Raw genomic sequence first — 72,089 nt, 5'->3', positions numbered from 1 at the left:
TTCTGCAGAGCAGAAACAGCACACTGAGCTAATGCTAGCATCAACTCTGTGGAGAAACCTGCCAGTGGACACAATAAGTGAGGGGCAGTTTATACAGAACCCTCCATACTGGCCTGCACCCCTCCTTTACCTCCAGACATGCCCTCCACCTTGAATCCACCAACCCCCTCAACTGGTGGGAATGTGATGCCTTCACACACATCTGGTAAATCTTCTTACTTTCTGCTGTATGAAGTTAGATCTTTAACTGTGTCTAGGTTTAATAGCATTCCCTCATTACCTACATCCTCCTCTCCTTCACCTACTGCTGGACACACTAGCAGCCCTGGAAAGATGAAGTCTTGTCTCTGCCCTGTGCCGCTGGACATCTCCTCCCTCAAAGCCTCCCTGAACTCGGGGGAAAGAGAACTCCTTAGTTTACTGACCATTTTCTCAGTCTCTCAGAGTGCCAGCCCAGCCGCCCAGCCAGCTGTGTAGCAGTCAGCCAGCAGGAGAGCTCAAAGTTGATCAGGTGTCTCAGCCTGGTCACTCCTGCCCTCACAAAACTAGTACAGAGCGTCATTGACTGAAAAAAAAGTACAGGGAAGAGTGGATTGAAAAATAAGGGCTCCTCCAACAGGGCCCTGCCTGTCAGGGACCCCTCATCTCTTTTTACCCTCACTGCCCTCCAGGCATCTAAAACACTCAAGTAAAAAGAAGAGAGACCTACTTTAGCTAGTCTGGTACTCTCAATTAAAAACAGGTGTTTATCTATCCCCAGCCCCCCTACTCTGCTGAGGAAAAAACAAGCCAGCCTCTTCCAATGAGCCTCTGAACCGCCTGCAGTCTGAAGGCTGCCACCCTGCTGGCAATGCTGACCAGCCCCTGCCCCCCTTCATCAGTGGGGAGATACAGGACCGCTGGCCTCAGCCAATGTCTCCCGCTCCAGAAAAACTCCAACAGTATTCTTTGAATCTCCTGCACCATGCCCCGGGGAGGGTCCAGACACACCAGCCTGTGCCACAGCATGGAGGCCACCAGATTATTGATCACCAGGACCCTTCCCCTAAAGGACAGCTGAGCCAGCAGTCCCCTCCATCTCTGCAGCCGCCCCCTCACCCTGTCCACTAGGCCCTCCCAGTTTTTCTGCATATATATCTCCACTCCGAAAAACACTCCCAGCACTTTTATACCTGTCCTGTCCCATCTCAGTGCCTCGGGCAGGATAGGGGGGGTACAATCATGCCAACTGCCTGACAGGAAGGTGTCACACTTTGCCCAGTTAACTCTTGCTGTAGAGGCTCTCTGGAATGTGTGCAGGCTCTGCTGTAGTGCCTTGATGTCTCCGTCACTGCACACAAACACGTTCACATCGTCTGCATAAGCGGACACCTTCACTGCGACAGGGGAGGGTGAGGAGGGCACTGCCCAGCCAACCAGCCGACCCCTCAGCAGGTGCAGCAGGGGCTCTAAGGCCAGTGAATAAAGCATTCCAGACAGGGAGCAGCCCTGCCTAATACCCCTGCACACTGGGAAGGGCTGACTCAGCCCATTGTTAATCTTTAAAATGCTAAAAACATTCAAATATAAAAGCTGGATGTAAGAAATAAAAACAGGGCCAAACCCGAAGGCTTCCAGGGTTTTAAATAGGTATGTGTGGTCGACCCTGTCAAACGCTTTCTCCTGATCTAAAGAAACCAGCCCAACATTCAAATCACATGTATTAGCCATTGATAAAAAGTCTCGAATTAAAAACAAATTATCAAAAATGGAACGTCCCGGTATGTAGTAAGTTTGGTCCATGTGAATTACAGTTCCTATGCACATTTTTAGTCTATTGGCGAGACATTTTGAAATTATTTTAAAATCGGAGCATAAAAGCGAAACAGGTCTCCAGTTTTTTTAACAAGCACAGGTCTCCTTTCTTGGGCAGTAGTGTGATTACTGCCCTCCTGCAGCTGAGGGGCAGTTCTTTATCTCGGAGGCTCTCTCCCAGTACCTGCAAAATGTCCTCACCAATCACAGTCCAGAAACTTTTAAAAAATTCAGCGGGCAGTCCATCAGTGCCAGGAGCTTTTCCATTTGAAAGCTGTGTAACAGTAGTTGTCAGTTCTTGATATGTTAACGGCTTATCTAATTGGTGCTGTTCTTCCTCGCTCAGGGTGGGCAAATCCTGGAGCAGCAGGTCTGTATCCTTCTGGTCACATGGCTCTTTGCTGTATAGTTCAGAATAGAATTTTACTGCCTCCCTGCTGATCTCCTCCCGGCCGTACAGCTCCCTGCCGCAAGGCGTCCGGACGCAATGCATCTGCCGGCTGTCTGCTCTCCAAGCCAAAAAAGAAACTGGAGAGGGTGTCCATGTCTTTAAGCTCCATGAAGCGAGAGCGCACCAGCGCCCCCTTCACTCTTTCCTTCAGCAGGCTGCCCAACATGTATTTCTGCTCTCTCAGGGTTTGCAGGTTCTGCTCCTGGTGGTCTGTGTCCCAGCTCTCTCACCGCTGCGTTCAGTGACCCGGTTGAATTGAGTGTGTACTGCTGGCAAAAGATTTTAATCTGCGTTTTGCCAATGTCCCACCACTGCCGCATATTTTTATAAAGTGTTTTTTCTTTTTTCCATATGTTCCAGAAATCGTTAAATTGTTTTACAAAAATTGTGTCCTGTAATAACTTTAAATTAAAATGCCAGTAGGAGCTGTGAGAGTCAGTGGTAAGTATTACTGTAACTAACAGGCAGTGGTGATCAGAGAGGCTACTGGGGATGATGTTGGCTTTAATAAATTTATTCAGATGAGTGTGTGATGTGTAGAAGCGGTCTAACCTGGCCCTATATATTTGTTGTAAGCGACAATGAGACCAGGTGTACTGTCTTGCATTAGGATGCAGACACCTCCAGACATCAACCAGGCCACTGAACTGAAAAAACTGCAGCTAATTCACTTGAGGATTGGGGATTGGGTTCCTCATTATTTCTATCCATTGTAAAATCAACAGTGCAGTTAAAATCTCCTCCCACCACCACCACATCATCATTATCAATATTTTAAAGAGCTTGCTTTAATTTAGTAAAAATTAAAATGCGTTCCCTTCCTTTATTTGGTGCATAAATATTAATAAAAACAAATACAGTACCACCCAACCTTGCTCTTACTTTTAGTAACCTCCCTTTTTCAATTTCTTCAATGTCTAAAATTGTTGCTCCAAGGCTGGGCTTAAATAAAATTGCCACTCCCGCACTGGTGCTTGAGCCGTGGCTCAGCACACACGGCCCCCTGCACTCTGCCAGCCACGCCACCTCATTCTCCCTGTCTGAGTGCGTCTCCTGCAGCAGAGCGACCCCCGTCCGCTTCTGCTCTAAAAACTCACACAGCTGCGCTCTTAAAAGACTGTCTGCAGCCATTCACGTTAAAAGAAATAAAAACGCACTTTTCCATAGCGGCTAAAAAATATAAAACTGACAGAATAAAACAAGCAACAATTAAAAAATTCTTAAAAGAAGTATCCATTATAAAATTATTGGTTAGCATCATTAGCGATCTTTTTCTTAATTATTTGTACATGTTTTTTAAGACGGTACCTTTTTCTCTGGTCAAACTGCTCTAATGTTGCCTTTCGTGTGACGTGTGCTGAGTGGAGGAATAATCTCAAATCGGGGAAGAAGTTTTCAATTTCAACCCCCCTTTTCCCTTTTGTACTTTCCATAAACAGTTTAAATTCATCTAGGGTATAAAGTTTTTTCCCCCTGTTAACGGGTTGGCTATCGGGGATGTCAGAGATAAGCGAGGAGTCAGAGAGCTCCCCCTCCATTTCCTCTGCTCCGTCCTTGCTGTCTGCTCCGCCGTCCACAGCTGCCAGCTCCTCCGCGGCTCCCTCCACCTCTACAGCGCCGCTCTCCTCTCCTCCTCCCAGCACAGCCACAGCCGTCACCGCTGCCTCTGCCTCCGCTTGCTGGGGTTCAGAGAGAAGAGCGCTGCACAGCGCCGGGTTGTAAGCCTGTCGCCGTGCCGCTCCCCTCTCCCTCCATGTCAGGAGGGTCAGAACCCCCCGCCTGAGACTGCAGGCTCCCCTCCAGCACAGGCTCGGGGCTCTGCTCCGTTCCCCGCTCGCTATTAGACAGATCTGCAGCTTCTTTGTTTTTTTTTTTAGCTACCATCACAAAACCCTCATCATTTTCAGTAGTTTCATTTTGTGACGGACCGTGGCTGAGTCTCTTCAGCCTCGGCTGTGGTGTGGGCGGCTTCATCCCGATCGGCGGCTCCCTGCTCTCTGCAGACTCCGGCTGCTGCTGCGATGGGGGAGCAGCCTCATCCTCCCGCTCACCCCCAACATCCCCAGCCTCCTCCCTGCCATCAGTACCCTGCTCCTGCCTTTCCTCGTTTCTATTTTTTCTCGGGCAGGCCCTCCTCTGGTGTCCCTGTTCCCCACAGTTAAAACACCGCATTGTGTCCGAGCTGACAAACACTACGCAGCCCGTCCCTTCCACACTGAAGCTCCAAGCAACATCAATCACCTCCCCCGGGTTATTCAGCAGCAAAAACGCCTGTCTCTGAAAAGACAGGACGTGCTTAACATTTGTATTTTTGCACCCTAAAGGTACATTTTTAATTGGGGACACCAGTTTGCCATATCGGGCAAGTTCATTTGCCAGGGTCTCATTTTTTAAAAACGGCGGCACGTTTGACATGATTACCTTGGTAACAGGGGTTACTAAGGGGGATACTTGGATAAAATCCCCTTTGACCGAAAAACCTTCCTCCACTAGTTGATTGACCAGCGATACCTCTTTTAAAAATACGACAAACCTTTTATTCATCCGGGATGCCGACACTATATTGTCACACCCGACCACCTCTCCCACTGCCAGCAGGCACTCCTCCACCGACACGCCCGCATCGGGCAAGCAGCTAACCCCATGTCGGCGGCTGAGAGCCCCCAGCCCTCCAGAGTGAGATCCCATAACGGGACCTACACACACACACACACACACACACACACACACACTACTCTATAAATGGTAAAGTACAAACAAAGCAACGAAACAAAGATATATAAACAAACTAAACAATTAACAAATAAATATAGATATTTGCAAAAAATATAGTAGCGAAAACACTCTCCTACCGCACCAGCGTTCAAACGCTACCGCCTCTCCGCAAGCTCCTCCCACAATCCTCCGAGAGAGAGAGAGAGAGAGAGAGAGAGAGAGAGAGAGAGAGAGAGAGAGAGAGAGAGAGAGAGAGAGAGAGAGAGAGAGAGAGAGAGAGAGAAGATCATATACAAACAAAATAAATACACTGTTTTATTACCCGGAATGGGCAGTTAAAGGTCGGTTCGGTGGGTTTTCTCAATAGTGTTATGAGGTCCTCACTTAGTTGTATTGTGTGTATAATTTTCGTCGTCTTTGAAGCTTCGGAACCCCGTGTTCCGGGAGGTTTTTGGTGATAAAAAGAGGGTTCTGGCCTGGAACGGGTTAATGACAGCGCGTTACTAATCGGTTCTGATTGTTAAAATATTCTCCTCACGTGTGTGTAACTTTCTATGCTGTTTTTTAAAGCAACTGAATTCATTAAAGTACCGTTCCGGCTTTCACCCCATCCCTCCTACGTAGGACTTTTATCTCCTAGCTAGGAGATTTTTTTTTCATTTTTTTTTTTTTCATTGGCACTAGGACACTTCCGTAGCTTTAGAACATCATGCGTGACAGATGTGATGGCGATACCTAGGCAGTCCTCCAAAGATTCTTGGGTCAGCCTGTTTCGTGCATCGGTCTTGATCGCATTCATTGTGGAAAAAGACGCTTTGCATGTGTATGTGGAGCCAAACATGCAGAGTACAAACAGCCAGCTTCTTCATGTTCGCGTAATTCTCTGCACGTATATAGGCGGTCCAGAAAGATTCCAGATTTGCTGTAGTGAATTCAGTTTTCACCAGTGACGATCCCTGGAAATCTACTAGTTCTAATTGCAGAGCTGCTTCGTCGATTGCGGGAAGCACTTGCTTCACATGGGATGAGAAATCGCCATCGGGTTTGAATGAAAACGGATCACGAACAAAACCAATTACATCCCTGGGAATGCTAAACTTGTCAAAGCGAGCACTGAAGTTATCTTTCATCTGTACAATCAGGTCTGTCATAAGGTCAGTGACAACATCGTTAGTACCAGCTTCCTCTTGAGCTCGCGTAGCCTGTTGAAGTGCAGCAGCCTATCCAGTTTCTTCCCAAAAGCATCCCGTTTTTCCACCAGGTCGACGATGGTTTTGTTTCGTCCTTGTAGTTGTAAATTGAGAGCATTGAAGTGGCAAAATATGTCTGTTAGGAATGCAGCCTTTGCAATGAACTCTTGTTTTCAAGTAGTACGTGATACTCAGCTGCTTTCTTGTGACAGCTTCTTTGCAGAAAGTCACACACTTGATTCTGAAGCCCACAGAACTGCTCCAGTGATTTGCCCCTGCTCAGCCATCATACATCGTTATGGAGGAGGAGATCCTCATAGTTCGCTGAGGATTCTGCAACCAGCTCTCTGAAGAGGCGTTGTTGCAAGCTTGATGTTGCCCTGATGAAATTAATAACTTTCATTATTGTCTCCATTACTTCTTTAAGTTCACCACTTAGCCGACCACACAGCACACTTTGGTGAATGAGACAGTGCAGAGCTTTTAACTGCGGAGCTACTGCAGAAAGTCGGGCTATCAAACCTTTATGTCTGCCAACCACAGAAGGGGTGCCATCGGTAACAACAAGACAAATATTTTCGAGTGACAGTCCGTGCTTTTTGAATAATGCATTCAGCCGTTCAAAAATTATGTCACCAGTGGTGTCGTTTTCCAGCGGTATCAAACCTAACAGCTCCTCTCGGAAATGTGTGCCATCAAAGTACCTGACGTACACACACAGCTGGGCTACATCAGTCTTGTCAGTTGATTCGTCCAGCGCAACAGATACGTACCCAGCACGCGTCAACCCATCCAAGACAAGGCTCTAGACTTCCTCTGCTAAAACATGAACACGACGTGTGGTTGTTCTTGCTGAAAGCGCTATTTGCTTTACAGTGGTCAGAATGCTTGCTTTTATTTTTTCATCTGGAACTACCTCTTCGAGAGCTGCCACCATACAATCTTTAAAAGTTTCGGCATCAGTAAATGGCTTGTTTTTTTCGGGTTAAGATCCATGCCACCTTAAGCGAGGCGGCTGTAGCCTTCTGTTGTTGTGTAGTGTAACTAACAAGGATCTTATTACTGTGAGTATAGCTTGCTACTAAAGAATCATTTTTTTGGCGACGAGCATCCGATTGCAGGGGAAATGATTCATTAAATGTTTTGTGCCTGTACTCGAAGTGGCGCTTCAAGTTATATTCTTTAATTACTGAGATACTCTCGTTGCACAACAGACACAAAGGTTTAGCATTCGCAAACGATGGTAACATACACAAATACTTCTCTTTCCAATCATCTTTAAAGCTGCGGTTTTCTACGTCGACTTTTCGTTTAAGGGTAGAGATGGACATTGTCGCACTGTTGTTACCAACATGCACTACTATATTAATAACGTATTTGCTGGCGCGTCCCCCAGTGCATGCTGGGATGGCAGGTCAGACAGAGAAGGTTTATTGCTAATAATGGCATGATCGTTGAGCTGTAAGTTCATTTTCAGTTTCAATAGTTTGTAAATTTTAGTTAGGCCGTTACAATTTTAAATCAAGTATGAACATATGTATAATCCCTCGTGTCGGGGGTGGGGGGTGTCTGTTATTGTGGAACGGGAATTGGCCCGCTCTGCGGCTGCCAAGGGATCAATTGGCCCGCTATTTAAATTACTTGCCGACCACTGAGCTACAGGCTAACGACACGTCACTATAACGAACCCTTCTTATAACGAACACCAGTTTTTAACCATCCCAACAGTAAGAACCGATTTGTTCAATTCAAATTAGCCCTATTAGAATGATCACGTACAGGATCGACCCGGATACAACGATCTCAGTACTGACTACTGACACTGAACTTTCTCCAGTGTGAACTGTGTTATTCTCTCAGTGAAAACAAAGACCATGGTTGACTAATTCAAAGATAATGCTAATTCAAAGATGACCTATTGTAGTACGAATCATGCATGACGAATGCAGTCGTTGCCTGTCTGTCATCTTCAACCTGGCAACGGATAGTTTTTTCAAGAGAAAGGACATGTGTAATTACTGTATTCAGCATGTAAGTGTACATTCTTTCCTTTTTCATTTGTTTACTGTTTTCTTTTAAAAATACCTGTAGCAGGGCGATTGCCCTGCACAGGGGGAAATTAGTGTTGGGGTAATTTATATGTGGAAAGGGGTTTGTTTTGTGTGCTTTTTGGAGTTGTTATGTTTGATCAAATGATTGTTTACAGACGGGGGCTCGATTGAGACTTGCAGCTTGTCTGTATGTGTCATCTGTGTGCGTTACCATCGTTGGTAGCATCACATGACCCGTTTGTTTACTTTCTGTTTTGTGTTCAGTAAATCTTGCGCGCCAGTGCCGGCGTTTCTCTCTGTCTTGCAATGCGGTTACCCACACATGTGACTCGACTGTCACAATGCCGTTTAAATGTTGATCAATGTGAGGGAATCTTCATAAAAGTACTGTATATTAATGTCCAATTCAAATTTGCCGTTTTGTCATTATTCTGATACAGAAAAATGCCAAACCCTGTTATAGTGAATACCCTGCTATAATGAACATATCTCCAGGTCCCATTGGTGCATGGTTAAGCAAAAAAAAAAAAAAGGAATCTAGATGTATTCACTCAGCTTGTAGTGCTACTTCAGTACTTAATGTTGTAGTTGAAGAGGGAAAGGAGATTGGACTGCCTTGGCTTCACAACACTAATGTAGGATGCAATGGAATTCTGTGTCTGGGCCTTAAAGTCACGCTTTCCGAATGATCTTCAGGGCTATGCACCAGGGCAAGGCAAGGACAAGTGCTGATAGTCTGAGCCACTGGTAGAACGATAGCACAGTGGTTTGACATCCCAATGATGATATGATCTGAAACACACTTGTTATCTATTGCAGCACCATGGACTGTGGTACCATGTCACTACCATCTAGGGCTTATTATTATCCTGTACTTTCCTGTAAGGGCAGTAATACTGTATGAGGAAAGCAGGCTACACCTTGGTAATCAACAACGGGTCAGTCTTTGCTCTGCCAGAATGAGGGCCTACCAGCATTAGCCTTTGTCTATATACAGTGTGTAATGAACTGTGTTTGGAGGTTATTTCTGAATGCTAGTCATACTCTTTCATTGCTCATATTGGTCCTTGGTTTGAGCGTGGTTTTTTTAATTTATTTTTTTATGAATTTTGTACTGTCAAGTGTAAGTGGTGCAGTTTAATTTACTGCTCTCTCTTGGTGTTTTGTCATTAATATTTACTGGGCCTAACCACCAAACTCGTGTATAAAATAATTTGCTGTAAAGAAGGTTATGGATATGGGTTCACAGAGATTTGAACGGTAACCCTGTTTAACCAATCTGCCTCGGGTGGTTATTTTAATGGTTGTGAGACACAAATGCATAAGAAGTTAGTGCTTTCAAGTGCCTTATGTCTGATAAATCAAATCAGATTAGCAACGATTTAAGATAATAAAAGTGATGTGAGCGGCCAAGCTGCACTTCTTGGAAATTAATTGGCTTTTTGGTTGGTGTCCAAAGAAGTACATTTTGGTGATGCATCCAATCTGCACAAGGATCAGGCTTAACATCTATTTAAAAGAGTGAAATAATCCCCTTCGCTGTGGATTCCTTGAGTCCGACTTTATTAACTGATTGGTCTGGCTGAACACACTATTTAAGTTCTGAATCATTGCATCTGCAGGTTGATTTTGATGATGGAAACTGCTCTACCTACTCCAATCAGATCAAAGGCATGTTTTATGTTTGCAAGGCAGTTTGTAATCAGTTCCACGGTAAGTTTAATTGTGCCAGGTTGGTTAGCCTGCATTGCTTGCTCATTCCTTTATAAAACACAGAGTTTTAATCCAAATCTACAGGTTAATTATCATTTTTAAACTACTTAGAGATATCTTTAAATGAACAGAAAGTTATTTAGAGATATCTCTAAATGGTTTATCTGTCGTAGGAGGCGGTGTGGTCCAGTGGTTAAAGAAAAGGGCTTGTAACCAGGAGGTCCCCGGTTCAAATCCCACCTCAGCCACTGACTCATTGTGTGACCCTGAGCAAGTCACTCAACCTCCTTGTGCTCCGTCTTTCGGGTGAGACGTAATTGAAAGTGTCTCTGCAGCTGATGCATAGTTCACACACCCTAGTCTCTGTAAGTCGCCTTGGAGAAAGGCATCTGCTAAATAAACAAATAATAATAATAATCTGAAAATGATTTAAAGGTATCTGAAAATGTGTTTGATATCTTATTTAAAGATATCTGGAAATCATTTTGAGATATCTCTAAATGTATTTTAGATATCTTAAAATGATTTAGAGATATCTTTAAATATTTAGAGATATCTGGAAATTATTTAGAGATATCTTTAAATATATAAATTTGTTTGAGATATTGCTAAATGATAATTTGGCTTGCCATATGTTTGAGCTGCCCGATCACTCTTTAGGGTTAAACTGCAGGATCTGGGATTACTCAGCATCCTTTGTCAACAAATTAGGTGAGAGAGCTCACAGCAAAATATCCATATAGTATTGACCTAACTGAACGCAAGCTTCTTTCCATTGCTACCAGCGGTTATTAACTACTGAAAAGGCACCACTTTCTATTAACTAAACACAAGAATAAGGTATACTAAAAAATGGTTGAACCCGCGACTGTCTCGGGTCCAAAGGAGCTTTAAACGACAAGCCGAGGAGTTAAAAAAAAATGCCAAAATCTGAGAAAATGCATCCAATCACAGCAGTCCCTTTATCTTAGGGCTTGAGTATTTTAAAATATATTGAAATAAATCACGCTCCACAAAAATGAATTGTTATAATCTATACAGAACTGCAGTTAAAACGCCTTGACGCACATTAATAATTACAAATAGAACAAAATAAAGGTTTGAACAAAACACAAAACCAAACTTCAAATAAATAAACCCACAACACCCATGCTTTGCTATCCAGTGCGCTCTCTCTCTCTCTTTCCTTTTATGGCATTGTTCTAAATCGGAATATTCCACAATGAAATGTAAAGCTGAGGGAACACAAAGCCATTTTATTTTAGAAACCTGGTTTCAAGAGACCGGGAGACCTACTGTAGTTTGAGGCAACTTTGCTGTATCAAACCCAAAGTCTTCCCTGGTGGGCCTGAAACCTAGTGACCTGTGTGTTCCCTCAGCTGCAACCAAAAGATTTGGGCCTGATAAGGACATTCCTTTTAAAACCTCAATTTTAAATGGATTTGAAATGTTAAGTTTAGCTGTACTATATGATTAGGTACGTAGTATGTGAAAATGGTACTGCGACTAATAAACAAGTGGTGGGTTTGCTGTTCTCAGGTGATCGCTCAGCCTTCCTGTTGCTGGACCGCAATAAGTAAAAGAACATGGAGAAGCTATTTCTGCAGTGCTACATGGACCTGCTGGTGCAGACCTGTCGCAGACAGGGAGCCCTGGTGACAGGGGGCATGGCAGCACTGGTGCTACCCAGTAACACGCAGAGAGCCCACTACCAAAGCGTCATGGCAACTGTGACCAGGCAAGGAGGAGGCACTGTTAGCCAAAATAAAACAAATGTGTTCTAGAAAATATGTGTTTTCATTTCAAAACATATCTAGTAATACATTACATTACAGATCGTTCTCAGTTTCCATGCCTTATTCTCAGGGATATATATTAAACTTGCACTTCCTAGGTTATTTCACCTCAGCAGTATCTTCAGGGTCAAAGCATTTTACTGGCTGAAAGCAACTGGTTGATTAATGACAGGAAATTGGTGGCTGAAGGGGTGGGGACCCTCCTGTTGAAAACCAAGGAAGTGCAACACTATGCAAACAGAGATTCCTTTAACTTATTGTAGTACCAGGTATTGTCTTTAACTATTAAAATACATGTTTACTATAGCGTATGCAGCGAATGTGAACATGTGCACAACAGGTAAGATTTATTAAAACACTTTAAATAGAAGGTTAAACTGCACTCTCTGTCTTCCAGTGTCCAGGCTAAATCCCAGTGAGCTCAGTAAAAACTCTAAATGCTCCAATAAATCAAGCTCAGGACAACACATTGCACAACTAGGGATAAGTACAAATGGCTGTGTACATAGGTTCAAACATAGACAATAGAAAGTGACCAATCCATTTTCTGTCCTGGCTGAATTAGAATGATTTTGTTTTGTATCTCTTAATCCATTGATCAAAAGCATCTTGCCTATTCGGTATACAGTTTTTTACATTCAAATCTCAAAAATTGTAAAACAAACACATTGGTAATAATTTATATTCTTAAAAAAATTGAATATGTTTAATATATGTATTGGATCACTATACATTCACTTATTTTTTTATATTTAATATACTTAATTAATCTATTATAGCTCCTATATGTGATTAATCTTTATATCAGAAATATTTTATGTATTTTTTCCTGTAATGCCACCAGATAATTTATTATTATTATTATTTGTATAGTAGCATTGAAGACTTGACTGGCTATGGTCGCTTAAGAATTCACCCAGTATTAAAACTTTGTTTGTGGAAATTATCTAGAACAGTTAAAATATTGACATGACTCCATTTCACGGGAAATGGTAAGGTCCCATTGCCAAATCAAGTCTAAGGAACATAGCTACAGGAAACAAGAATCACACGATTATGAATGTTCACCATTGTAAAGGGTGCTGCTGCCTGTATTGATGTCACTGAAATAAAAAATGGATCCACAGAATTTGCACAGGTCCTGCACTAACCTGATGTGCCTCATCCCCGGCTAGGGTTTTTTTTCCACTGTCCATACACTGTCCAAAATATGCTTGCTGTTAATTATACTTATATATATTATAAAAATCATCAAAGTAGTCATCACTCTTTTAGTAACCACTGCAAGCAATGAGTGTCTGTTTTCTGTTTTAAGTTTGGTTAAAACCTATTTACGAACTTCCATGACCAATCCTCGTCTGAGTGATCTGCTTGCAATGGCAACTGAAAAATCATTGGTAAAAAAAAAACTTGGATTTTGATGTCCTGGTTGATAACTTTGCAAAAATGAAGCCTAGACATTATCCGCTGTTTCATTAGGTTTACTAAGAGTGACGCCCCTGATTCAAATTCATGTTTTTCAAGGATTAACAAGTCATTCATCAGTGGAAAATAATGGTACTTCAATAGCTGGCTAGACAAAGCTACGCTGACATTACTGTACAGTGCCGTGAAAAAGTATTTGCCCCCTATCTGATTTTCTGCATTTATGCACATTTTTCACATTGTACTTGGTCAGATTGTTGTGTGGGTTGTAGTAGTATATAGAGGGAGTCTGAGAGAAAAAAATGACACCAAAGTTTGGTGCTTCTTTCATTTGTTTGGTGTGCAAGGTAATCAAACATGCAATCTTCAGGTGTGAAAAAGTTATTGCCCCTCCTAGTTAACTCAACCCAATTAAAGGGATAATTAAGGTCAGCTGTTTGAGTACTTTGGTTAACAACCAGGCCTGATTTGGGCCAGCCCTGCCCAATATAAATCTGACTAACTTTGGCCCTTACCATCAGAGTGAAGTTGTCAGCACACAGGTTCTACAGGCACATCATGCCACGAACAAAAGAAATTCCTGAAGACCTCCTGAAAAAAGTTGTTGATGCCTATCAGTCTGGAAAGGGTTACAAAGCCATTTCTAAGGCTCTGGGGCTCCACCGAACCACAGTCAGAGCCATATTGTCCAAATGGAGAAAGTTTGGGACAGTAGTGAATCTTCCCAGGAGTGGCCGTCCTGCCAAAATCTCTCCAAGAGCAAGGCGTAAAATCGTCCAATAAGTCACAAAGAACCCTAGAACAACATCCAGGGATCTGCAGGCCTCTCTTGCCCTCGGCTAAGGTCAGTGTTTATGACTCCACCATCAGAAAGACACTGGGCAAAAATGGGATTCATGGCATAGTAGCAAGGCGGAAACCATTGCTCACTAAGAAGAACATGAATGCTCGTCTCAAGTTTGCCAAAAAGCACCTGGATGATCCTCAAGAGTTATGGAACAATGTTCTATGGACAGATGAGTCAAAAGTGGAACTTTTTGGTCGACATGGGCGCTGTTATGTCTGGCGAAGACCAAACACTGCATTCCACAGTAAGAACCTCATACCAACGGTCAAGCATGGTGGTGGTAGTGTCATGGTTTGGGGATGCTTTGCTGCATCAGGACCTGGACGTCTTGCCATCATTGAAGGAACCAAGAATTCTGCTCTGTATCAGAATATCAGGCCATCCGTCCGTGAGCTGAAGCTGAAGCGCAGCTGGGTCATGCAGCAAGACAATGATCCGAAACACACAAGCAAGTCTACATCAGAATGGTTGAAGAACAAGAAATTTAAAGTTTTGGAATGGCCTTAACCCCATTGAGATGTTGTGGCAGGACCTGAAACGAGCAGTTCATTGTAATCAATAACTACAGGAAGCGTTTGGTTGCAGTTATTGCTGCTAAAGGTAGCGTAACCAGCTATTGAGTTTAAGGGGGCGATTACTTTTTCACATGGGGGCATTGGGTGTTGCATAACTTTCTTTAATAAATAAATGAAATATGTATCACATTTTTGTGTTATTTGTTCACTCAGGGTCCCTTTTATCTAATATTAGGTTTTGGTTGAAGATCTGATAACATTCAGTGTCAAAAATATGCAAAAATGCAGAAAATCAGACAGGGGGCAAATACTTTTTCATGGCACTGTATATGTGGTGCATTCAGCTATCTCTGTACACACATAGTGCAGCGTAAACAATACAATGAGGATAACCATCATAAAAAAAGACAACAAACCCAAGGTATATTCATTAAACTGGAATATCGATACGATGCTGGAATCAATAAAGATCTGGACAGATTTAACCAGGTATACCAAACTTTAGATTCTTACTGTGTAGGGGAAGAATCATTATTTTTTGTGATGGTATTATGTAGATAAGCTGTGCTGCAACAAATACAGTTTTTAATTAGCCCTATTTTGTATTCCTTCAACTAGGGTGGCGTCACCCTCCACGAACTGAGATATACCATTGCGGTGGTAATTCTCTTTACAGAGGCATGGGTTATACCGGCGAGAACAACGCTACACTCTCGCTCCATTTAGGAGCTGTACTGACTGTACTGTATCACTGCTGTTAGCAACACACATTGTTGTTCATTGAAAAATATGTCGAAGTACGATATATATATATAAAAAAAGCAGAATTGTATGTTCTGGGTTAATTGCTTTGAAAGCATGTTTAAGCAGATATTTGATATATGATTTGGTAACATTACCTAAAACATTAAGTATACATATTTCTTTTTTATGTTAGTTTTTTCACTCACATACTTCTTACAAAAACAAAAAAACTAGCATATGCAGGGGATATTTTTTGGAACTTCTAACATTTGGTCCATAATCATGACTTGGAGTAGACTTTGGAACTATAAACACTGGAGAGCCCATGTTTATATTTTCTGTTTTATTTACCCCCTCCAAGGCAGAGGGCATTTCTTCTATCGGGGGCAAATGGAAGAAATCTCCAGGTCTCAAGTCTGTAACTAAAATTAATTTTAATAATTTGCTGAGGGCATTAAGAAAATGGGAGTTATAAGGCTTTTAAATCAATTGTCATGCAGTGATAATTTTGCTATTGCTAATAATTTTAAGGCAGTGGTATCACACATTTAATGACATTGTCAAACTATTGAAATTAAACACTCAACTAGAGAGGAAGGATATTTTATGTCCTTGCTGGCAAACTCATCAGCTTCTCATTCCATAGGTTTGTCATCAGGTAAAATTAGATGATGATGACAGGGCAATAAACAGAGGTCTGGTGAAGGGCCTAGTGGAGGGAGCTGCAGGACTTTCTGCAGTGTAACATAGAGAAGAGCTGTGAACACTTAGGAACAGAACACACTTGTGTGTCTGAAATCAGGGGAATTTAATTAGATGGGCTTTATGAGTGACCACTTTAAAATATACAAAGTGCCACGCAGTATGAAAATTGCAGGTATTCATTAGCAGCACTAGCTTCCCTGATGGTTAGGGATTAACCTTCACTTTTAGGCCAGGTGCACACATTTCCATTTATTCTTGAAGTGCGTCTCCCAAAACTCTTGTAAGAATTTTACTTGTTCAGAGATTCAAACTTAGGAATGTTAGTTTCCCCATATTGGGAAAGCCATTATAACAGAGGTGTTCAATCAGGGTCTTGGCGGGCCATTCCACTCCAGGATTAACAGGTAAAATTATATAATCAACTACTTCAGAGGTTTAATTCAATTGAACAATTTTAGAACAGGATTGGTACAAAGACCAGGAGTGGAAAGGCCAACTTTGGCCACCACTGCATTATAAGACCTCCATCACTATTATTAAATATGACAAATTGGTTTATACTTAAAACACCTTGATTGCCCTGCATATTTTTGACAAGGTAATACTCCAACACAGAAGGCAGTTCTGAATGTTTGACACAGGGCTGACATTTCTCATCTAATAAAACTACTCATACCCCTAATTATGACCAGTATAGTTTCGTTCATATTACTCAAATGCAGGTGTGTTAAGAAAATCTCCATTTGTATTTTACTGGTTATAAACATCTTACAACGAACCCAGACCACTTCTGATCTCTGAAGAAACCAGCGTTTAAGACTCACTGGAGTTTGCAAGTAATTTTTTCTTAGGCTCTTGCAATGTTAAGTTTAATGAAGGTTTTGTCAAAACAGACCAATGGCCCTCTGTAGATCAGACTGTCATCCATGCCAAATGGTGTGGTGGCTTTGCTATGTGAACTACATGACCAAACTATGTATGCATAACAAAGAGCACCCACAGGTTCTACACCTGGATCTAAACCACAGCTAAGCATTGATTTATTTCCACAAACATTAGGTTTTTGTTTCCCTCCCATAGCCAAACAGAGACTAGCAACCGCCACATTCCTGGAAGCTGTACAGAAGCATGACTTTCCAGAGTTCTTCACAACATATCTAAACTTGGACCAGATGTTTCTCTGCTCCAGCACCCAAGCACAGTAAATGGATGTGAGCATAGTGGAGCTAACGCTGCTTCTCCTTAATAAAAGTCAAAGCTGTGTAAACACATGGTTTGTTTATGTGACAAAAAATACCAAAATTAGAAGCCAGGCATCAGTCATTTCACTTGTAATATGGATTAACATTAGAGTATTTAATCCAGCTGCACAACAGGGACTGGATGTAACAAAACCTTTTTGGCTAATGCTTGTATTGTACTGTATTATACTGAATACAATGCAAACTGTAGCTGGTCCGCTGTCTAAATTACTAGCCTGTCATTCCTTTCATCACTGAAGTCAGTGTCTGAATTGTGCTCTGCAACTCCAGGAGATAAAAAACTGGTACAGTACAAATAAATGGGGGGGGGGGGGAACACACATCCAATAGAGATACTTTTTCAAAACAGTTTATTGCATTGTATATTTGGTACCTCATGTGTTTGACAATGAGGGTATTAACTTTACAATTGAAAGAAGAAGCTAGTCTGGTTCTGAAAAAAAATTAATTGGCCCCCATTCTGAAAAGGTACAAAGTCTGGGGCTTGCCTGAACCTGTTGAGCAAGTCATATTCTCTTTAGAAACAGGGCTTCAAGTATTACAAAAAAAGAAAAAAAAAATAGCCCAAGAAAAAAGAAAACCAAAAAAGAAAAAATAAATAAACCTTACATGGTGGAAAACATCCAGAGGTATCTAGATTTAAATGCAGCTCACTGCTGCTGCATACATCTGGCTAGCACAGCCTGCAAAGGGACATCACTGCTGATCCTTGTTCAGGAAAAAGAAAAGAATTCCAGTCTTTAGCAGTTTAACTGAAGGGGCATTCTCAGAATTTAGTATGGGAGACAAATGCTTGTTTTTAACATTTATAGGTCGATTATTATATGCAAGAATTCATTTTTTTATTGATTCTGGAACAAGAAAAAAAGCAAAGAAATCCATTAATATACTGAATACTGAAATTGTGCCTAAGATGCAGCTGTATCATACACAGTTGTTTTTGTTTTGTGTTACCCTGAAAATAATGCACACCATCCTACTCCAGGTAACAACCACTTGTCTCCCTAGTTTCAGTAACATAGTCTTTTTCCTATGGTCTTCTGTGTAGTCCCTTTAACTTGGTTGGCAATTAACTTGAACAAAACCCTGGTGTTTAACTGTTTGTGCTCCGATTAAGAATCCAGGAGTATTCAGCATGGCTGCTGTTCAAGAGAAATGGTGATCTCAATTCAATTTAGTTGGAAGTATTTTTGGCACACACACCTACTGTTATTTGTAACAGCCTCTAATATTGTAATTTTTTCGTATAAATTAGTTAAAAACATGGGAAGCCGATAAGGTAGACTTAACAGAACCAATATTTTAGAATAACCTGTCACACACTTAATCGTTTACAGAGAATATTTGTAGGTGTTTTTCTTTTATTTTCATTTAGAAGTTGTCAGCAGGATTAAAAAAATGTAAAATGGCCTTTGTTCTTTTCTTTATCCCCCAGCCCCACCCCTTAACCACAATCAATTGTACAGTCCTCATCTTGATATAAACTTCAAACGAAGTACTGCAGGTGCATGACAAAAAAAAAAATCTAAATCGGTCGTGGGGAGAGAGAACAGGAGACCCGTCTCGTTCACATGTCGTTCCCGATCTCCTCGGGCTCGGCAGAGGCGTCTCCGTTCACAGTGATCTTCATGTTCTCCTCGTAGCCGGGGGGCATGAACGCCAGTGTGTGAGGGTACATCTTGTGACAGTCCGCTCTGTACATCTCTGCAGTTTCTTTATCGTTTCCCAGGCTTCCGTTACACAGGCCTTCCAGCACATCTGTGGAGATCTGACAAGAAAAGAACACAAGAAACTCATTTTACCTCAGGAATCCCCATAAATCACTGGGCTTAAACTCTCGCTAGCCCTACACCCAGTCCTGGGTTTCAGAATTTTCCTTGTTTAGGTATATTATTGAAATGACCAGGTGTCATTACACAATCAGGCAAAACTGCTCTAAACTGATTGCACTGAAGTAACACTTTAAATATACTTAATTGGGCACAGTGGTCAATACCTGGTAGATTACTGATCGCAGTGACAGGTCAATTATCTACAGGTGATGCTGGCTATCAATGCCATTATATACTAACAAATGTTTGTGTGTATAGGTGGCCATTTAAAAATGTTATTTAGTGTTATATTTTGGACTGTTTCTTGAAGTATGTTGCCATTTAAAGTAAGTTTCTAAAGTCCTGTTAAGAGGGCATCTACCACTACACAGAATGTTAGGTTATTATCATAAACCTGGTTCTCTGAAATAGAAATGTAACCATTCCTAATGGGTGTTTAAAGGCTGTGATAAACAGAAGATATATCAAAGCTGCATGTAGCCTGTGACGCAGCTGTGCCCGCCCCCAAGTGCATAAAATACTGCCGACACAAACACCGTCACTTTTCCTTCAAGACGACTGCAATCAAACGTAGTGACCTTGAAGGCTAATGGTTACACTTCTATTTCAGGGAACCAGGGTTATGATAATAACCTAATGTTCCCTATCAAGTACGAAATGGAACCATTACCTAATGGGTATGAATACCAAAGCTGTTGCAAAGCAATATTGCAGACCAACTAGAATGCTACAAGGTTAAGCCAAAGGCCACCTTGTGCGTTACCATTAGCCCTTTGCGGTCCTATGTCGGACCTGGTCCGAAATTGCAATTATTCCTATCCGGTCCAATGTCGGACCCTGTCCGACATCATCAAAAAGACGCAAAAAAAGGGTTTATAGTTGTTTTTTCTCCGGAAAAAGCCCGAGAAAACCATTCAATGGCCGAGTGGGAGCCGAGACAAGCCGAAAAAAAATAAAAATAAAATAAAGGGCGTATTTCATGAATAGTCATACTTGCCCCTGGCATCAGATAACGGCGGCCATAAGGAAACAAGCTGGCTGCTACTGCATCAGCACTCAGAGAATATCACAGACATTTGCAGAGCTTTTTTGAGATGTTATAGTAATAAAATAATGACTTGGATCGCGTTATTGAGGCGTTTGGTGATAAAACGAGTGATCAGGAGATGATTGATCGGTATGTACGACTATTATTATTATTATTATTTATTTCTTAGCATATGTGAAAGCTATAGCGAACGAAAGGGTGGGGCGGGGCGGGGCGGAGATGCCTAGTGAGTGCTTTGTTGATATGCAGGGCCTTTTAAACTCGTTTGACTGTGGGAAAAAAAATACTTTTAAACAGCGCGTCTAAAATTAACTGCACGTGTGAAAATAAATTGGACCCGACATGCCTGACACGCACTTAATAAATGGACTGCAAAGGGTTAGGAACCCCACAAGTAGCTAGGGCTAAAGAGATTAGTGAAAATTCACCTCTATGTCTATTTGTAAGGGCTGACCCGGAAGCCGCCCTTAATACTCTAGTTCCAAAAAAACTGGGTTTTGTGGATCCACGACCTAAGTCTGTAAAACGTAGTAAAGGTGTTTGGAGTAGTCCACACTGCTGCATTGCAAATGTCTTTGACAGATGCACCCTGGAATAAAGCCCACGAAGCTGCCATGCCCCTGGTGGAATGGGCAGTGAGCTTTCTGGAGGGGGCCAAGTTGGCCAGCTCATAGGCAGTCTGCATGTGTCTGCTATCCATTTGGACAGCCTCTGCCTTGAAAGGGCTTGATCATGGGACTTCGTCCCAGAGCAGACTACACATCGTCTGGACTGCCTCCAACTTTTTGTCTTGTCAATATGGCACGCCAGGGCCTGCACTGGGCAGATAAATACACACACTGGTTGACATGAAATGCCAAGATAATGTTCGGCAAAAGGCAGGATCGGTATGGAGCGTAACCCTTGACCTGGCCTCTGTAAAAGTTAACTGCTTTGCGAAGGTGATAGGAGGCGAGCACGACTGCATCACAGGCACTACATGCAGCTTTGATATATCTTATTCAGGTTATCACAGTCTTTTTTAAATAGCCATTAGGTAATGGTTACATTTCGTACCCGATTGGCTGAGACAATCTGTAACCATTATCCGCTCAGTAATAACCCTATGAAGATTAAGATTTTCTTTTATCCTCTTGAGTGTCAGTGAAAGTAACAAGACAATCAATTCTGTATGCATGTAGATTAATCTAAGGCCCTGTCCACACTATGCTTTTAAATTGCTATTATTCAAATAAATGGCCTAATGGTTGCAGCACTAGGATTATGGTGATTCACTGCCTTACCACAACACTCCTATTGTTGAGGGACTCATCAAGTGCGGTAGCTAGCTCTATAGCCTTCTTCTCAGTGGAGCTGTCCAAGTAGTACATCATTTTGGCAGCTGCAGGAAGAAGCACACAGGTAAAGCACAGACCCTTTGAAAAGTATATATTATGTTGATCTATTACTAGTATGTAATTTACAAATAAGGTGGCTATTTGTACAAAAAATGCATTTACAATATTGAACACAGAAGTGTAAAACCAAAGCAAGCAAAATCAGACTCCAGTGCATTTGCCTAATAGCAACCAGACACATTGAATATCACATTTTAGAAGCATATTGTTTTCCAGTAATGAAGTTGCATATTACAAAATGTCCAGCAGTGGGAGCACCTTTTTCTGACTACAGTGCCACCTCGCTATAAGGATTATAACACGCCTCAGATATGTCGCTCCTACAGCATGTCCCCCAATTCCCTGTACTAGTAATTCATGCAATATTTCTACAGCAAATACAGTACAGGTGTTCAAACTGTAAACAACTTCTCAGTCTAACTTCCGTTTCTGTCTCTCCCTTTTGATACAGTATCTGAACTGAAGAAAAGCTGCGCTGGCACTTTATAAAACACTGCGACAGCCGAACCTGGGGCGAGCCCATTCCCTCTTCCCCTCTCCCAACCCGCTCTCCTTCTCGCATTTGGTTTTCTTGTCTATCTCTTCTAAATGAACTCCCAACCGCCGTTTAGCCAGGCTATTTATAGTTTAAAAACTGCTAATTAAAATGATCCACGAGTGGGAACGTTACCTTTTTCGTTTGTAAACAATCTAGCGTTGATTACACGGTGCTTTATGCATGGTTAATTCACAGAAAGTTACATTCTGCTTCACTGTATGTGCATTATAGAGAGGGAGTTATTTCATTTTGTATTTGTCAGATATGTTTTGTTATGTGTCCCCCGTTTATAAGGCTGTTTGGTTATAAAGCTCAAATTGTGTGTCCACAGAGCCCCAAGTTATAGCGAGGGAGCACTGTATTAGGATAAGAAATACAGGAGAACAGGCAAGTGTAGAAAAAACAGCGGCACAATGTGTGCTTTTTTTCAGATATGCAAGATTTGTTTTTGGTGTTAGAATAAAAGGAGTCTTGTTTAGCGCTTCCCTTTTTTATTTTGTTGTATTATAACAGTCAAGTCAAAAGAGCCCTAAAAGAATGTACCTGCTACTCTGTGAGGAATCGAGTTGGAGTGCTTTCTGAGGAAGGCTTCATTAAAACTTTTTGCACAGGTTTCCCCAAACAACCGTTTCGTTTCCTGCTTCAGGACTGCAAGAACCGACTCCGGCAAGTCTTTGTTCTCCGACACTGTAAACACAAAAGCACAAGTCAGTGATTCAGGAAGATCCTGGGAGCAGACGCCTTCACATTCGCCACACATTAAATATACTAAAGCACTAACAAAAAAAGAGGAACGCACCTGCTTTTAAGAAACGAACTAAGCACTGATGGAGCCAGGGGTGGTGGCGGTCTATAGCAAAAGCCCTCTTCACTGACTGTAGCATCAGAAGGAATTTTTCTGCAAAGGAAATCCACAAAAAAGGTTCAGTGCATCATTTATTCAGAACTGAAAGTGTGCAACATTTCACCACTATTCCTATAGTTAATACATTAGCAAGCAACAACGTTGGTTGACTAACTGACATTAAGAATGAACAACTGCATAGTTTCATCAAAACCAGACAAGGGGTCCCAAAGATGAAGTTCAAACAATAATATGTTAGGAGAGAAAGTAGGTCAGCAGTGACCCACATTAACAGCACATATAAAATGTAAAAGATTAGTGACAAGAATGTTTTTTCTTTTTTTTTGGCCACGGATGAATGGCTTGATAATTAAATTTCTGGTTTGTCAACTTATAGTTGACAGTATGCCATTCATTGAAAATCATTTGATCTCTACAGCTCTTATGTAGCATTGTACTTGAAACTTGAGGCAATCTGGCTTAGGTTCCAAGGGACAAATCATCACAACTTTGTGACACGATTTGGAGAAGTCCACCATGAAAAACCAAGGTGACTTTTTTTTTTTAAAACCAGCCTGTCTTCTTCCAATACAAAAAGATCATGATCAAATGGTTTTTAATGAAGGGCATATGGTCAACTTTCAATTGAAAGGTTAAACATGAACCACCACTTGTAGCCACAAAAAAAGCAAAGCCCAGAGGAAGGTGCTTCTTAACCGATCTGTATTTGCCGCAGTGCTTCTGCCCGAAGTCCCTCGCAGTGAAACCGACTTACCTTTTCTGAAGTAGATCTCAAACGCGAGGAGGTGAGTCTCGATTTTATTTTTCACTAGGTTTTTCAACGGTGTCAAGAATTTAATGGCTTCTTCAAGTGGATTTTCTACCTACATACGAAAATTAAAAAGAAAACAATTCAAATAAGCATCTACAAAATTAAAATCAGAGCTGGACAAAGTGCTTTCTGGTTATCTGCTGCCAGAGATATTCATCCTCAGTACTTGGGGAATGGATTGGTGTTATTCTCTGCTATGGGGTTTAAAAAAAAAAGTGTCCATTGTATTGTCTATCAAAACATTTACTCTGGCAAACAGAATTGTCTTTAAATCAAGGCAAGCTAAATTACAATAAACAATTTTCTAAGAGGCTATTTATCTTACGTTATGGTGTGCCATGCGTTCATAACTAGATGGAATGTTAAATGAAAGAATTCTAAAAGATGTACTGGATCTAAATTAATTTGTTTTCTTACCGTATAACCGTGTATTACTGTGGACAGACATTTCGTTTTGTACCTTTATAGCAGAGAATGACTCAATGCTCAATAAAATCATTTGCAGGTATTTAAAAAGGAAACAACAACCTACTATCAGCTATATGATATTTAGCCAGCAAGGGTTCTGACTGAGTACAGTAAAACTGTTAACAATACTGCCCAGCTCTTCTGAATCCAGTCCCAACAGTCATTGGAAGTCAGCTTATTTGCCGTTCGAGTCCCTAGTGTACCTTCGCTAGCTTGTCTGGTATGAGCTCTTCCTTGGGTCCTCCGATCTCCTCGTCATCGTCCTCCTTCTTCTTCTTCTGGTTCTTCAGCTGCTTTTCCTTCTCCGCGTTCTTCTTCTCCTCCTCCAGCTGAGCCTTCTTCTGTGCTCTCCGCTGCTTGTTTCGCAGCTTCTTCAGCTCCTTGTCAGACAGGTTCGCTGTGAAGAAGAGGCATACGTCACAACAGGGATACAGCAGGACCCCTCAGGGAAAACATAGGGGCTGCCAAACGCGCCAGGAATTTTAATACTAGTGGAAAAACAAATTGATTCAGCTAAAAATGTTGCTTAATATATACAAATTAAATGCTGTTTAAATGTTCATGCACACAAATAGTATACAGAACAAATTTATAATACAAAAAATCCCACTTTGTTGTCACTCGTTAGAGTTGCATACTTTGTTTTACCACTACAACATGTCAGCAAATGATGGCTGATTTCAAAGCTAAAGATGCAAAGTCAAAAAGAAAACCCATACAGGATTACCATAATGTGACAAACACACTGTATATCATTTAGTAAGTGAATATACATATGAAGCCATCATGCACATATATACATTCTATTAAAATAAAATAATGATACCAAGCTATACAACCATGAATGCTTTGTAAGAACTGCACTTAGGGTTTTCTCATCACTTTCACTCAATATCTGACCTGAAAGCTCTCAGCAGCATAAGCTTAGAGAGATGCAGCTTCTCCACTGGCGTCTCTCTAAAACTCTGCATTGCAACCTACCATAAAACAACACATTTCCCCAATGAAAGAATTATAATTCGACATTGGAAAATTCTACTAGTGAGTGCACTACTACTAGAGTACATGAAATATCATGTGTTATTTTGTTTCTCTAGTTTAGGTTTAGATTGTACGAAATGTGTGTGTGTCTAATGACATTAGGGGCTTAAATATCAAATGAACTAAATACAATAAAATCCTATATACTGTACACCGATACTATGCAATACACATGTAAATAGCAAACAAAAAAAACAAAATGGCAGGTGCCATACAACATCATTTTTCTATTCTGAGTGCATGAGTTATAGGACTTCTAAACGCACCCGGACACAGTTGTCCAGTTGGATTCTGGGAAGGAGAAGCATGAGCGGTCTGAGTATGGCGGAATACAAGACCCTGAAGCATGCTGAAAGTTCTGAATCGCGACAACCAAACGGTATAGGATACCAAAACTTGAAAAAAGATACGTGTACACTCTACACAAGAAAAATAACAATTGGGGTAGGATTTCAACGATTCCCAGGAGAACTATTTGGGGCAGCCCAGCCTTGGCAGCCACTGATTGAGACAGCACAAGTACCCAGTTCAGAAAGGAGAGCAGGGGGTGGAGGTTACCTGTGTCCGCCTCCAGCTCCTTGTTCTCGTCAGTCAGCGGGTTGTCATGGAGGGTCAGGTAGATCTCGATGGCAGTCCTGGCAGCCTTGAAGTAGAAGGGGTGCCTGCGCAGCACATCCTCCAGCTTCAGCAGGTCCACGTACGAGCGCAGGGTCATCTTCCGCATGCAGTACGTGTGGAAGTCAAACTGGTCGTCTGTGATCTCTACAAAATGCTAAAATTAAAAGGGGGGGGGGGGGGGGGGGGGGGTAAAACTAAGTTACTCTTTCAGCACGATCAAGTAAACTCACAGAAAGACAAACCTAAGGATACTATGCTGAAAAATAAATTAAATAGTCATCGATATATAATATTTTCTCAAAATATCACTCAAATGACTAGGATTGTTGTTGAAAACTATTACCTGATGGGTTGAAAAAGCAGCAGACAGAAGGCAATCATTTCCCACAGTAAGCCTAAATGCAGTCGATATTTCTGTATTAAGCATGTTTATGAAATGATAACATCTCTTAATTTGGGAAAAGGTTGATCTGCTCTTTTTAGTTTTGGCAGCATAGATATTTTTTTATAACCTTCGCATGGCATAATCTCCTAACTCCCATCTGCTTTTAATGCTTTGTGCATGGATGTCCTAAAAGCTCATTCAAAAGGATTGAGATTGTCCTGAGATTATCAGTTCATTACAAATTAATGACATTCCAAAAGAGTAGAGGGATTCCCTTCAGCCCAATGGAGAACAAACATGAACATAATTCATCCAGAACTAGAAAACACTCAATGGTATGCTGTAATACCAAAATAAATGTATACAATTCAAAAGACAAACATTTCAATTAGATATTTAGTAAGCAAGGGCTCAGAGTAAAGTAAAACAGGAAACAAAAACCCCACCCCCATTTGTTCCACTTCTTAAATAAGACTCTCAATATCTTCAACCGCCCAAGAAAGACTACATAAACTTAAAAATAAGCAACTGTGAAACTTTAGATAACTTCTTACATATACTTGTTTTCTATTTTTAGAATTATATGGTGTAGAGAAAGGCATTTTTAAATATGGCCCTAAAAAGGTACAAATCATTCTAATTGTCACTGCAAATTATGCAAAATTCCTGTCTGTTTAAGGAAATGGACAACTTACTCTTTCAATCTCGTGGCACTTCTTGAGTGCATCCCCGTACTTTTTCATGGACTTGTAGGCCAGCGCGCACTCTGTCTGGAACCACATGCACTGCATCTCGTTGAGGTTCTCCACTGCTGAGGCACCTTCCTAGAGAGGAGACACAAGATCTGTGTGAGGAAACACGCTTTACAAAGGCTTAGGCTCTCTAGTTTAATATTCCTCATGCACATCATGGTCAAACAAACGCCACGATTTCAACGGAAACGAATGAACATGCAGACTCACCCTGGTAAACTTGGAGCACATCTCCTCAGCCTCCTTGATCATGTTGGCCTTCAGCATGTACTTGGCGCACTTGGAGTTTATGAACCGGTCGGCCGTGTCCAGGGCCTGGGCCTCATCCATCCACTTCACTGCCTCCTTGATGTTGCCAGCGTGCTGTGGGCAGGGAGAGACGCGCAGGCACAGTGATACACCAGCAGAAAAAAAACACACAGAAAAGACAACACTACTACGTGATGATTATCAAACAAGCAGTACTGCCTATCCATTTGGACAACCTCTGCCTAGAAAGGGCTTGACCATGGGACTTCATCCCAGAGCAGACAACACATCATCTTGACTGCCTCCAACATAGCACCCAAGGGCTCGCACTGGGCAGAGCGTATGGAGCTGCAGCTCCGTCGGACTGGACAGAGGTGGAAAGAAGCCGAGGTAGAGGTAGAAGATTATTCTGAGGCAACCATCCCGCTTGGGCGTGCAGTAGAACTCGTCCTTCAACTGGAGGGAATGGATCATACGAATAGCCTGTTTTTGCAGCAGAGCTGCTACCTCCTGAGACATCACAGCGGCGTCCTTTGTGTCTATGACTGATGCTACAGTCACAATCTGAGGGAGGGGGGCCGTGCTTGAACTGCAGCGCAGTAGCCGCGTTCATGGCTCTCACTTGGCACAGAGCTATGGGGTGAGGACGCAGCCACCTCTCTATGAGTGTGTGATGTGTTTCTCCAGCATATGCTTGGAGAATGCACACAAAACTCGCTGAAAATGCAGTTTACCAGTGCCTCCTTTGTATGCAGGAAGAACATCTGCTTTTCCACTGGCAGGCTGGCCTTGCATGGATAAAAAAACTCAGGCATTATGCAAAAAGCAAGCAATGTAAAGTAAAGTAAGAATGTACAGTTGCTGCCTCAGCTTGCTAAAAACAGCAACTGGACTGTCAACAAGGCCTGATTGACTGGGGATGTAACACCGGTCTGTAGCAGGTCAGAACCCGGACGGTACCACAATGGTACAGGGTCAGTTTGATACCGATTCGGTGCCTGTGACACCGGGTAGGTATGTTAGTGCGCAATGGGGGGTACACATCCCCCCCCCTGCCATTCTAGGCAACAGGGCGGGTGCAGTGTACAGTACTTGTAACAAAAAACCCGCCATTTCAGACAGCACAAGCAGCATCACCACTGTAAAGTGTTGCAGGCTTTTTTACAAGTACTGTAAAAAAGATTAAAACAGGACGAGTAAAGACTCAAACCGTCTGCTGCTACTGGACCAGGGATGGTATCTGTTTACCGACTTTGAACTGAGTCTGAATGGTGATGAACCGAGCAGACAGTAATATGAACCGAGATGAGCTGTTCGGTTCATCAGCCGCACGATGCCTGAGCACTAGTGCGGTACTGTATATTACCCTCGGTATGGGACACTCTGTGGCGGTACACCCGGTACGGTCCGATCCGGTGGGACACACTGTATGGTTTGGCGGTACCCCGGTGTGGTAACCTCATTCGCTGTTCGATGTACGTGTACTGGGTCGGAAACGGGGTAGGTCTGCGACCCAAAGTTTCAGGCAACCCAACACAGCCCTAAGACTGGGGAAAGCCTGCTGTCAGAGCCCCGACAATCTTACAATCTTCGCAATGGTACTGCAAGCAGGGACGGCAACGAAACACTGTGGGAGGACTGCAAGGAAACCCGATGCAGAGCTGAGCCCAGCAACTGCTAGTGAATCGAGATGGTAACCTCGTTCGTTGTACAACACTTGTACTGCTGGGAACCGGCACAGGTTTGGACCTACAGTTACCATGGAAGCAATCTATAGGGATGCCCACCTATAGCCCTTTTTGCTAACCCAAACAATCTGAAAACTGAGGAAAGCCTACTGTTAGTGCCCTAACAGCCTTCGCAATAATTCTGCAAGCAGAACTAAAGTGGCAGCGAGACACTGTGGGAGAAGCTGCAAGCAATTTAGCCCGAAGCGCGTATCTCGGTCAAGGGAGCCACCTGCTTCGCACAGGGCACCAGGCCGCTGCGGCACTAACAAACAATGGGCTGAGTGCACAACACATGCAAGTAGCAATTATTACAAGCACGTAACAATTAAAAAAATGCCTTAATTTGTGTAATTTACACAAGCAAAAAAGCAGATAAGTAACTTGAACCTTATCTGTTCATAATCTCTCCCATCAGGTTCGGATGAAAGGAAAAAAAATAATGATGATGATGATGATGACGTCTGTGTCTGCAGTCCAGTTATGCCCTTGGGGCCAGGTACGATTGCGTCACAGGCTCTGACATGCAGCTTTTATATATCTTATTCAGGTTATAAGGGTCTAAGATAAATACCCATGATGTAATGGTTACATTTCATACTTGATAGGGAACCAAATCTATGCATTTACCTTGTATATTTTGGCTTTGATAAGGAACAGTTCTATGAGAGTGGGTGTACTTTCAATAGCAGCATTGATGTATTCTAGGGCCAAAGACTGCTGGCTGATCTGATCAAAATGTTGGGCCAAGAAGTACTGGACCCAAAGCAGAGTGGTAGGGGGCTCTTCTTTACCGTCATCTGTGAAAACGAAGGCAAATTCTTAATGGTTTCCTAAAAACAGCATCACAACATTACAATAACACCAACTTCACACTCCAACAGGAAGACAATGTAAAATCCTGGAAGGCATTAGCAGAAACTCATCTACTCAATCTTACAGTTTTACATCAGAATTATAGGATTCAAACTGGAAATATACATGAAAAACTGAGTATCACACGTTACTATCTTAAAACTCCCACTTACCATTTGGATTGAACATTCGGCAGTTATTTAAATTAGTTTCATAACCAACTACCAATTCCTCAATTATTGAGACCTATAAACAAAACCAAAAAAAAAAAAATGTATCACATTTATATAAAATACAAATTACAAAATCAGGTTAAAATGAAAAATTTCATGTGTACTATTTTAACATTGTAATATTCATCGTATATATATAAAACTTAAGATGCGCACATAATGCATTTGTTATTAGCGCAATCTATTTCCTATAGGTCAGATGGGCCTCTAAACTCAGTTACACTATTACAGGGCATTACACTTGTGCCTTGCTTTCATAAATTCAGTAAACTTCATATACTTCACATACTCTGCCTTATCCCTAATGCACAGCTTGTAATTCTATACACTTACCTTCTCTTTGTCATGGTACAAGGACTTCAACGTTGTAAAAACAGGAGGGCAGCCTTTGCTGAAGTTCAATCTTAAATATTTATCCAAGCATTCCCTAAATTTTTCACCTAACCAAAAACAAATATAAAATTGCAGTGAACATAAAAAAAGAGCAACAGAAACCATTGAATTTACTGTGTCAAATTGGACATAAGTCTGTTAAGTAAAATATCAACCTTATCTTACTTTTGACAACTGGTGTTTCAATGCATATTTGTTCTTCATTCAGCCCAACAAACAGCTTGCTTTATAAATACATTTCTGTAACTAAATAAATGGTTTTGACCTTATTTACCAGATAAAAAGTTTAATGGCAGTCTCCGAGGCACCAGTCCTTTAGGATATTTAACCCAAGATTCTTCGTAGATTTTTTGCTTCTCCTCCACATTGGCTAAATAAATACATGAAAGTAAAAACAAAGTCAGCAATCCTTGAGACCAAATGCTCTTATTCTGCAATGAGTGCTCATTAAGGCCACAAATACACTGTAAGCAATTATCTTCAGAGCCAGGTTGCTCTCTTTAATCTCTATTAATTCCATATTAGCTGCATCTTTACCTTCCATCTTAAATTTAGAATGCTCTAAAAACAGAAAAACAAAAAAGTACAATGCTAAATATACACGAATGGAGTTCTCGGTCACACTTAATTCTCCAATATAAGGATCTTCAATGAATAGCACTTGGTTCTTGTATTTTCTACTTTGATTGGGTACATGATAGGGATGGGCAGCTCTGTATATTTTAATGATCATATGCATGTAATTTACGAACCGATTACACCATTATACTTTATATTAACGTGGCAGTGGCTAAAATACCAAAATTCAAGTAATATCCAGTAAAATAACAACAGCGGTACTATGACAGTGCTTCAATAAGTAGCTCTTTAACAGGTAGTAACAGTATAAGTACAGTATACATGAAACTTCTGCATAATGTCTAAACAGCAATTAAAAGGCAACATAACGTACAGATTACAGTGAATCAAATCACATCTTCAGTAGACAACTATGAAACTAAATAAATGTTTACATTATCATATTATAGTAAATATGGTATATACCTCCTGTTCCTGGTATACATTCTGCTAAATGATGCATTATAACTAGGCTTGCTACATTTCAATATTAAATCGGTAAAGCTTGTTAAATGTCGAATTCCCCAAAAATATTAGTCCGACAAATACATTTATATAGGATAAACGTTGGTAAAACCACTCGCTATTTTTTTTATTTTCTTACCAAAAATAATCATTTTGAAATCATCTTTAGTTTGTGTAGTTTTTATACTTCCTGTCCGTTCCGCTCTGAATGGCTAGGGGTCGCTGTCAGTCATTTCAGTGGTCTGTTAGTACTGTAGTTTCACTGTCACTTTCACCCTGTTCTTACTTGTTGACTGAAGCAGTGCTAGAATGTTCGCATTCGTTTAAAATGATTGTCAATCATCAAGACCTGCACCAACTGTGCACTACAACGCCTGCCATTCAAAAAACCTACTTTGAAATTAGCAGGTTAAGGTGTAGGTATGCTTCTGCTATAGGTATACGGTGACAGTTACTAGATTGATTTGAAAATGGTGCTCAAGAGGAGAACACAATGAATATTGTGCACAATACCCTGACTGACAGTGACTGATTCCAGCTGTGCTGAAGCAGGAGATGGGGGAGCTCAGACTCCGAATAAGTGCAAGTTACTTCTGTTCAATTATGTAATGCTTTGTTCTGTGCATATTTGTACTCGTAAATTTATGCTATAAGTCTGTGTATGCTGCGTTTTCTACGGTTTATTTGAGAACATTTTTTAATTTGTGTAGGATCTTTATCTTTACAAGGTATAGCTCCGCTGTAACCACACGTTATTTTAAATAGAATGTTGGTAACCATGGTTTTGTTGCATGTTGAATAGGATAAAGGGGTTTCGCTAAATAAGGCGCTTCTCAATGGCAGAAAAAGTGTTTTTTTTAAAGCATAACTGTCGATTTCACCCATTCTCTGCTTGAATGGAAAAATAAAAGATCGAGAAAAAAAAACCCTGTAAATTCTTTCTAAAATAAACGTTGATATTAAATCGCCGATTTGGCAAAAAAATAAGAATCGAATAGTAGCAAGCCTAATAACGATGTATTGTAATGTATAAATCATTGAATGTCATGACCTAAAAGTTATCAATGTAAATTATGAAAGTTTTTTTTATTTTTTTTATTTAACCCTGTCCTTCAACAGCGCTGATAGTCCGTGTATCTACAGAGATCCTTTCAGCCATTGGGTTTTCTTATTCGCTCCTTTGTGGCGTGCATTTGGTGGAGCAAGCTGTAAGGGTTCATTGTGATTTACCGTGGCTTGCAGATGGACCTCCAGACTGAAGGTAGATGGATACATGCTTGTATCGTAGGTGGTTTAACATTGTTTTCATGCTGTTCATGTAGCTCAGTCCTTTATTGCAAAGTGTGAATTTTAGTAAAATGCCCCCAAACAGACGGGAATTTTTGTAGTTACGTGGCTGCAATCTCGTTCATGTTCCATTTGGTATTGGTTGGCTTACTGATATTAACCACAGTGGTTTAAGTATGAATAATTAAATCATGACTGCCAACAATACTGCATTGTAAGATGTCTCATTTTTTTGTTAAATACCTCTTTTGTAGTCTCTTGTATTAAGCTGAATAAATAAGCATGTTTTAATACATGCAATGGTGCAATCCAACCATCTCCGTTACCCGTAGCTACAGTACTGTTATCACCCTCACTTTTAAGCAGGCTTTATTTTATGGTCAAGAGCTTGAATAATTCAGAGCCATACATAGAAACAACCATTTATGTAATATTTATTTATAGTAACACATTGGGCTACAGCAGGCATAGCGTGGTTAATGGGTCTGTTCAGACCATTTTTATATGTTGCAATACAAGATAGATTAAACGATTACCAATTTTCTAAACTATTAACAATCTTGTTGGATAACATGGAAAGAAGTTTGAATGCTGTATAAGATACACGTGTTTGCAGGTTTATACACTCTTAGTTTTAAAAGGAGATTATCAGAGGAGGTATAGTAACTGGTAAATGCGAGATTGCATTTAATTGCATATTGCTGGAGGAACCGATGCGCTCAAGAGAGAACATAGGAAGCACAAAAGATCAAAGGGCCACACCATCTTAGGCAATGTGAGCCAGAACCAGTTTTCTTTACAACACGTACACAAGACCCTCCACAGGGTGCCGGGGTGATTGAACCCACAAGAGAAGGAAGGAGGGGGCGGAGGTCAGTGGCTACTTGATCAAGGTGCACACAGCTCAGCTCACTTTTCTCTTTCATTCAGACTAGTACTGGAGACTTGTCGATCGAGAAGTCCTCAAGGATCAAACCTATAGTATTGCATTACATTATTGTGTTCTGTTATGTTTTGAACTTAAGTTTTGCTCCATGCAGTTCGCATATGAAAGTGTGATCTGTACTGTTTTGCTTTGAGCGTTTTTTGTTTCCAGAATTAAACCTGTATATACTGAATAAACCAAACCAACATCTGAAGAAAAGGACTGTGCATTTCTTTCATCAAGAAACAACTACTCGAAAAAAAAAAAAAAAACACTTCAAAATCTTCTAATTGATTACTTTAATAAATGTTTACACATGCCCATCCCTAGTACATGAAGATATTTCAAAATACAACACGAGTTCAAGTTGTAGTTCCTCCTTGGTATGAAATCACTTTCTGGTTTGGTTTGTTTTCTTTAAATCTACAGGGTTTGTGAATCTGTTTAAACTGAATTAAAGCAACAAGATCTGTAGCAGCTCATTAAGATCCCTGTACCCTCTATGCCTGAAGCTCATACCTGGTTTGAGGGCTTTCTCCAGGCCATGGTAGTAGGACCAGTTCTCAGGGTTCCTCTCCTGTAATCTCCGGTACACTAAAGTAGCCTCCTCCATTCTGTCCAGCTTTAGCAGCAGCTCACCTACAAACACACACAAGAGAAACAACTGATCTTACAACTCGCCCCATTGCAAACATACAGGCAAGCTTTCTGACCTGCATCCATTATGTTTGAGTAATCACTACAAAAATAATTCTTTACAGGGGTGTGCAATTGCTATTGCCTGACACCCGGGACAACAGGATTTGTGTGAGATACAACAAGTTTTTCCGTCGGACACATACTTTTTATTTATTTTTGTCCTATGTTCATTCTATTGCTAAAAAGACACTCCAGGTATATTTGTCGAGAGCTATGCAAGTTTCTGAAAACAATTTGCAGAAGTCTAGCACCAAAGCACAAACATTTTAAAAAGTGTTTACATCCCACCCCTATCACTTCTGATTGGCTACCTTTAAAAATCTGGGGTTCAACAGTTACAAAACTGAAAGAACGTCAAGAAAAAAATCATAATTCCACAAAGCAGAAGTTATAGCTCGCAATGATTTCGTATCTGTGGTTCAACAAACTAAAAATACCTATACGTCAGGAGCTGGATTCAACTTATAGAAAAAAAACAGGCATAAGCTATTTATGTTTGAATAATTCTCAAGTATTGCTTATTACAGTTGTACTCTTAGTATTACTTAAATTTACTAGCAAATGTCTTCCAAACTGCACTGAAAAGGAACATTTCCTTGAAGTATGTTATATATTTGTTGAGGTGAAGTAACAGGGAACCTTATGTATGTCTTGAATTTAGTGAACCAGTTAAGCTACAAGGCTATATCCACCCCTGTTAATCACTAATTGAATAATTGCGTTCACTGTTAAATAAAGCCAAAATCCTTCAAGTTATATTCTACTTTTTTGTGTGTTTGTTGTGCGATGGTGAGGGGTCAAGTAGATTTTTCTAGCATTTTGTCCCTTGGACAAGTTTATTTTATTTTATTTTATTTTTATTTTATTTTTTAATTGCACACCTCTGCTTTATAATGAATAAGTAAGTGCAAAACAGAAACACAAGCCATGCCACAAGTATATGTCTTTTCATTACAGTGAGGACTGCACTACTTAACCCTGATAATCCTTGAGCCCCCAGTGATATCAGTGGTATCAGAGAAGACTAAAAGACAAAAAAAAATCCAAACAGAATGGGGTTTGTTCAAGTCTAAATGATACAAAAAGGTGGCAGACCTAAATGCTGCCATTATTTAAAGTCATTAAAATAAGTCCCTCTGGTGTTTTTTGTAGTTGAGACAGAAAAGAAACTCCCCAGCATTGATATGCATTTGATTTTGATCACCTTTGTTCAGTGCACAAAAGGCTCTATGTTTATTATCTAAAACAGACCTGCTGCTGTTTAAGTCACTGGAACTGACCCCAATACCTTTAGTTTCCTCCACCGCCAGCTTGTCGCAGATCTGCTTCTCGTAGGTGGTGAGGTGCTCCAGTGCTTTTTTGTAAAGGCCTGCCTCTCTGAGGACTTGGTTCTGATACAGCAGCAGCTCACTGTATTCATAATCCACTTTATCAGGTGAAGTCTGAAACACACAACATTATTCACAGCACTTAAGGGCAGTTGAAACACCAAAGCCATTTCAGAACTAATACACAGTGGGAAAGGAAGCGCACTGGGACCAAGCTTGTACTTTGTTATATTCCCCCAAAAAACCATTAAAAAAAGGGCACATTTGTTAAAGATGTATTCTGTGCCGCCCGCACACACACACACACACAACCACTTGTTTTCTGCAGTAAAAGAATGATGAGGGACGCCCAAAAATACAACCACCACCACAATGGAGGAGCACAAACGCTGGTTTATTTAAACATCCCCTGGGAGAATTACTCGCAGCACACAATACTAGGAGTTTATTTTTAACAACAAATGTCAAAATGCAACTAATATATAGTCACTCATAGAAAATGTTGGAGTCAAAGACATTTATTTTGGCTTTTAACTTTGCACAGCGATATAGGAAAGAAAAGGCAACCCAAACCAGGTACTGTAGAATGTAAACAACTGTAGTTTACAGACCCCAATGAAAATGTATAATTTCTCAAAAACAATTATAGGGAAGATCTTTTGTTGTAAAAGTTTTGCTCCAAAAATGCTAATTTCAACGTATTCATACCCTTTGATGCTATGATAGTATGGTCTACAATGTGCTAGAAATTTCAATATGATAATGCACAACCTAATTCTAGAAAAGTCTAGAAAATGCTGGATTGTAGGTGAACATTCTTAGAGAGTAGAGACTATAAAAGGGTTAGGCACAGGATGATTGCTGTCATTACCAATAAGTCAATATGGGAAAAAAGAGCTATCTGAAGACCTTAGGCAGAAAATGATTTATTCTCATTCAGCTGGAGAAGGATACAAGGAGATTTCCAAGCATTTGAGTATTCCAATTTCAACTATTGTTTCTATTATCAAGAAGTACAAGGCTCATGGTACTGTCACAATGCTCCCTCGGTCTGGAAGAAAGAAGGTTCTTTCACCAAGAACAAGTAGAAGAATTGTGAGGAAGGTTAATAACAATCCGAGATTGACTGCCAAAGATATTCAAAGTGAATTGGCTGCAAGTGGGACTGGGGTTTCCATTTCAACCACAGGTCGAGTATTGCATGGTGAAGGTCTCAATGGTCGCAGGCCAAGGAAAAAAAAAACAAACTAAGGAAAATGTCACAAGGACAAGCACTTAACGTTTGCAAAATGACATTTGTATGATGGATACGAGTTTTGCTCAAAGGTTTTGTGAAGTGATGAAACAATAAAAAAAAAAAAAAAAAGAGCTATTTGGTCACACTGATAGTCATTACATTTGGAGAAAGTGATGAGGCGTACAAAGAAAAGAACACCATACCTACTGTCAAGCATGGAGGTGGTAATATCCTTCTATGGGGCTGTTTTTCCTCTAATGGCACAGGAAATTTAGTTCCAATACATGGTAAAATGGATTCTATAGCATACCAAAGATACTGGCCAATCATCTAAAACCCTCCACTACAAAACTTGGTTTAAAGCGCAAGTTCCAACACGACAATGATCCAAAGCACACACCAAAATATACTTCAGAATGGTTAAAGAAGAATAAAATCAAGGTTCTGGAATGGCCTAGTCAAAGTCCTGATCTAAATCGGATTGAGAATCTTTGGTACGAGTTGATGAAGGCTGTGCACAAGAGAAGTCCTTGGAATTTAGCAGACGCCCTTATCCAGGGCGACGTACAATTGTGACAAGATATACATATTATACATTATTTCACATTATACAGATATCACTTTTTTTTTTTTACATACAATTACCCATTTATACAGTTGGGTTTTTACTGGAGCAATCTAGGTAAAAGTACCTTGCTCAAGGGTACAGCAGCAGTGTCCCCCACCTGGGATTGAACCCAAGTTATGAAACACGCCTATCTGTTTGCTTTGGAGCACCCCACACTGTACTTAAAAAAAATAAATAAATAAATAAATACAACCCATTTTTAAAGTTAATACTATTTTTCAATACAATTAGATAAAACAATACTTAATCCAATGAAGACAAACACAAACCAAATAGAAAGTAGAAGCCTGTAGGTTTACGGTTTTGTGTTGTTCACCTTGCCTGCGGTGTGCATAAGTTCATTTAAATTAACCTAATTACATTTTTTTTAAAAATGGTAAAAACGGAAATCAGAAGAAAAACTAAATAACACGAATTCCATAGGGCCCTAGTCTTAGTACTGTACATTATTTCAGTAACGTGAATAGCCTGTGTGATTAAGGCACCTCACGGCTCCATTCACGCCACAGTAAAACACTAACACATTGGAAAAGAAAAACATGTAGCTACTATTTATTTATTTATAAAAAGAACAGCGAATAAGATGTCTGTTACATAGTGATTACACCTTCTTATTTGTCCATATTTTATTGTGTGTGTTCAACAGGACATCTGCAATTACAGAACAGCTTTTAATTATTCAAGCGAGCTGAACCGAGAAGCCGGGAAAGAGAGGATCACTGGGAAATGAAGTCTTTATTTTTTCATGTGAATGCGCAAGCGCCGTTGTGAAGGGTGAGGGTACGCTGGGAGCTATTGTATCAGACAACGACTTTTATTTTTAATGAAAATAATAGGCTTTTGGTTCCGGACATGTTGTTTTTCCTGCCAACAATATACAAGTGAATGAAACTAAAAATGTAGTCTTGTCACTGTTTTAAGTTTAATTTAAATAGAGTTGTTTTTTTTAATGTTTTTTCGATGTTGGATACACACACTTTTTATGGCGCTTCTGGAGAAATGGTATGTTGTAAAATCGACCATGAATATTTTTTATGCTATTAAAATAGATTATATTTTAGTGCTAATTTACAGTCCTCCTTTATGCTTTTATGTTTACCATTGTTTGTCTAAGTGGATCTCTATGGTACACGCTTTGAATAACAAACCGAGGTTAAAATATGACTTAAATTATCGAAAGTAAAATATAACAATATGAAATGAGTGAAACATTAAATTTATGGCCGTTTAAACGGTTAAATGACCGGATTAACAATGGGTTTAAACATGTAGTCAATTAAACGTAGATTTACAGCCCTAGTGCATAATATTTAAACAAAAAGGCACGATTTACATTCAAATTAGGACACTTCCAATTATATAAAAAAAAAGAAATAAAATGACTTCTTTAACAACTGAAAAGAATATGCGTGCGTCCACATCAGTTGTCCCTTTTACATTTTAATTTACAAAAATACTATATTTTAACAGAAGTAATTTCTATCTGAAATATGGTTGTTCATTACTGTTAACATTTTATGTCCAAAAGCAAAGCAAAACATTTGAATTAATCTCACAAATCTAATTTAACTATCATACTAAATTCAGCTTCTTTTTATATAATATTGCCATATAATCCAAACACAACATTCTTTGAAACAAAAAGAGGGTAAAATCAGTAGATTAAAAAAAAAAAAAAAAGTAAAAAACATATTGCCTTAATTTTTAAATTAAGAAAACATCAATACAACAGGCCTACTTCTGAGCTGGCTTGTCCAACACGAATGTACAGGCCTAAAGTGTGTATCCTAGCAACGCACTAATCTGCCGTACTAGCACTAAAAGAAATGCACTCACACACTCAAGGTTTTAATGCTAACTGGCAACAGCAGACTTCAAACTGGGTTCTAATTTGATGTATTGATTCACGAATATGTAATCGAAGCTCGGGAAATTTAAGGACAGATGATTAATAAATCGATGCATCGATTAATTGTTGCACTACGGGTATACATAATTTGCGCTTTTAAGGAAACTGCGAAATTCACATCAGGGGCCAACGCATACAGGAATAGTACGGAGAGAAAAAAAAGAAACCTAATTTAAATGAACTACTGCACGACAAAATATGTATCTTAATTCTATAGATACGCTTTTTTTTATTCATTGGCCATCCTGTGTGCATTGCAGTTACTCCAAAGCAGTTAACTTTCTTGTTTACTGTTCACATGACAACAATGTTTTAAAGGAGGTGGGACAAAGTCAGTGTTGCATTGTTATTTTAATTAAGGTTGCTAACATCTAGTTTTCAGCATTTGACGTAAAATACCACAAATGGATGAAAAAGCAAAGAAAGCAAAAGTACATTTCGGCTGAGGATCGTGTCAAGAAATGTCCCAAATAAACTCTATGGATGTAAATTGTTTTGCACATCTTGTAATGTGACTTGAGAAAATACGATCGATCTTCATTTAGCTTCAGAATCACACATTAAATGAAAGACTACTACAGAGGCTGCTGAACAGAACGGAAAACAAGTAACAGCTTTCAGAAAACAAACTTGAAAGTCAGCGCAGACAAAGTATTCCTGAAGGTTTGTATCCAAGTTAAATCAGTACTGCTGGTTCAATCTAGCACAGCCACCTCGCTTCAAACAACCCAGCTTACTTTTTAAACGCAGAATTTTTGATCTGAATGGGCACGTTTTCCTTCTTTTGACTCGATACTAATAAAATTAATTCCTGGATGAGACAACATGACAACGAACGTGCTGTATACCTGGCCTTTATTAACACTAGAACCGCCATGCAGGTCAGTGTGACCCATTTCACATTTAAAATGTTAATTACTTGTCAGTTGTAAATCGTATGTGTATGTCCGTTTTTTACTTTTCCTAAATATATGAATTAAATATCCTGACAGCGTTTGATAGCCAGAATCGCAAACATGATAAAGTTATAAACAGTTCTACCTAGAACCGCCACGTGGGTCAATGGGTCAAACCCATGCATTACAATACATGTCTTTTTTTAATATAACGTAAGATATTCTATCGTTTCTGTAAATGCAGCAAACATGACACGCCCCCTCCTCCTGGCACACGTGTGTTTTTTTTTTGGTTTTTTTTTTCCAAGCCTTTGTTTGTAGACCGACTACGAGATGGAGATTGCTATAATTGTGGATTTGTCAAGATGCAAACTCACTGAAAGCCTAGTTTCTTATTTTTCAATGTACCTGGGAGACAACAATCCTTTGTTTTTGCTTAGGTCGGGCCAGGAGGTCCTCGGCTCAACGTGCACCAGCGACCCCTGTGGTCTGGCTGTGCGCCTGCGGGCTTACCTATAAGCTGCCCAGAGCTGCGTTGTACTCCGACGCACGCTGTAGCTCTGAGATGGCTGCATGGTGAGCCTACAGGGTGAAAAGAAGCGGGCGTCTAACGGCACACGCTTCGGAGGACACCTTCACCTCTCCCGAGTCAGTGCTGGGGTGGTAGCGGTGAGCTGAGTTTAAATAATTGGACATTTTAAATTGGGAGAAAATAATAAAAATAATTGGCGACGACTAAATAAAAAAAAAAAAAAAAAAGGAATGCCCTTGAGTAACTGAGTTTTGGGACTGTTTCTAATCGATTTCCACAGTATAACTTGGCAAAGCATTGCCTTACACTTCCAACCAATTCAGTGGATGCAGAACGTGCAGTCTCAATGTACGGAAAGTCTTCACAACACAGAGATGGAGAATGTCGGCAGCAACTGCTGGGGGATGTTGCAGGCTTGCCTTAAACAAATGACAGCACTCTGTTTTAGTAAGAAAGCAAGTACCACTATTGTTAGGCTTTTATAGTGCTCTGAAATATTATCTACTTAGGTTTATTTCATGTTTAAACAGGTCCGCAAAATCCTAATTTCATTCCATAACCTACCCAGGAAAAATATGTAAATTCTCTGTGATATACATCAATTAATTGTAGCAACACATTTAGAAATACATTCAAATACAGATAAAAATACATTTCACTTCTGAGAATCTTCAAAATGAGTTGCCTTGCTACAATTCATTAGTTTACTGTGATGGGCCTTCAAGCAAAGACAAAACAAAGAATCTTTATACTCTTACTTATTCTTTAAAATGTATGTTAAACAATTTTAAATGAGACACCTGTTTTGATGAGTAACCCCATGCAGCATTTTGTCAACTGCAAAACTGAGAACAGTTTTTAATTGGCTTTTAAGCATTAATTGCCTTCTGTTCTGCAGACAACTTGGGCTTCATCCAGTGTTTCCTATCATTTCTCTGCTGATAGAGTTTAGAGGATTTAACACCCAAATACTGGAGATGAGAAATTCTGAGCTGCAGTGTTTTAAAATCGACAGAAGCATTTGAAACAGTCAATCATTCCTTCACCTATTGTATCAGCTAGCTGGTTTGAATACCATTTTACAACATATTACTTGCTAACATAAGGTATTAAAAAAGTACACACCCTAAAGACTTATACCTGGCCCTCCACTGTTCAAATTTTAATTACTTATTCAATTTCATACATCTGTTTCTTGTGTTCACATGTGGTTCACTCACACAGCAATAGATTTTAATTTGCAGTAAACACTTTATACAGGTAGGTCATTTTATAAATATTAATTAATGATCATGTAGAATATCTCGTATTTAATCCACGACTACAAATTGTTATATGGGTTTAAGCACCTCAAAATTTAAAAAAAGTTGGATGTTAAAATGTGCATTCACAGTAGACCTGTAACAAGGCAACTGTAGTAAAAAGGGATAAAAATAACGGTTTACATAGTTTACATAGAAACTGCACCACTAACATTAAATAATTCACCAAAACACATTGTCAGATATGGTATGAGACCAGTTTGAGAAGAATTACCTGTTGTGTTTTCCTAAATTCTTCCAAGATTTTCGCAGCCATCTCGTAATCTTCCAAGAGGTGATATGCAATCGCATAGCCGATCCATGAGGCCCGCTGGGCAGGTCGCAGCTGAAGCAACTGGTACCTGGTTTCCTGCAAAGACCACATTAAATAAGGAGTGGTCTTAGAACTAGGAACTGCCAAACCAGGAAGAACACAGGAGAAGGATGTCTACTACTGTACGGTGTATCAATTGTAAAACATGCAGCACCAGTTACACAAAAGTAGTGCGTTAGTCTGGCAGCAGTAAACAAACACCAGACCTCTTGATTTTGACAAGACTTGTCACAGAATAGCCCAGATCACGCCGATTATGTACAGCAAATAATGGGTGGTTGCCCAGTTCATACGAGACACCAAGATCAGTGTCTAAAAGGTAGAAATAATAGCACAACATTCTGAATACGTTTGGCTGTCCACTTACCCTATAACCTTCAAGGTCTCTCATTTGAATCTGCAGCAGGGAGAGGTCCCTCAGAATCTGGAGATTGTCTTTGTCCCATTTCAGTGCATTTCTGTAACACTTGATGGCTTCGTCATACTTCTTGTCCGACCTCTGCAGCAGGCCATACACATGCCAACCTGGGAATTCCTGTTAAGGAATCTACACTTCCCACCACGCCCAGCAGTTTAAAAACAAACAACATTTCTTTAAAACAAAATTAGAAATCAGGGCTCGACACAGTTGTTGCCTTAGGAGCCAATGGCTCCTCGGTCAAATCCAATTGCTGGTGCCACTTCAGGAGCAAGTTGCTTCCTATCATATTCAACTGCTTGAAGTACAACAACTTGTGAAGACACTAAAGTGATACTAAAACAGCAACTTGATGCCTGTACTCGCTTGTTTGCTGCTACATTCTGCTGAATGGCTAATCTATGCAGCCGATGACTGCAATGAACTCAGCATGTTTATTTTTGAAGTGTTGTGTCTGGAATTTGTGACGGCACCTGTGTCAAGTTTTAACATGGGGAAACAGCATGCTAAACACCTTGCCTACGACTCGAGACGCGTAACTCCAGTCGCTGTCATCTACCACACAAATATTCTGAAATGGACCCTGTTCAATACAGATAAACACAGAAAGAGATGCTTTTTCGAAAAAAAAAAAAGTTTGTAAAAAATATTTTAGCATGGCCAGCTCAAATCTGCCAGTGCACAATGAAACTTCAACATGTAGGGAACATGGAAACATTTTAACAAATTGGATAATAAAGTAATTATGGCCATATATACAAAAGGGACCAAAAGCAACCAAAAAAAAAAAAAAGTATTAATTGAAAATGTGCAAAAGAAAAAAAAAAAACACTTTCAAATTATTTGTTCTAGGTACCCTGATCATGTGGCACAAGATGGGCAGCTCACTGTGGCTTGAATGGCCAGCACGGTGGCAACATAACACTAAAAGCTTTTGTCTCGTACAACTGATACATAAACACGAAAAACACATATATTTAATAGCAAAATAGGTCCTTGTGCCTTCGATGTCGCCATTGCTCTTATTTTGTAAAGATTTTGAGTATTAATGTTTGTTTACTGCACCAAGGTGGGTCTGTCTTACAGCGCAGCAGCAACATTGCAAAACACTCACGGAGTACCACAAAAGAGGACTATGTCTCCCAACGTGGTCCTCTACCGGAAATACACAAATAGGACCTCGTTTTAAAGCAGGGCTGTCTCACAGTGCCTGAGTAAAAAGATTTAAAGGGCCAGGTCGCTGGCAGGATATTTTACATTGGGCAGACCCTATAGTTTTTACAAATAAAGGAAGGTGTGATATTCCTGAAACTGTTTTGGACTGCTGGAGGTTTCATTAAGTTTCATAAACATTTAAAAACATTTATTTAATTCATAAAATATTCTTTAAACAACTCAGAAGTTAAAGCTTTTGAAAGAGCTTTATAGTAGAGTCCTGCGCTGGTTCGATTTTTACAACCCGCTTCTGACCCAGACCCTCTACTACAGGACTCGACCCAAACCCGCTGCAACACCATCTCCTTACCCGCGACCCGACCCATTTTAATAAGACCTACAACTCGAACTCGCAAGTGTTTGTCCTTTACCTACAGCCTGCGCTGACTGACTCTCACTCCAAGTCACACACAGATATCTCTACCATTCTCCACAGATTGAGTTTACACTATAGGCTATACAGCATGGTAGCTTTTTCTAGTGGTCTGAATATATTTTAACATTGTAACATTAACTATCTCTACTTACTTTACTATAAAATACCTGTCTATTACTTTTGTGCCACCAGTTGAAAGGGAGCTACACCTGTGCTTTCGCAGAGTTTTGTGGCTGTCGTTCATAATGACAGGTTTTACAAGCAACAAATCCAGTCACGTTTATTATTTTCATTAGAAATGATTCCAAAAGAATTCCAAACTTGTGATTTACCTCTTGAACTATTGTCCACTACATGATATAAACTCTGCGCTATCTTTTGTTTCACCTCAGACATTTTTAATATCACCAAGCAGACGTGATAAAAGGATCTTGCGACGTATCAAACAAGAACACCACTGCTTAGTCAGCTGACTCCTCCCTAATCGCTTCCTGCTTTAGTGCTGGAAATACCGGTACATTTACCTTCTATATGTTATTTGCAAAACAGTTACAGACGAGAACGCTGAAAGGACAGAAAACGTTTTAGGTGATTCAAATTCAGACCCGAAGGTTATTTTTTTTGACCCGCACCGCAAACCGCGAAAAAGTTCACATTCCGACCCGAACCCGACCCGCTTTTGAGGATCACCCACGGGCCCCGCGGGTACCCGACCCGATGCAGGACTCTAACTTATAGCTCAAAATGTGTAAATTAGCATCTAAGCCTGATAAGTTATGTGACTTTCTATACTAGATGGATCCAATTCCCCATTTAAAACATTTCTATGGAATTGTGAAAACAGGACTACATAAAAAAAGACTTAATCTATCTGTCTGAATACTTGATAACCCATTTATTCTATACTTCTAATAAAATCCTGGAGATTTCTCTTCCAGTCATTGATCTGCTTTATGACACACATATCACAGTTTGCCTGGAGTCATAATGTAGGAGTCAGACTGCAATAGGCAAGCTACAGAATCAGCAAAAAAATGGGCAGAATCTATTTTTTTTTTACTATTATTTTTCTTTTTTTATAAAGCTCCCAAAACACAAATTTTAAAATATTAAAATCCTTCTGTATCCTTCAAGTTTGTGACGGAATTAGCTGGAGGCACCACTAGCATTTAAAAGGGGCCGGTGTGCTGGAAATATTAGAAATATGGATCTGTGCTGTTGATCAACTTTGAGATAATATTATTTAGTCATTTAGTAGGCACTTTTATCCAAAGCGACTTAGAGACTTGGGTTCGAACTATGCATGACAATTGCTGCTGCAGAGTCACTTATAACAGGACCTTGTTTGTTATGTCTCATCCGAAGGTCAGAGCACAAGGAGGTTAAGTAAATTGCTCAGGGTCACACACAGTGAGACAGTGGCTGGGATTGAACCTGGAACCTCCTGGTAACAAGCCCCTTTAACCACTGGAGCTTCCTTGTGTAATCTCAGACACTTCTCCTATCTACCTGTCATCCACTAACTTGCATTGTCTTTGCACTGCATCGTGGTGAACAGCAATGAGAAAACAGGTTCTGAATTATAAGCTTGTGCCAGATTGTATCTCATAAGATATACTGGCAAGTACTGTACTGTGTATGCATCCTGAATGGTTAAAACTGAAAACTTTACCTAGCCATCCAAGATTACAGTCCAGTCTAGTCTGCAAATCAGTAAAACTCTTGTATACAAAAGGTGACAAATTATATATTAAAAACAAAACAAAAAACCTGACACTATCTACTTGTGCAGCTGCTGCTGTTGCAAATGAGCAAGTCCTGTATTATTGATTTTGCGCTTCAGTTCATGCAGTGCGTTTTAGTATTTGATCTATAAATTGAAGTTATAATCGTGCAACCATCTGTAAACAGTGACTTGAACCACGTGGTTGGAGCCTGAAGGATACAGACGTGACTTTTGAGGTCGTTGCGCAGGCCTCGCCTCACCAAGTCGTAGGCTTCTTCCTTCTTACCCAGGCAGTTCAGAGTTAGCCCCTTCATTGCAAGCGTCTCTGAAAAAGGAAACACCTCGAAATGTCACTGTCAGTTCGTGATCTCAATCTGAGCTTACACAATACCAGGCAGGTGTTGGTTTTAAAATATTAAGCTTTAACCTATAAAGCTCTACCTCCATCCACAATTATTATTATATTTTTATTATTTATTTATTTATTTTTAAACAAAACATGTTAGGATTTGTATGTTGGGTTCCATCAATCCAAGAAATGAGACCCATGCTAAACTTGACCTAGCAGAGGTAAACTTTTCTCCCTCCACGTCTAACAGGCAATCACTTAACTCAGATTACAATTCCAACTGGATGGGTAGCTACTGTAATAAATCACATCAATCACAGCAGATTCAGAAAGTTCAGAAATTACATCGCAACAAGCCACTTGAATAGGTTTGATTCTTTTAAAAACATTCAAGGGTACAAGGAAAGTACTGATTAATGGTGTACAGTTTTGGAAAATGCTGCTACTTCTTTCACTGGGGACAAAGAATCTGGACTCACTGTAGAAAGACAGGTTGGGCTTCACTTGGTGTTACTGTAGAAGTGAGCAGAAAACTACTGCTGGGCTTTCACTTGTGTGTGTACAGTAAAAATTAAAATAAAATATAATAATAATAATAATAATAATAATAATAATAATAATAATAATAATAATAAATACATCTTTCTTCCATATCCAAGATATCGTTATGCAATATTCTCCTCAAAAGCATCAGCCAATAATAGCAAATTATAATTTTTCCAATTTTTTTTTTATGTTTTTTTTTTTCTTCTCCCAACTGTTCAATTTACACTTCATCTGTTTAAAAACTAGTACCAACTAGTCCAGGAGAACTGAAGGCTCAGTAGGAGGTTGAATCTTTGCTGAAAGACGGGGAGTTTTTGCACCCCATTATGAAGCTGCGTGTGTGGATTGTAACACCATCTGCTAATTTAGCAAAGCAAAACCCAAGTTACACACATGCTGGTGGATATATTATCATTAGAACAGACAAATTACACAAGTTATAAAGTTCATTCTCTGTCCCAGGCTCTGCCCAAGTGCTTACCTCCATGCTCAGCGAATTTGGAGTTGGAGAGGATCTGTTTACAGAATTTTAGGCCATTTCTGTACTGTTTGTGTTCATAACATCTCTAAAAAGAAAGCCAGAAAAAAGTTGTCATTAAAAGAAAGCAACAGCATACAAACTTTAAGTAGTTTCCACTTTAGTAAACTGCATTACATCCTGTCTAAGGCCCATTCTTCACTTGCCAGTGCAGCTCTGGTCCTAACTCAAATGCCAGGACTTGCCCCAGAAGTAAGGCCAGCTACTAGGGATTGGATTTTTTTTTTAATTTAGAGTGACCAATTATTTGTATTTATCCCCCCCCCCCTCCCAATTTGGAATGTCCAATTATGTTTTTTCTCCTCACAGCAGCGAGTCCAAGTGCTTTTATGCCGAGCAATCCAGAGCAGAGGTGGGCAGGCTACCGATCCCGGAGAACAGAGATCAGCCCTGATTTTTATCCACTCTGAATGTGCTCTGCGTTTGTCCAGTAGGGTTCGCTGTTGTGCAATGAGAAGAAGAAATCCGTCGGTTTCCCACCCACCACCCCGGGAGCATCAGAGCCAATGTGACGCACCCTTCGGAGTCCCCAGCAAAGTTCAGCCTCTTCGCACAGCCCAGACGCGAACCGGCGTCGTCCAAACTGAATGACTCATCCTGCACTCCCAGCGGCAGCGCTTTAACTGGAGGAGCCACTCGGGGACTTGGATGGGAACTTTAAGCATACGTTTAATAATATGCTTGACGTATAACCGGTAACGTGACAAATTTCACCAAACCCATATTCTTTTATGTATTCATTTTAGTAATTTATCATATACAGTAGTCTGTTGCGTATCCAATTGCGGTGATGCTAGAGGAAGGGGCTTGGCAATTGCCTCCAAGTAGTGGGTGCAGGTGTTATCCTCAGTCGATCTGGTGCTTCAGTGGTGCACTCTGTGTTCATGCTGTAATAGGCGTGGCATGGAATCCAGTCCAGGTAAGAGAGTTAATGACAAGTGTTTTTTCTGACGTTTATTATAATTTTTTTTAATAAAATAGCATCTCTAAACAAAGGAACGAGGCAAAGGACAGTTTGGAAGTATTTTGAGGAACCGGACGAGAAAACTGTGGCATGCCAAACAAAACTGGCGTACCACAAAAACACAAGTTCAATGCTTCACCATCTGAAATTAAAACATTCAGAAATTACTGTGGATGGAGCTACAGATGGCAGTAAAAAGCAAATATCCGAACAGGGCGTGATCACGTTATCCCCTATGCGAAGGACAGTGTGTGTGAATCGTGAATGCAGCAGTTTTGAAATCGATGTAAGATTATCCCAGTAACCAATGGCAAAAAAAAAGATATGCTTTAATACAACTTTTTGTCCACTAGACACACACGTCTGTCTTAAAATATTTAAGTATGCTTTGAGTGGTTGTGTTTACAAACCTGCCGTATTAAATTGTAATAATACATTTCTCAAAATATATCACCTAAATTACATCGGCACAAAAAAATACTTTTATTGTAGAACAGCTTATTTTTTATGACAAGCAGCCATTGAATTTCTAGCATTGCTAACTTAGCTTTGTAGGTGATGGGTTTCGAGATGTGATGAAATGTGTTGAGCCATACTGTGCCGACGCATAAAACAATAACAGCGAGGCTGTGTGATTGAATTGAATTGTGGTTTGTCACACTTATACTTTGCTTGAACAAAAGTTATTGTATTTCTTGCTCTTATTGTATTACCTGTATTGTAACACTTGAAATGTATTTGCTTACGATTGTAAGTCGCCCTGGATAAGGGCGTCTGCTAAGAAATAAATAATAATAATAATAATAATAATAATAAATGCAGCTGTTCATACAAAACTTTCAAAAGGGAGAAAAAGTTGCAATTACCACAGACTCGTGGACCCCATTCCCCAATCTTCCCATAGGCGGATGGCTTTTTTCACTTGAAATTGTTCTGTATGACTTTGGACCGAACAGCCATTTATGTTTAGTACAATTTTTGTTTGTATGTTGGAACTAAAGTAAAGGACCTCCGAGACACACTTCAAAACAGGTAGGCCAGGCATCTTTTTATCAGTTTAATGTGTAACACTTGTGTGAATACGTCAATTTGATATATATTCATGACTTAACACACTTGATTGTGTTAGATTGGCATTTAAAAATAAGACTTGTGGCAATGTTTGGGAGGTTTATGTACACTAGTATGTAGAAGAGGGTGGTGTTGGATTCGAGTAATCAGAAACTGTGATGATCAAGTACTCGACCAATATATTTCTCGAAAATCCAACCCCTACTATCAAAGACCGCAAACTTTCTAATCTCTAAAGGCAGACCTTTTAATATCAGCAAGTGCTCTTTCCAATGCCAACATCTTGTGCTATTTTATTCCTGGTAACTTCCTAACTAATATAAAGAGTGTGTGTGTGGGTGTGTGTAGATATGGGTTAAACGCTGACCATGCATTGTATTTAAACGTTCATAAAAATTTACCAAAATGCACATCCCTACCAACTAGCACCTCTTATCTAAAAACAACTTTGACGGTTAGGTTTTTAGCTGTGGTCAGAACTTTAAATTATTATTAGGCAAATGCTGTATACAGACACTTTACATTTCTGTAAAAAGGTACAGAACTCCAGTATTGATTGTCATATTTTACTAACAGTTCTGTACGTGTTATACAAAAAGACAACAAACAGATGGGAGTACAGTCAAGCCTGATAACTCATGACTGGTTAAACCCTTGCTATGTCTGCATTTGTAATAATATCTGCACTGTACTGGGTAATAACTGAATTGCATCAATTAAGCAAATTACCTTTACTGTTCTTTGTACTGAAATGCGATAATATTTTTTATTGGGTGTTACCAAAAATTACAAGCCAGTACAGGGCTTGACATTAACTTTTCCATGCACTAGCCACAAAGTTCCACACACTGAAAAAATGGAACATTACAGTCCGGGCAGCATGAGCTTGTCAGTCGCCTAATATTCATTTACAAGTCTGAATTATTTTCTGCCGTTATACAGAAAAATGTACAACATAGGAACAGTGATTCATATGCTTTCTAAACTTTTTTTCTGTTATAAAATATAATAGAATTAGATTAGAAAGGTTCTAACAAAGTGTGGCCATAAAGAATAAGAATACTGTACCTAAAAATATGTAAATAGAAGCGTGTAAGCCATACAAATATAATGCAGCAATACAAGAAACCCTGGAGTTCGTTTATGTCTTCATTTGGTAGATCTGTAGAACCAATATGATTACACTTACATACAATAGTTTATTAGTTTTTTTTTTTTTCCCCTCTCCTACCTCGTCTCTTCCTGTCTCGCTAGCTAAACTGTCCTGAGGATCACAACTTTCGGGCTCACTATCTTGGTTGGCAAATAGAACACCAACAGCCTGCAGTGCAGTGTATTTTTTTGCCATTCTAAAAATAAAAAAATAAACAAGAGGAGTAATTGAAGACATAAATATAGACAGCGCTGCCAGGGTGATCTTATATTCTTCAGCAAAAATAATTCTCAGCATTGTTACCAGCTTTTTCTGAAATGTTTTTGCTGTTCTGTGGTATCAAAAGTAAATCACGGAGAGAAAGGCAGTGCGGCCCAAGATGTCTTTGAGGGGGTTTGTTTGGAATCTGTGAAAGTTTCCCGCGGCAATCAATCTGACAAGCTGCCTGCTGTGCCCTTCACACACAGACACTGAAAACTTACTAAGTTATTTTCTTGATCGGTTATCCAGCAAAATATTTGCCACACAATTTAAATATTTGATTTTATTGTAAATAAATCAGAAAAACACATGAAAACATTACTCAACTAATGTAGCAGTAAGCATTTACAAGTTCTCATTAACAGCGATTTACATCTAAAAAGAATGACATACAATAACAGATTTAGATTTAAGTAAATATCAGAAACTATCAATTCTTAAAATGAGAGCGATGCTGATGGACCGTACAGAAAACTAGTACAGAAAGCACTGCCTCCTTCCCTGTTTTGTTTTGTTGTCAGCAACACCACTTTCAGCATATAAAATAGACCAATCAAAAGCAGAAGTTTTTTTCAAGTTTCTTGTTGTTTTAGCCAACAGCTTCTGTTTATTAAAAGGTACAGCAGTCTGTCGCAAATTCGCACCACTGGCACGGAGCCGCTGGCATTCAAAGTGTTAAGGGTAGAAAAATGTACCCGCCACTGTAGCGTATAAGTATGTGAAATTTACCCACCACAGACCAAATTAACCTGCATTTGGTGGATGGGCAGGTGTTAATTTCGATCCCTGTCAGTATTCAAATCAGTATCACTAATCCAACCACAAATTACAATAAATGTTGCGGGGAAAGGGTTAATTTTTGATAACTCCATAATCATACTTGACAGCAGATCATACAATATTAAATCAGAAGTCAAGTTTTCCAGAGTATTTGTTTTTGTTTTTAATATTTTTTATGCATCTACCTTTGCTTTCCTTTCCCACACAGACCTATCAATTGGTTCCTTATTGAAAATAACACACAGAGATCTCACATGAACAAATCTATTTAAAGCAGTTCCAGAGATGCACTTTCTTGCAGTGTGATTCATTGTGTAGCGGTCTTAGTATCCTTTAAAAATGGAGTGATGCTGTTTGATGTATGCTCTGTAGAACAAATATAATCTGGCCAATGGTAATTGACATTCAAAGTCCAAAGCAAGTCGCTACATAAAAAAAAAAAAAAACATGGCCACCGTGAGCCAATCAAATTTCAGCTATGGTCAATTTGCATATATTGCAGTGATTCTCTATGGTACAATGTGGTAGAGTGATGAAACTTCCCATAGTCCTCTACTACTGTGTGAAATGAATGTCAACAAAAGAATGAAGTTGATTGGTCACATGATTTGGCAGCCATATTGGATTTTTCAAGCCAAATTTTTGTATGTACGTAAAATCAACATCATTGCACGAAAACTCACGAAACTTGGTAGGGTGGTAGGCACCCAAGGCAAGTTGAGTCAGAGCGAAAATGAAGATCATCGGTCATATGGTGTGGCGGCCATATTGGATTGAGAATTTTGGACAATTTTAAAAAATCTTCTTCTCCAAAACCGCTTATCGCAGAGATGTGACACATGGTGCAATAGACTACCCTCATGGCCTAACTATTTTCAAGAGAAGTCGGTTGGTCACATGGTCCGGCGGCCACACTGGATTTGTCAAAAATATTCAAACGCCGTCTTCTCTGAAATGGTTATGCTGGTTAAACTGGTTTGGAACTCCTTTGGGAGTTTAAACAGTGTCATGGTTACTATAGAATACACAAATTAACCCATATATGCTCTATTCAAAAAATGCCTTGACTGTGACCTCTGAACTCTCCTTAAGGTCAAATGCAAAAGTGGCTTATAACTGCTTAGAGTGCAGGTAGAGTCATGGTTACTATGGAACACAGATAGGACAAGTGTCTTGGAAGCCATCAAGTTGCTTAAAATTCTAGTTATAATTATTATTTAAATAGTGTGTTATCAGAATTAGTATAAATCAGTTAACCTTTTAGCATTGCTGTGACTATATGGTAACAGCTCGGTTGCGGTTTTGCTTATGAAAATACAACTATCACTAATGACTTAGATTCTGGTAGAGTAAGCAAACTTGTTAAATTTGCAGACGACACAAAAATAGGAGTGGCAAACACCGTTGCAGCAGCAAAGGCATTCAAAATGATCTAGACAGCATTCAGAACTGGGCAGACACATGGCAAATGACACTTAAGAGAAAAGTGTAAGGTACTGTACGCAGGCAATAAAAATGTGCATTATAAATATCATATGGGAGATACTGAAATTGAAGTAGGAATCTATGAAAAAGACCTTGGAGTTTATGTCGACTCAGAAATGTCTTCATCTAGACAATGTGGGGAAGCTATAAAAAAAGGCCAACAAGATGCTTGGATATATAGTGAAGTGTTGAATTTAAATCAAGGGAAGTAATGTTAAAATCTTTACAATGCATTAGTAAGACCTCATCTAGAATAGTGTGTTCAGTTCTGGTCACCTCGCTACAAAAAGGATATTGCTGCTCTAGAAAGAGTGCAAAGAGTGACCAGAATTATTCTGGGTTTAAAATGCATGTCATATGTAGACAGGCTAAAATAATTGAATCTATTCAGTCTTGAACAAAGAAGACTACGCAGCGATCTGATTCAAGCATTCAAAATTCTAAAAGGTATTTTAAAAGGGACTTTTTCGACCTGAAAAAGGGGTCACAAGTGGAGATCAGACAAAGGGGCATTCAGAACAGAAAATAGGAGGCACTTTTTTTACACAGAGAATTGTGAGGGTTTGGAACCAACTCCCCAGTAATGTTGTTGAAGTTGACACCCTGGGATCCTTAAAGAAGCTACTTGATGAGATTCTGGGATCAATAAGCTACTAACAACCAAATGAGCAAGATGGGCCGAATGGACTACTCTCGTTTGTAAACTTTTGTATGTTCTTATTTGTGCACATACATTTTCAAATCATGAATAGTATTTCCATTTTCTGACAAGCACACCAATGCATGCATGTTAAATGGCTGAAATAAGGCAATAACGTATACTGAAACGTGGGCTCTCTTCGGTTACCACACACATTAGAAATACATGGAAATTAAAAATCATGAAAAAAATGGCCAGTTAAAATTGTATCCGGGCCAGTAAAAACACTACCTCAGTGGCACAGCAGTTGAAAATCTAAACATAGAGCCCTGCAATATGACTGCAATATCAGGTCACAGTTCAAAGTAAATGCATTCCATGATTGTACCCAAGTACCTAAAATACTGCACATATGAAGCCTGTAGATGAAAACCTTTGAGACCATAAGAACAGAAAGGAAAGGGTTTGCTTTTATCAAATCTGTAAAAGGCCAACGATTTGGCTGATCACACACAATTCAGACCCAATCAGAGACATAACTAATTCTGCTGAAACTAGAGAAACAGGCCCTGAAGTTATAAATAGTTGCACACTGCAGTCAGTATCATTATTTATTCAAATTAGCAATTGATATGGCAATTGATGAACCAATTCAAAACTAAATTGTATTTAATTGCAATGCTGACCTAAAAAGATAACACACACGCACCATTTTAAAATTAAAACTAAAAATGAAGCCCACCTTTAGTAACACATCAGGTCCAGCTGACAGTTTTTTGATAAATCCCAAGAAGAGTGCTGCTTTTTTTCTGTACCATGCACACCAAGTCTGTATTCAAGTTATGACGAGAGCAAGCCCTCCAGATAAGATTTGGGGTCTGGGAGTAACTTACCCTCTAATTTTAACACAGAGAGAAATGTATTTTCAGGGGGTAAAATGCAACATTACCTTGAAGTCATGAGTATGTCGATAAATATTGTACAATCTTTAATGGCAATGTAAAAAAGAGCCTTCCATTTCCACAGAGACAAAGACTGCTCACAGACATGAGCAATATCTACAGTCTACCTTCAAAATGACACTTCACACCCTTTGGACAGTTTGATTACTTGTTTCTAAATGGAGAGGGTATAAATATACAACATAAATACAAAAGCAACATGCACCCGAGTTTCGATAAGCTAGCAGTAGAGGCAAGGGTTAGACAGTTTGGAAATTGCAATTGTGTTCCCTCGCAGAAGCAACTCCTCAAAACAGCAACTCAGAGCAATTAAAGGTCATCGGGCGTCCTCCAATGCCACCGCCATGCCATGGCAAAACCGTGAGCGTGACAGTGGATGCCTTTACTAGGTGAGCCCCTCTATGCCTATGTATGGAAATAAAACGTTAGTTATATAACTATACCCCATTCCTTGAACCAAAAAACATTTTAAAAATGAAAATGTTGTCTTAGGATGCTATATTGTAAATACAATATGCCACAGGGTGGCAAAGTATTGTATACATTAATGCAGGGCTCTACAGTGCAACTAATTTGGTCACATATGCGACTACAAATTTACTTGTGTGACCGTACATTTTAATTTAGGCGCGCGTTCAACTAGAAATTCCTAAAGGTTGACAAACTAAAAAAAGTGAATTTTTCAGCTGAAAGTATATTAAAAAATAAAATAAAAAATACTGCCAACACCAACTCAGATGTAAACTCATAGCTGAATTGTAATGTTCTCTGGGAATATAGCTTATTGGTCCACTGCCCACTGTTAATCACACATTAAAAACTACAAATCCCATACCCCGCCAATTTCACTGTTTTATCAGGGCGACAGTTTGAAAACTTGTCAAAACGAGATGAGGAAAACAAAATTCCTGTCATGTGATTGGAGAAGTTTCAAAAGAAAACCGCGATGAACAAAATTCAGATATGTCGGTGTCTTAACAAGAAATTAGCAATGAAGGTATGCCAGAAGATGAAAACGAACTTCGAGAAGGGTTAGGTTAGATGCAATGTGTTCACAGCTGAGAGTAGGTAAGTCTTATTAACCATGACAGATTGTAATGGCTAAGGTTTGCCATTTCATACACGAGTCAACAACGAAAACAAGTGTAATTTGAAAATAATTTATTAAACATGCGAACGGAGGATCACTTTTTGTCCTAAGTAACCAGGCTACATTTACGCCTATTGCACAATTAAACCGTTTTTAATGAAACCGTCAAAGTTAACATTAAATAAGTTATTTCAATAACTGAAATCTGAGCGAAATAAATACTTAGCGTAGGCCTGACGCATTCTTGTGCAACAGTTTTAAAAAAATTCAGTCTAAATATTTCGCTAGCAAATCAATCATTTTTGTTCAAAAAAACGAGCATGTCTACATGCTCAGGGGAGAGGTGAGTGCAGAGCCGATTTACAATTAGTCCCGCTGTGGAAAAGACCCTCTCCGCTGGAACTGAGGTTGCAGGGATTGACAGGTACTGCTTAGCCAGGACACTGAGTTTGATGTACTTTTTTTCATTGATTTTCCACGATTGCAATGGGTTTTGATTGGGTGGGATGCATGGCTCCGTGAAATATTACTCAATCTCATTCCGATCGGCTTCGGAGTCGGCAATGCAATAATCGTCCCCAAAGCGTGTGTTGAGCGCTGCGGCGCTTGATGTGGGAGCTCGCTGTGGGTGTGTCATTGCGGCGGGTCGCTTCTGTTTGAGCATCAGCTCTGAATAACACGCCGCTGCAAAAACGGCATTAAAAATGTATTGTTAATGTAAGCGTTTCAAATTTCATGGTCTATCTTTGTATTTCATAATACCACATTGACATCACATTTTTTATGTTTTATTTTACGAATCTTATTTAATTAATCCAGCATATTGTTGTAAATCTAAAAAAAAAAAAAAAAAAAAAAGATTACTCCATATGTTTACAAATAGTAACGTCCTTGGCGAGTACTCTGTATTTGAGTACTCGTGCCCATCCCTAGCTTAGAGTAGTGAAGTTCACAGTTGAGAGTAGTAAAATAGCATACCAACAAGGTCCAACAGTTAAACCAACAGTGTTGAAATATTTTCCCTGGCTTACATTTAACAATGTTAAAACCATCCATGTTTTGCATGTTTTATCAGGATGCAGGGGAACTGATGGCAGGCAAGACTGCATTTTTAACAGGGAGCCAGAAGTTCAAACGTGAAAATATACTGAAACACAGTGCTTCAAAACGGATTGCAATTAAGAGCCAATGAATTTAAAGACAATAGTATGTATAATACATTATCTAATTGAAATTCGTCTTGCATTTGAAATTGAAAAAAAAATTAAAACTTCTGGGTAATATAAACTGAATTGTGTCACAGGCAACATTGTCAGTCTCTGGAAGTCGGCATAGGGTTACCAGATATCAAGATTGAAAAATCTAGACTTTTTTTTTTTCTTCAATTCAATGACTCTGCGAAGCAGTTAAAATAACTGTATATAACCCAATCGTAATTTAAAAGTTAAACATCAGGTGTAATTATTGCAGATCGTAACAATTCTTTGTTTTCTTTTTTATTGTTATCTGACAAATACTACAACGACAAAAAAAAAAAAAGACAATCCCAGTTTTCTTGAGACGACTGCTAACCCTAAAAATCAGCAACACTCAGCAAATCTTTCCAAGTTCATTTTCCAATATCCTTATTCTTGATGTGATTGGCTACTCTTGTAATTACGCTATGAATACAAAGCCATTACAAGCGACTACGTCAGCAGAACTAGCAACTGTTGTAAATGACCAGCTCCTACGTAAAACATGCATAGTTTGTTAATTTACAGTCCGCACTCATCCGACCCTATCAAATTTTGACTTCAGTGACGGTTAAACCAGAAATAAACCAAAAGCTGTTTACTACAGATCCCAGGGGTGGTTTGTCAGAGTTACAGTATTTGGACTACAATAAATATTGCTTCCTGACACTTAAGTGGGCTTCACAAAGCTGTTTATAAGTGTTATTTACAGCACTTTTTAAAGGATTCTTTATCTTTAGCCATTAACACTAGCACCGCCATAGCTGCTTTTTGAACAGCTTTTGCAATTCAAATTTAAATATCTCTGCATATGTGAATATCTCGTGCGTGTCCGTTCTTATGTGTTACTAAATATTTGAACTAAATACCCATACCGTGTTTCAGCTGCAGAATCGTAAAAATAAATAAAGTTAGAAGCACTTGCTTCTTCAACCGCCAGACCCGCAGTTTATGCGGCATATTGAAATCAATACAATATAGCCGACAATTTAGTCTGGGCTTTGTAATAAAATCAACGTCATTGTGAAATAACGTATTATAATCCTGTTGAGTGCTTGAAACACTGATGAAAGTCATTCTACACATCATATATTATTATTTACACTACATTTCTCAAGTAGAACGACTGTGCCACCCTGAGTTTGACGGCGCAAAAAAATTAAAAAATGTGCGTATTCTAAGCTCTCTGCACAGATCAGTGAACATTGGGACTGATGCTAAACCAAAGCCAGAGATTGTTGCATTTTACAATGCAACAAAGTACGGTGTGGATATACTGGATCAAATGGCACGGCTGTATTCTGTCAAAGGTGGTACTCGCAGGTGGCCTGTGGCTGTTTTTTATAATGTTTTGGACCTGGCAGCCATCAACGCTTTGGTGTTGTACAAGGAGTGCACCGGCAACACAATCACTCGGAGGGACTTCATTTTGCAGCTAGCCCTGGAGCTACGGCAGAAACATTTTGAGAAGAGACACGAAAGCCGGCTGGCAAATGCCCATCAACCTTCAGCCAGCGCTGCCCCCACTGGCACAAGGAATAAAAGACAATGCCAGGTTGGTAAATGCAATAAAAACAGAACTTTTGATGTCTGTGCCCGTTGTGAAAAGGCAGTCTGGGGCAAATGCACTGGTACAGTTGAAACGCATGTTTTCTGCGTAGATTGTACTTAGAAGGCTGTAATAGAACTCTGAACAGACAGACAGAACAGACAGACAGACAGAGAGCCTTTGAACTCTGTTTCACTCAGCGCTTTCACGTTGCATAAGTTATGTTATATTTTTGTTTTACACTATTTTTATAACTAGTTATTTATTTTCTGTTCCCTCAGTATGCTTATGGGGTTGCCCAGATCCCTCTGAGCTAAAATAAATAACGAGCGGCTGTTTAGACACTAATGAGAGCATAACAAATAGACTTTGTATAAATTGATTTTACATTTTTAAACGCTACAATAACAGTTCTGCTTGTGAAGCATCCACACTATATATTGACAGAACAGGTGATTTATTTGCATTGTGCGGGACCTTATTTTCCCCCATTGGCACTTGAGCCCCGGAGCACTCACCGAATGCACCTATTATCAGTGATTAAAGCCTGGTTTTCAAATGAACTGATTATCACTCACCAACACTGTATTGGTATAAGAAAAGTGTGTTTTAAAACATTTATTTCAGCTTCCAATCACTTAAAATATGCTGATGATAATGTAAACCCCAAACTACAGACAGTGCGTCCCAAGCTTTAAACGTGTTACAGTTTATAGATAAGAACTCAACTTTATTATGAATACATTGTGTTATGTTTTAAGCAACATACTACAATGATGTTCATTATGGTAATTGTTTGTTTAGTTTTAAAATGTTTAGTAAAAACGTGATCTACGGTTTGACCTCGTTAGTACAACCGGCCTCCTTTGCTAATGACATCTTCAGTCAGGGTCGTAACCCAGTATAATTTTGTAAAATGACTTTACACTTGCTTCAAAAGATGCAATATGTTTCAGTAAATTCAAACGATAAACTTCGCATCCCGCGCAGAGGAAGAACACAAACGTAAAACACCATTAAGTGGGGTTGGCATTGCAGGGGAGATGAAGGGAGGTTTCAGTTCCGAGTGACTGTTTTCTAAGCATTATTTGTGAATGCTTATTCACCATTGCTACACCCCATTAGAAAATTGACTTCCGTGCATTTTTTTAACACAAGACTAAACGTGAGAATATATGTGTACATTTGTTTTAAGTACTCGCCCAGGGGACTACTGAGACACAGACATCAACTAGTCCTCATCAGATTTAATTTGCCTCGGGCGAGCGGGAGTTTCTAATCCTGCTGTGTTTACTCCAGTTCTCCGGTCAGAGCTTCTGCTGGATGGTATGCTGCTAGGGGGCAACCCAAGGAGCAGGAGAGAGACAGATTGATCTGATTTACATTCTACTTGATATGTACTGTCTCTATGCAGCTAACACTTTAAAAGGTCACAAGGCCTCAGTAAGGCAACCATAAATGTTTTCTGAGATATGAGGATTTGACAGAGTGGCAAGGGCACAAACTGGCCCAAAGGCTTAATTTTGTTTTCTACAATATCACAAATCGATCTTGACCTAGGTGATCACAGAATACATTTGCCTGTTTAGTATGAAGCCCATATCTCCAAGTATTGGATCTTTAACATCCAGAAACCAAAAAGTCACGTGCCCCAATGTGGCTGCCATAGACTTTGCCTGAGGAGTTTCAATAGCACTTGTAGGTCCAGCGTTGTAGAGCTGTTTAATTCTGTTTAAATTTACCAAATATTTGAAGTGTCTGTAACCAATCGGAACACCCTTCATGAAAAGACTGCAGCGTTTACGACTTCAGGGCTCGAAATTAACCCCTGTCATCGGCAACTGCCATGGGTGCCCTTCTCAATTGACGCAATGCCCCTCAAAACGTATGTCCATTCACAGCCATTACGGCTGTAGTGCCCTTTCAGCTACAGCAACTACAGACGCCTGTAATAGGAAGAGTTTGGATCCAAACAGTAACGATAACATGATTTGTGTGGATAAGTTGCATCAGCAGGGGAAAAAAACAAACAAACAAACAAACAAACAACCACCCTTTCAAGCCCTTGGATTTTAACCGTGCGTAACAATACCAAAAATAAATAAAAAGTAGAAATCCTTGCACAATCTGCAAGAATTTTACAGAACTTGATCATTTTTTCTGGTCAGTAGTTTGGAAATGTTCACGATACTTACAAGTGGTTTTCTTTCAGGTTTTAAAAAAATAACAACTTGAATATGTTTCATATATACTATTGTAAGATATTTGTGTTATTGTATAGGCCCAATAAATTCAGGACCAGTAAGTATTTCAAAGTTAGGTTAACATTTACATTTCCAAAATTAATAATTAATGTAAAATATTTAATTAATAAAACATCAGTATTACAACTTATAAAATAACATATTAAAGTACTTACTTTTAAAAGGTTAATAAGTCAATTGGTTAAACTCTCCTTAGCATTAAGCTTGCTTTGCAGTAGCGTACTGGTGTTTGCCTTCTAATTGTTTGAGTTTTTCAGTAAGCTTGGTTGACAAACCAGGAAGTGAGTTGAGAATTTGAAAAACAATGTGTACAACCTGTGAGCTGCAGTAATAAAAACATGATTGTAATCTCTCTGCGTCCAGCTCAATTACTTCGATAAGATTTATTTCTTCACCACATCCGAACACCAACATTACACTATTAAAACTGAACAATAACGGTCGCCATGGATTAGTAATAAAAGCCAATGTCTGGCTTCAGCGCAGGGAGATATGTCCTCGCAGGCTCCAATCTAGGCTGCTGGCTGACCAAAAAAAAAACGCCCCAAAAAACTGCATTTTCTGAATAAATAAATACTGGTAATTATTATTAATTCAACTGTGTTGTTTCTTTCGGTGGCCAATAATTAGCTTTATATATGAAGCATAAGCAAAATTACACAATATCAACCACTTTGGCCTTGACTTAAGATTAGTGGCCTTGGTGCGCTCTACAATTGCAGAGAACTGAAGGACATTCATTTTGGCCTTGCCCTTTTTGTTGCCAATTTAGAGCCCTGCTACTTGGGCATGTTACTGTATAAACGCTATGATTACAGTACAGTTTGCACCACCACAGCAACATTCTAAAAAAGTTTTAAATGTAAGCATTCACACAAGCCCCTCTCATTCCAAGTCATCTCAGATTTGTATAGATAAAATAACTACTGCTGATAAACTGCTAGGTACACTGGCAATATCTTGTGTTTATTAATGTACTCAGTATTTCATAAGGTAATGTGTTAACACACCCTCAGTTAGCAGGACAGTTACTAGAAGCGTAAAAAAATGTCCATCCTTCCTGTTAAATCATCTTGAGTCTTTCCTGTTACAGTTAAGGAATAACATGCTTTTTTTCAATATATATATAGCCTACATTCATACATGAACAGTATACATACAAATTTAGTTTTATTTAACCCTGCTGGCAGACCACCAAACTGAACAGCCTAAAATATTTATTATTCTGTGAACAGGCTATTCTGATTATAAAAATGTTGTACAATTCCTTAGTTCTCCTTATGCATTAGTTTTGGCTTGTGTTTCAAAATATAGGCATTTGTTAATGTTGAATCAGCATAACTAAACAGCAGTAGTTTTCAGCGATGAGTCAACATAAACATCACTAAAAGGTCAACATTTCAGAGGATTTAGGAACGCTTTGTTGATAGATACAGTGGCTGCTGCAGAATCTAAACAGAATATTACAAAACCATCGATACCTGTTTGATTAAATATATTTATTGAGCATTTGCGTTACTTTTCTGCCAGTTTGCACTGTTTTATAAATTTCATTTTGTTTGTTTAACATTTACAGTTTTGAAGCCTATCCGTGGTCTCATCTACTTCCACAGTCCATTTGTCATTTTTGTAGCACAGTTTGTTGGTAGCTCTTAATTAGTTGGTGTGTTTGTTGAGCCAAAGTAACACATCAGTAGTCCTCATCGTTGAAATTAGGCACGATTGGAAGGTGTTGCAACTCATGGTTGAACGTAGGCTACCCGACTTTGAAATAAGAGTATACCTATAAGACTGCTTGTTTTCATGGAAAGCGGTCCATTTTTTACTGGTTTTAGTACTAACTTTCCATTCATATTTAAGAAATAAAAATCAGACTGTACTAGGGTGGTAAAGCACAAACAAGTTTGTTACTTAAGAAATAGTGTTATGCTATACACTAACAAATTAGTCCTTTCAGTTACCTTACAGTTAAACCTGAATTAGCCTGTAAGGCTTAACCGCTAGTTTTTATCACAAAAACGTTGTTTATCCCTAATGAACCCTAATTTGTCTTTTTGGGGGGGGGGGGTATGGCATATATACATAGAATTACATTATGAATGAATCTGACAGGGAATGGCTTCAGGTATCAAAACCTGTGGGGTTTTTTTAGTATGTACTCTATAAAAAGCAAATACATTTGTTTAATATGATACACAGGCACTTACACTGTGAACAGCTCAGTAAAAAAAGTTCTTCAGATTCTACACATGTAAAAGTGTGGGATAAACTGAACAATTCTCCAAAAATGTATTCTGAAGAATTTATACTAAATGCAACTTTAGCCACATTATTATTAGTACCAGGGCTCAAATTCGTATACTACCTTAAGACAGCTAAGAAATTACGATAAATTAGCAACTATTTAATGAAAGCATTTGATATTTTTAAACCCACTTAAACTGAAAATGTCCAAATAACTGTGTAAATAAAACTTGCTACTTCATCTTAAGGTCTTGAATCAACAAGATTAATAGTTGTTACTCATATGTTCCATTCGGGCTTCTTTCGTTTTTTTAAAAAAAATAATAAAATAAACATTATTACATATTTATTTTTAAGCAATTACGAGAACACTGTTATAGTACTTGCAAAAAAAGGAAGGGGGGGAGAGAGAGAGAGAGAGAGAGAGAGAGAGAGAGAGAGAGAGAGAGAGAGAGAGAGAGAGAGAGAGAGAGAGAGAGAGAGAGGCCTACTCTCACACAGTCAAATATGGTCATCACGAATAACGACTGTATACGGTATTACAAAAACGTGACAAAAAAAGCCATGTATGAACTTAAACTGGAAGGTCAAAATATATTCCTGTGTAATTCGATTTCAGAAACTCTTAAAAATCAACAATGTTTAAAAAAAAAAAACACACGAATCTGGCATGTGTTGTTCAAAGAACCAGGCCCTACACCTAACAGTCATTTGATTGGATTTTAATCAAACACATCAACACAACTGTTACAGTTAAGACAAATACAGCATAGAATTAAACGACCCCTGAGGCTTATAGGAAATTTCCCTAACACCAAATACCAGCGGAGGCGCCTGTAAAAAATAATCTTTGCCTCTGTACTAGCAGAGCGTATATTATAATGATATACTCTGCTCTGCCACTGGACAGCTTAGAGATTCCGGAACACGCAACTAACCCACAAACCAGTATGCACCAGACACCCGACCCAGCAACGAAGCAAAATATGCAATGCACGCAATTTGAATTCAGAGGAGAAGGGCTGGGTAGGAGGTAACAAAAATCCTTAGCCCACTCCAGGACGACTTGATAAGGGCAACATGATAAAACAATGCATCTGGCCTCGAACCAACAGTAGTGCTTATCTCTCGGTAACTGCACATGCATAACAATGGTCAGTCTGATCTCGCAAGGGTAAGCGCACCATAGGTAAATGGGTTGAATATGACCACCACTATGACTTCGAAGACTTTGCTTCAGAATGTGAATCGTAGTCTTAGCACGCCCTGTTTTGTTCTGCTACAGTAGGCCGTTTTGCTGCAGTACTACTCTTGCAGTAGAGAGGGTAGCGATCGGGAAATGTGTATGCCGGGGGATCTGATCACAGAGCACAGCCAGCAGCAAATAAACATACTGTACTCACCAGAATCCTCTTAAAGAGAGCGTTCTCCTTTGGGGGCAGTGTGACTGTCGGCATTGTTCGGGATAGAATATTTCCACGCTCTCAGCACATGTGAATGAGAATTATGTTAGTCGCTATTCTCTCTCCTCCCTTTCTCCGATTCTTGTCTCTCTTTTCGGGCTCTCTATCACCCTCTCTCTCTCCTCTCTCACGTGGTAATTGAAAGCCCCCTTCAGCCAAAATGGCCGCTTCACTTCTCCTCCGGGTCAAGCTCCACTCTGCGCCTGCGTACCGACCCCTTTCGCCGTTTCATACAGCAACGGAGAACAGGTGGAACTGCGGGAGGGCCATTGTAGTCCTCCAAGCCGCCAGGGACCGCTAAAAACAACATTCCATGAAATAAGATTACATTATTAAAATAATTTGCAGAGTGCAGAATATATGCAACAATATAAATACAGACTTTCCAAAAGATTGTTAATAGAGATTATTAAACATTATAATGTGACAAGTGGTCATTCCTGACACATGGTGTTCAGAGTACAGGTTTGAAAACTAATATTTTCTCTCATGGAAATAAAAAAAATATATATCGTAAATACATGGTTCCAGTGCACATAGTCCACACAGTTGTTTTTTGGGTTTTTTTTTTATAATTCTCTGTTTTTCACTTTGTTTTACCTTGCTTGCTTTATACTACACTGAGATGATTTACTGGTAATCAGCTCTCTAACCCAGGAGGACCAAAGGTGGGCCGCGGGAGCAATGACATTCTATGCATTTTTTTTCTATTAATAGCGAAACGCAGGCGCAGGCGGCAGCTGTAACTAGAAAAAAAAAACTGTAGCAAGGGAGTATTGGCGGACTGTCAATCAAAGCAGAAATTCACAAATCAGAGCTAACAGATTGCCTACCTGTAGCGGGATGTAAAGCGAGAGCTCTGATAATAGTGCAGTGTTAAGGTCATGTGATCGCTCTGCTGACAGATGTAAAAAGTGTGTTCAGTATTTTATAAAATTACATGTCGAATCTGCTACCAGAAGACTACGTTTTGCAAAGTATAAAGAACAAAAAAGCAGCTAAAGGAGTTTGAATGCATTTGTACCGTGGGCTCAGTTTTGAGGTGATGGAATGGGTTTTTTCTTTTGTAGAAACGTTTTCATACAAACTTTTGTACTTGATAACATTAATTTACAAATTCAGTCCATGCCTATGATGAATACATTTTTGTGACTAATTTGCTATTAACATTTAAAATATTGTGTACTTTGATATATGTTTCAATATTAACTAAATCAAGTTATTAATCAAACTCATAAATCTTGTTACATACAGGAAATTGATTTATTAAAATGCTATTTTATTGATTACTGGCTCGTTCACAGTCGTCTTAAAATAACGCTAGAATATTTTTTAACAGTCCAAGATCTGTTGATCGAAGGTTGCGTGAAGCGGTGCAGACTGATAAGAGATCAAATGAATACTGTGGAGCCAAACCATGTAAAGCCTTAAAAGTAAGAAGTACAATTTTGAAATCAACACGAAACCTGACAGGCAACCAGTGCAGGGACTCTAGAACAGGAGTGATATGATCCCTTTCACGTGACCTTGTCAGGACACCAGCTGCTGAGTTCTGAACATGTTGTAATTTGGACAGTGTGCTTTTGGAGACGCCTCCAAGCACAGTGTTACAGTAATCAATCCTCGAAAAAACAAATGCATGAGCTAGCTTTTCAGCTACAGAAGCAGAAAGCTTAGGTCGCACCCTAGCGATGTTTCTAAGGTGGAAAAATTATGCCTTAACAGTATTCTGCAAATTAGGTTCAAAAGTTAATCCAGGATCAAAAGTAACTCCCAAATTTCTCATTTTGGATCTAAACTCAAGCATAGTGCCATCAACTGACAAGTTTACTGCATTGGTTTTACGTAACTGATGGGCAGTGCCTAGCAACATAACCTCTGTCTTGTCATAGTTATGATGCAGAAAGTTTTGTGACATCCAATTCTTAATATCAGAAATGCAATCAGCAAGCACAGAGGCAGCAACATCAACATCAGATTTAGTATGCACATAAATGTGGGTGTCATCTGCATAAAAATGATAATTCAGGCCATGTAATCTTAGTGTGTGACCAAGGGGAAATATGTAAACACTAAATAGTAGAGGGCCCAAAATTGAGCCTTGTGGGACACCAGATGTTACCAGCCCAACTAAAACCGCCAAGGGAGACAAAGTGTTGACGCCCAGTAAGATAAGACTCCAACCTTTTTAATGCAATGCCTGTGTGGTCCAGTGGTTAAAGTAAAGGGCTTGTAACCAGGAGGTCCCCGGTTCAAATCCCACCTCAGCCACTGACTCATTGTGTGACCCTGAGCAAGTCACTTCACCTCCTTGTGCTCCGTCTTTCGGGTGAGATGTAATTGTAAGTGACTCTGCAGCTGATGCATAGTTCACACACACTAGTCTCTGTACGTCGCCTTGGATAAAGGCGTCTGCTAAATAAACAAATAATAATAAAATAATAATAATATCAAGTAGGATTTACAGTGTCGAATGCAGCACTAAGATCCGAAATAATTAGAATTGATAACGCACCTGAGTCAGCTGCCATAGAAGATCGTTTGTAACTTCAACAAGGGCAGTTAATTGCAAAGTGACAGCTCCCTCTAATAGTATACTATACTGAGTTTGTGGCCGGAGAGCGTAGAATACGTAATTGATTTATTAAAATGTTTGGATATACTGCTATTTTATTGGTTACTGGCTCGTTCACAGTCGTGTTAAAATAACGCTAGAATATGTTTTGTTGGAAAATAATAGTAATAAAAAAACGTTTTTTGACTGAATCATCAAATTTCGCTGCATGCATTAATTTTCATAAGTTTTCTTTTGGTTAAGTGGCGTAGCTGCGCTCCGATTTTTTTTTTTTGTGTGGGAGGAGGAGGGGGGTGTTGCAAGCCAACTGAATGTGATTTTGCAAGTTGTATTTGGTTGTACAGAGTAGTGGCAAAAATAGTAACTTTTGCAAGGCTCGCGTTTCCCTCTCGTGTGCGCATTCGTCTTTTTTGTGCATGACGGTTCAGCGTGAGAGATAACGGCTGAACGTTTTAGTAACACAGTGTTCAGAAATTAGGATGTAAGTTATGTTTTTGTGCACATTGTACTGGTTTTACTCAAAAGTGATTCCTGTTCAGGTATTTATGAATGGGAATAATAAGAGACATGCACCTCTTTCTTGTTTGATGACCAAGAAAAATAACTGCATTTCTAAAATGTTTAATTATACAAATATGCCTAAATAATTTAAAGGTTTGATAAAAACAAAACCAAAAAAAAAACTGTCTGTTTAGTTTTTTAAATTTATTTTATTTACTAAAATTAAAGTGTCGTTTTTTTCACTCAGTGCATAGTCTATGTGATTTCCATCTTTCACAATATTTATTCAAATGAATAAAGGACAGTTTAGATTAAGTTTATTTATAACGTTACAGATTTAAACATAGAACATGATTTTAATTTTACATTTTCCCAAGGAGTGCTAATAGTGGGCGTCAGTGCCTAAGCTGAACAGGTGAGCCTCGGGTAAAAAAAAGTTTGGGTTGATGGTTTAATAGAATGTCGATATACAAAAAAACCCCGAAATATTCTACAATTTAGCATTTAATCATCGATTTTTGATATCAACAATTCTACTTCTGATATAATTTTTTTTTTGAGAATTGTTGATATCAGTAATATAATTATGTATATCAGAAATTGAGTAGAACATGTTAAAACGGCTTGCCATTTGAACACGGACCATAGTCAACACAAGACGACTTGCCTGTTGAATCAGTTGATCTGTGATCACTACTTCTGCCTACATTTATTCTATCAATCGAGCGTCGACTGTTTCTCTGTGGGACCAGTGTTGGTGAAATTTATAATCACAGAGATCATGACTTTAAATCGGTTATTACTCCGCTCAGCGTTTGTCAGCAAGAGTAAGTACAGAATAATTGTATTAACTTTTTACATTGTCTACAATTGTACTGATTAATGTCTGTCGGACTCTTCTTTGAATTTACCTGGTGCGGGTTATTTGTTACGGGCCCAGATCTGACCTTAACGGTATCGCCAATATCATCAGGTTGAGGTGTGCTTTGTATGATACAGAACGACCAAATTATTTGAAATGTCCATATTTATGACGATTGAATGTATTTATGTGCTCGACATACCCGTAGATTTTTTAGCATAATAATTAGGCGCATAGATACAATTATACCGGTTCAATATGGTGAGGCTGTTTTACATATCTGTATCTGGCTAGACAGTTTTTTGTTTTGTTTTTTTTTAAAAAAAAAAGCATTGTCAGTAACCTCTATTGGCCGCAGATGTCTTGAAAAATGCAATTTCTGAAAAACTATCAATTTTCTACTGCTGATACCAGTTTAAAGTTGACAGTGTACGCTTCATAGAAAATACTAAGTTGATGCAAGTCTACTCTTCATATACAACTAATGTATACGGCTCTTCTATCTTTGAAACCATGCTAAGTCACGATACTACAATGACGAATGTTAGTTATATATTTGAGAATGTGTTTATGTTACAAAATTGCATGTATGTTTAAAAATAGTTAGAAAAAAAGGTCTGAACTGTACATTTAATAAAATGCAAATAAATGTGTATTTTTCAGCACTGACACGTTCTGCCTTCACTGCAAGAAAGCCGGACAACACAGCCCCCAACTGGCTTCGAGTGGGGCTGGCATTAGGAAGCACTGCAGCTCTCTGGGCTCTGGTATGCTTTTGTTCACAGCACTGGATGGGCGAATTCATTTTATTACCGGTGTACTGTCCCCTAGTCTAGTTTAGTAAATCCAGACAAATTAGCATTTTGAGGTTTGTAACACCAAGGACTGGAAGGGGATAAGCAGCTGCAATAAGGTGGGGGTGTTGTGAGGTCTGGAATGGAATTCACTTTTCAAGGTTTTTGGGGTTTTTTTTGTACACCAGGGAGTTTAGAAGCATTGCACAATGTAATAAATATTCCAGCGTGGAAGATAAGGAAATAAGAAAAACATGGCTGTCACTATTTCTGAATTTCCATTTGACATGTTTTAATCCCATATTATGGGGTTTCCATTTATTTATTTATTTATTTATTTATTTTTTAAAGCTGACATTTTACCAGTGGAATAGCTGGTTTAATACCTCTCAGAAAACTTTAGTAGTGAAGTAATATTATTTAAATTTTAAATGTGTACAGTAACCTCATATTCTATGGTATATTGGTAGTGGTTTATAATTTTAAATTAATGTAGGATGCAAATATTGAACATGTATAATTTGTTTGGCCAATTTTTGACACCCTCATGAAAAATGTCAAAATATCTCAACTTCATTTTAACATTAGTGAATGGGGTCATTTATAATATCACCCTGTTTGTAATTTTATTATTATTATTATTATTATTATTATTATTATTATTATTATTATTGAACAAATTGCACATGTATTTTGAACTTCTTAAATTTCTCTAGCTGTTCAAGCAACACAGTGATGATGTTCAAGAGTACAAAACGAGAAATGGACTGCAGTAATGACCCCAGTTTCAATAGTAAGTGTGATTCACCTCCCCAGCCTAGCACAAATTAAAATACCTTTTGTACTTGGTTTCACAGACCTTGATTAACACGATATAAGGTATTCCAAGATTACTGTTCATTGACGCAGCCGTTTAAATGGATTTAAGTTAAAACCAAATTGTTTGTGGTACTGTTTTGTGACCCAGAGAAATGTCCTTTTGAAAGTATTGTATACAAACCAGGCTGCTTTATCTCTTCCCCATGGTCTGGAGAGATCAAGGCAAGTCAGACTCAAAGGTAACATTTGCTTAGCATTGCAATTTGAAAAGTGCAGATGAAGGAAAAATGTGTGTCCTTCAATCCTGAGGACCCCCATATTACTTAGTGCTGAATGAAAGTAACCCTTTGGGATTATTCTAACTACATTATAATTCATTGTGTTTTTTACAGATTATTTTCCAAGATGCTTTCAAGTAGCAGAACTGGTCAACCACTGCGTTGTTTCTGATGAAGATTTGCGTAATGTATTTAATGTACAGTCCTGCTCTTGAGTCAGTCAGGATGTAATCAATAAAGCATTTGTATTAAATCTCATATTGTTTTTGGAACAATCTGTCCTCACTTCAAAATCTTGTTTATACCAGTTTCAGCAGGGGGTGCATGTGAGTTTTTACAGTAAATTACGCAGAAAGACCAACATATTTTTTTCTCATGGTTTTCTTTACTGGGGGGGTGAAAGGTGTTCATCATGTTTACTTGATATAAATTCAGTATTCGCAAAGCCTCGAGTTATTTAAAGCGTGGTTTTATTTTCAATTTGTATCAAAATATCAAATACCTTTTCTTGAAACTGTTTAACACTGTTGATGATTTTTTAAACAGTTGAACAGTTTAATGAATAGGAAACCTTGTTTTGTAGATTTAAAAAAAAAAAAAACCCTTCAAAAACTCACCAATTTTAATATTAATTAGTTGATTGGTCACATGATTTGGCAGCCATATTGGATTTTCCAAGCCAAATTTTTGTATGTCCGTAAAATCAACACCGTTGCACGAAAAGTCACTAAACTTAGTAGGGTGGTAGGCACCTAAGGCAAGTTGTGCGAAAATAAAGATCATAGGTCACATGGTGTGGCAGCCATATTGGATTTCTCGAGAATTTTGGACAATTTTAAAAAATCTTCTCCAAAACCACTTATCGCAGAGATGTGAAATAGACTACTTTCATGGCCTAGATGTACGGTTGTTCAAGACAAGTCGATTGGTCACATGGTCTGGCAGCCACACTGGATTTGTCAAAAATATTCAAACGCGGTCTTCTCTGAAATGGTTATGCCGATTGAAGCAAAACTTTGCATACATAGCCTTGGCAAGGTTGTCTTAAGTTTGTTAAAAGCAAGTCGCTACATAAAAAAAATATGGCCGCCATGAGCCAATTAAATTTCAGCTATGGTCAATCTGCACATATTTGCATATATTGCAGTATTCATTTAAGGTACAATGTTGTAGACTCGTGAATTTTCATAGCGTGGTGGTAGAGGCCTTTGGGAAGTTGTGTCAGAGTGAAAAACAAGTCATAGGTCACATGGTTTGGCAGCCATATTGGATTTTTCACAAATATTGGCCAATTTAACAAAATCTTCTTCTCCAAAACCTCTTATGGTACAGATGTGAAACTTGGGGCACAT

General features: G+C 39.2%; 2 protein-coding genes across 2 annotated transcripts; one reads left to right on the top strand and one right to left on the bottom strand.

The window, feature by feature from the left end:
* Nucleotides 1–17,541: 17,541 nt before the first annotated feature.
* On the bottom strand, nt 17,542–65,176 carry LOC117408384 (N-alpha-acetyltransferase 15, NatA auxiliary subunit). Its single transcript, XM_034013330.3, has 20 exons — nt 64,849–65,176; nt 47,691–47,775; nt 46,535–46,639; nt 42,947–43,104; nt 42,481–42,615; nt 35,703–35,856; nt 34,235–34,354; nt 30,695–30,790; nt 30,361–30,467; nt 29,968–30,040; nt 29,570–29,739; nt 27,174–27,326; nt 26,907–27,035; nt 25,767–25,980; nt 24,371–24,564; nt 23,643–23,751; nt 22,823–22,921; nt 22,567–22,710; nt 21,372–21,469; nt 17,542–18,976 (listed from the first exon to the last, which is right to left on the bottom strand). Exons 1-20 carry the CDS (start codon nt 64,900–64,902, stop codon nt 18,776–18,778), a joined length of 2,598 nt encoding a protein of 865 aa, XP_033869221.1. The 5' UTR covers nt 64,903–65,176; the 3' UTR covers nt 17,542–18,775.
* A 3,478-nt stretch (nt 65,177–68,654) lies between these two features.
* ndufc1 (NADH:ubiquinone oxidoreductase subunit C1) lies at nt 68,655–70,995 on the top strand. The gene is made up of 4 exons (XM_034013235.3): nt 68,655–68,811; nt 69,510–69,613; nt 70,357–70,433; nt 70,852–70,995. Exons 1-3 carry the CDS (start codon nt 68,766–68,768, stop codon nt 70,414–70,416), a joined length of 210 nt encoding a protein of 69 aa, XP_033869126.1. The 5' UTR covers nt 68,655–68,765; the 3' UTR covers nt 70,417–70,433; nt 70,852–70,995.
* Nucleotides 70,996–72,089: the final 1,094 nt, after the last annotated feature.

Source organism: Acipenser ruthenus, chromosome 2 (genome assembly GCF_902713425.1).
Source record: "Acipenser ruthenus chromosome 2, fAciRut3.2 maternal haplotype, whole genome shotgun sequence".
Taxonomy (NCBI): Eukaryota; Metazoa; Chordata; class Actinopteri; order Acipenseriformes; family Acipenseridae; genus Acipenser; species Acipenser ruthenus.
This window is presented reverse-complemented; position numbering and strand designations above follow the sequence as displayed.

Coding starts and splice junctions, on each gene's coding strand:
- ndufc1 (XM_034013235.3), top strand. CDS start 68,766: ATGACTTTAAATCGGTTATTACTCCGCTCAGCGTTTGTCAGCAAGA. Junction 68,812..69,509: donor CTCAGCGTTTGTCAGCAAGA/GTAAGTACAGAA, acceptor TGTATTTTTCAG/CACTGACACGTTCTGCCTTC. Junction 69,614..70,356: donor CTGCAGCTCTCTGGGCTCTG/GTATGCTTTTGT, acceptor AAATTTCTCTAG/CTGTTCAAGCAACACAGTGA.
- LOC117408384 (XM_034013330.3), bottom strand. CDS start 64,902: ATGCCGACAGTCACACTGCCCCCAAAGGAGAACGCTCTCTTTAAGAGG. Junction 46,640..47,690: donor CAAATTCGCTGAGCATGGAG/GTAAGCACTTGG, acceptor TTCCTTTTTCAG/AGACGCTTGCAATGAAGGGG. Junction 18,977..21,371: donor TCAACAATAGGAGTGTTGTG/GTAAGGCAGTGA, acceptor TTTTCTTGTCAG/ATCTCCACAGATGTGCTGGA.